Source organism: Equus przewalskii, chromosome 7 (assembly GCF_037783145.1).
Source record: "Equus przewalskii isolate Varuska chromosome 7, EquPr2, whole genome shotgun sequence".
Lineage (NCBI taxonomy): Eukaryota > Metazoa > Chordata > Mammalia > Perissodactyla > Equidae > Equus > Equus przewalskii.
This window is the reverse complement of record NC_091837.1, coordinates 69,263,755-69,324,702: the sequence shown is the minus strand read 5'-3', so window position 1 is coordinate 69,324,702 and position 60,948 is coordinate 69,263,755. Positions and strand designations below refer to the sequence as shown.

Below are 60,948 nucleotides of genomic sequence, written 5' to 3'. Positions count from 1 at the left end.
TAAGTAGCCAGGTCTTTAGCTGACTCCATCCTTGTTTGTCATAACTCTGCTGCAAGTTATTTTGGTCTCTGTGACTTGTGGCTGCACCATGATTAGGGTTTGATTACTATCACCAAAGTGACTAAAAGATGAAAATAGAAGCCACAACAGGAAATAAACAACTGCAAATGAGATATTTTATTCCATATTCCCTGCCAGCAAATGATTAGAATCAAACTCATTCACAATAGTTTGGTGAACTCCTAAACTTTTTTTTTTTTTTTTAAAGGATCAGAATAGTTTGAAACAGGGTGCTTGTCAGTCTCGTGTGCCTGTGGAAAGGAAAAGAACTCCCTTTCTAGGCACACCAGCCAGCTGGGAGTTCCTCTACCGTCCAGCTTCTTTCTTGGAACGGAAAGAAATAAGAACGCGATGGGGTGGGGCTGGCTCTTAGGAAGGCTTGGGGTGGTACCTGATTCAGGGGATGCCAAGGAGCCATCAAGCAGCACCAACCATTGTAGCTACTTGCCCAGCATCTCACCCATCGCCTACCTTGGGTAGTAAAATGGAGGAGGAAAACCACGTATAGAAGGCAAGATACGGGTGACGCCTGAATTAAAACACCCACAATTCACTATATGGGAACATATCTGTGCAAGTATATGCACGTTCTACCCAGACAAGCTGTGACGTCAGATTCAACTCCTGAAACACCCACTAAACCTACCTGCCCTGTGTGTGCTCGGGCCTCTCATCACAGAGCATCAGATCACTGGCCAGATTTCCAAAAGAGTCTTCGGATTCTCCGTTTAGCCAAGAAGCTTAATTAGAATTATGACATTTGCTTTCTCTGTTTATTTAAGTCCTTCCTGTCACTTTGCAGCCTGGCCTAGTCTCTCTTGAAAAATGAGGACCTTCTAGTGAGGCCCAGAGCAGAGAGAGGGAATAGGACCCTGAGAGGGCAGGAAATTCGCCCAGAAAGCTTTTTAAACCCTGCCAAGTGCTCGACTAGCTGTGAGGGTCACCAGTAGCACAGGCTATTTAACCAGTGACTGGCAGAGCCCCAGCCAGGAACCAGGTTTTCTGACTTCTAGTCTGGTATTCTTTCTGAGCCTTTCCAAGGGGAGTATATTATACATTTCTCAGACACTTCAAAAATCCCGTTCTGTCTCTTCCATTTTTCCCTGCCAATGACGATTTGCTCACCTGGATCCAAACCTCCCCCTCTTCCATATTCTCCTGGGCTTTCTCAGCTGTGGTCTTGGCAAGTTGCTTCTTTAGAAAGTTTCATACACACACACACACACACACACACACACACATAAGGTTTCAATGCCCTTCTCAATAAGTAACATTTTCATTTATAACAAAATTATGATCTTATACAATTGCAGCCTTATAAAGTAAATGTTTAGAACGCCAGCTTCTGCCCTGTCCTACACACCTCTGCATGGCTGGGCATCCCAGTATCTTCCAGGCCAGTAAGTTTAGGGCTCCCTTGCCTGAAGATGATCATGTAACCAATGTCTCTTGTTTTTCGCTAACATTATATCTCCAACGGTGCTTTTGGTGGGGTTGGGGGGGGGGGGAGTGGTCCAAACGCCCCTTTAGATCCTATCCAACTCTGTTGATTCCTAAATATTTATTAAGCATCTATTGCATGTCAGACTCTTTTTAAGTTGCTGGAGGGTAGGGGGCTGAGCTACAAAGCTAAGAGTCATCTGTTCCTTTTCCTTTTAAGAACGTTTAATTTAGCTGGGAAAAGGAAAATAGTGCATTTCATCTTTTCTAAAGATTCGTTAAAATCTCCAATGAGTTTCATTGTCCTCATGATCTCACAATTCCAAATGACTTTTAAAAAAATCTGACTTCACTGAATAAGATGTGAGGTTAGATCACCATGCCAACTAGTGGCCTCAAAAACACCGATGCGTATATATGTAAGTCATTAAGTATCACCAGGTTTCACCAAGTAAAAGCGTTCTGGTCCCTTCCCCTACCAACCCTTATGCATTTCCATGCAGCAATCTGCCAGCTCGGTCTATGCTTCTCCCCAGGCTGGGGTTAGGGATAAACTCTCTGACTCTAAGCACCTTGAAAGGTACGAGGCCGAGGAGGGCGCAGAAGCAGCCCCCGCATGTATATGCATGCCCTAGGCAGGTCTGCTCCGAAGGTAACCTTCCCGCGCCGGGAGGCGGGGTGGAGGAGGTCTTCCGGGCTCCGGAGGAAACCTGCCGGCTGCAGGCGGGCGACCCCCCCCCCCAAACTTCTCCCGGCAGGATGCTGCCCCTCGCAGTTCGTCAGTCAGCCAAATGCATTCCAGAGCTGTGCACAAGACACACTTCTCCAGGCAGTCCTAGAAACCCGAGCCCGGAGCGAGAGAGGGCGGGAGGGAGCGCGCGGCCGCCGCTGAGGTCACATTCGCGCCGCCTCCCCGCCCTCGGCGGCCCGGCTGTTCCCTCCAGTGCACACTTCCCGGGGCCTCGGTCCAGTCCGGTGTAAATGTCTTTTAAACCGAGACAGCGGTGTCCTCCCCCTTCCCTCCCGCGCGGCCAGGGGATCCGCCGCCAGGGCCTTTAAAACAGGACGAATGAATGAAGCGCGTAGGGCGAGCGCGCGCGGGACGGCGCGGCGAGGCTCTGTGGGTTGGGTCTAAATTGGGCCACCGACCCGCTCGTTCCGCTCCAAAACTCGCCGGCGAAGCCCGCTCAGTGCTCTCGGGTCTTCCCATTTCTCCTCTGATCCGGCCAGGTCTCAGTCGATTCTGGGAGCTTCTCTGCTCCCCACCTTTATTCCGCCCCCCCATTGGTCTCCCCTCTGCAGACCCAGGAGGGGGTGGCGAGGGCGGGGGGGACGGCAGGGGGAGAAATAGCTTTTAGAAACCCGATCTGTTGTTTGCGAAACACAATCGCTTTTTTTTTTTTTAAAGCGACAGGGTGTCTAGACGGCCACGTGACGAGGCCGGAGCCGGGCGCGCCACTGCGCAGTGGAACCAGCAGAGCAGAGGGCCTGGGGGGGGGGGGGAGGGGGGGAGAGGGGGGCGGGGAAGAGGCGGCGGCGGCTGGGGGCGGGGGAGGGAAGGGGGAGGAAGGGGGCGGGGGCGGGAGGCCTTGCGGGAGGCGGCGAGCCCCGGGCACACTCGCTCGCTCGCTCGGCGCACGGAGGATCCTGTCCCCGAGCCGCGCCAGCCGAGCCAGCCGGGCGCCGTGCTCGGTCCGCTCGCCGCGCCAGAGAGAGCTGCCCGAGACAGAGCCAGCCTGCCGGCGCCGAGCTGCCGAGCTCCCGGCCCCGGAGCCCCTGAGTGCGGCGCGGCGAGACCCCGGCGGCGGCAGAAGGACTCGAGCGCCAGGAGAGGGCGGACGGGGGACAAGGAGGCTCCCGGAGCCCGACGAGGAGACTCTCGGAGGAGGAGGCGGCGTGAGGACACCGGGGCCTCCTGCCGCCGCAGCCGGGTCGGGGCGAGCAGCCCACACGGGGAGCCCCGGCGGCCAGCCGCGGCCAGGGGAGGGGGCGCCGGTGGCCCCCACACTAGCGAGCCGCTTGCTCCTAGGAGGGCGAGAGCGCGCGACCCGCCGGGGGCCCGCCGCCGCCGCCGCGCCGCCCTCCCCCGCGCTGTCAGCCCCGCCGGGCGCAGCCGCCGCCGCCGCCGCAGCATCTTCTGCCCCTGCGCCCCCGCCAGCCCCGAGGAAGTCCCCGCCGAGGACCGGGGCCCCCGGGAGCGCAGGAGGAAAGACCAGAGACTCCCTTAAAACAGCCAGATGCGGAAGATTGAAGCAGCCTAGCCAAAGCGTTCTGTGGATTAAAAAAATATACGATTTTTTTTTTTGGCCGAAGAAAAGGAGAGAAAGACCAGTGGAGCTTTGCAAGGAAAAAAGGGGGATGTAACTCGTGGATACGTTTTTTCCACCCCTCAAACGTCTCGTTCTACTTTGTAAACATTTTATTTTTTTAAACCCCAGCTCCAGCCGGACGCCCCCAGACCTCCGGGGTGCGAGGAGGTGGTGTTTTTCATTGGCTTTGCATATTTGGTACTTAGATTTTGAGAAAGCCTCCTTATTTCGCCAGACATCTCATGCGGGGTGAAGTCCACTCGGCCCCCTCCCCCGAGTCTTCGTGTGCACGGAATTCGAGGAGATCCGGTTACTAAGGATATAGAGGAAAAAAATAAATCGCGTGCCTGCTTTTTTTTTTTTAATTGCCTGCTTTTCCCCACCCCCAAATTAAGTTGCTTAGCAAGGGGGAAAAGAGGCTTTTTCTCCCTCCAGCAACCCAGCCGAACGCCTTTCGTTTGTTGCCCCCGCGGATCTTCCATGTAGGAAGCTGAGGCTGGCGAGCCCGACACTCGGGAGCCGCTGCGGGGGGGCCTCTTTTTGGGGAGGCGCCGACCCGGGCAGGCTTCGTCGCCCCCAGGGAAGCGGCGGCCGCGTTCCTCCGGGGTGCGCCGGGGCCCGAGAGCCGCGCACGGCGCGGGCCGCGCGGGGTGGGGCAGCCGGAGCGCAGGCCCCCGAGCCCCGGCGGGCGCCCCCGGGCTCCCGCGCTCGCCCCGGCCTCCGGGAGACTGGCGCATGCCACGGAGCGCCCCTCGGGCCGCCGCCGCTCTTGCCCGGGCCCCTGCTGCTGCTGCTGTCGCCTGCGCCTGCTGCCCCAACTCGGCGCCCGACTTCTTCATGGTGTGCGGAGGTCATGTTCGCTCCTTAGCCGACAAACGACTTTTCTCCTCGCCTCCTCGCCCCGCATGTTCAGGACCAAACGATCTGCGCTCGTCCGGCGTCTCTGGAGGAGCCGTGCGCCCGGCGGCGAGGACGAGGAGGAGGGTGCGGGGGGAGGCGGCGGAGGAGGCGAGCTGCGGGGAGAAGGGGCGACGGACGGCCGGGCTCATGGGGCCGGTGCCGGCGGCGCAGGCAGGGCTGGCTGCTGCCTGGGCAAGGCGGTCCGAGGTGTCAAAGGTCACCACCATCCCCACCCCTCAGCCGCGGGCGCCGGCGCGGCCGGGGGCGCCGAGGCGGATCTGAAGGCGCTCACGCACTCGGTGCTCAAGAAACTGAAGGAACGGCAGCTGGAGCTGCTGCTCCAGGCCGTGGAGTCCCGCGGCGGTACGCGCACCGCGTGCCTCTTGCTGCCTGGCCGCCTGGATTGCAGGCTGGGCCTGGGGGCGCCCGCCGGCTCGCCGCCCGCGCAGCCTCCCTCGTCCTACTCGCTCCCTCTCCTGCTGTGCAAAGTGTTCAGGTGGCCGGATCTCAGGCATTCCTCGGAAGTCAAGAGGCTGTGTTGCTGTGAATCTTACGGGAAGATCAACCCCGAGCTGGTGTGCTGCAACCCCCATCACCTTAGCCGACTCTGCGAACTAGGTAAGAAGTTGTTCTGTGCCCCCCCGCCTCTCCCCCTGGCGCCCAAGCGGTGGAAGAAAAGCCCCTGCGGGCTGTGTGTTGTGCAGCCACCTCTGGAGGGGAGTGTACATTCCCTCCTGGGAGGAGACTTGGGGGACAAAAGTGGAGAAGGGACCCGGGGAAACTGGAAGGGCATTCCCCGGGGGTTCCCTTCGTTTTTTCTCCTTGGTTGCCCCGAGGGGGGCTTATGGGCACTGGTCGTGCACACACTCTACAGACATGTGGCTAAAAATGAGACGCTCTCATTTCCGGATCAGCTAGGGGGTGCAGGGAGAAGTGGGGGGTCACGCCTCCCCCGCACCCGGAAAGGCGTTGAGGTGTGTGGCCGAGTTGGATTCGGTCCAAGCCCGCGAAGGAAGGCTGGGAGAAGCGAATTGTAAACGCTGGAGAGTCTCTGCTCCTTTAGTAAATACGGAGAGTCACGTCGTGCACAAGTGGCTCGGAGACTGCCCTGGCTGCGCAGCTTTGGGGTTTTTGGGACAGAGAGGGTGAGCATGGGAGGCCGAACTGATATCTGCTCTCATCTCTGCCAGCCCAGGGTGGAAAAGAACAAGCAGTCAGGAGAAGTTGGGAGTCCCCTACTTTTTCCTTTCTTTCAGCACGGGAAGGCGCAGGCTATAGGACTGTAAGACTACAGGTCTGCCCCCAGCGCCTCCGTGACGTTGTTGCCCCTCACTGCGCTGGGGCCTGGGCTGCGCCGCTGAGACCCCCAGCCGCCTCCTCTTTATCCTCCCCGCCGCCTCCATTGCTTTCCTTTTCTCACCGTCTCCGTGCGGGCGGATGGGGGCGCGTCTCCCGGGTGGGCTGGGGAAGGGGAGCCCCGCGTGCCTGGCGCGGGCGCCCAGCGCAGCGGCGGGGGCGGAGGTGACTTGCGCCCCTGGGGGGCGGGCCGGGGCGGGGGACGATGGGAGCGGGGCTGAAGTTCGGGGATGGGGAGGGGGTTTGTAGACCCCCGCCCTGGGAACTGCGAAGTGCGCGGCCGCGGCCGAGCCGGTGGTTTCCAGCCGGGCTGGCGGAGCGCGGCGGCCGCCGCCGCAGACGTGGAGGAGCGCAGCGCCGAGGCTGGCGCCAGGCGGCCTCTTTTGTTTATCTGACAGCTAAATATCAAGGCACTCACCGCCTCGCGGCCCTGCCTCCAACCCCCACAGCTAAGACAAACAGTTGGGCTAAAAGAATGCCTCTGTTATCATAAGTTTCTATCTCTCTTTCTCATGGCCTGGCCTTTATTTTCTCTTACTTTTTAAATTCCAGAGTCTCCCCCTCCTCCTTACTCCAGATACCCGATGGATTTTCTCAAACCAACTGGTGAGTAGATGCTTTTAAAAATACCCTTCCTATCTTAAGTTAGAAATGGAGTCTCTTAAGTCTAGAACACGGATTCTAATGTCTAGGCAGCGGCTTGGGGAGGCGCTGGGTTTTGCCCGGAGATGGTTATAGGTTTCCTCTGTTGAAAGTCTGGTGGATTTTTCCTGTTTTTGTTGTGGTATATATATATATATACATTTAGGGGGGTGGGCAACGACGTTTCCGAGATATGCTGTTTGCATTTTGCTCCTTTTTCGTCTGTTTGCACTCCGTGGCCGAAGTTGGCTCCGCATTAACACGTGGAATTTGGTCCATGCAGAAGTGTCTTGGGAGCCAAATAGGACAGGTTGCTGGGAGAACATGGAGACTTTGGGAATACTGGAAACATCGGAGGGAAGAATGGATAGTCTGATAGAAGGGAAGACAGTTTAAAAAAGTGCAGAGAAGATCGTGGTTTGGAGTAAGAGATTAGAAAATGTGAAAAGTGGAGGCAACAGCATCCTCACCTGCCATTCAGCACTCTCCCGGGTTTTCTCAGAATCCTTGGTAGGGGCTATAAAAGTTTTTAGCATAGCTCTGCCTGCCTGTTGCTTTGTCACCCAATGGCATGGAGCCAGGGCGAAAGCCTGTCTGAGACTGGCACCAGCCCTGTTGCGGTTGTCTGCATTCAGCTCTGGTTGGCAGTACCAGGGCTCACCCTGTGGTGCTAAAAGTGCCAGGGAGAAGAGGGTCAGCAAAACTGGGACGTAGAGGTGACAACAGGGACGAGCCCCTGTGTCTTGGCGCCCCTTCTTACAGTAGGAGATTCATTTGCTCAGAGGATGGATTGGATCTGGTCTTAGGGCCTGGATACCGGTGCCTGAAACATGGAACTCTCGTGAAGTTTTTAGTTTGCTGAGGTTCTGGGAGAAGGAGAAGTGAAGGGTTGGGCCCCACTTGGCTCTTGGAATACTACACGTCCTTCCGCCTCCTGCGTTCTGGCTGTTGGGCCTTTCCCCCCACTAATTAAAAGTTTTGCTGGGGCGTTGTCATAAATTAAATACTTTAATGAACGGTGTAACCGAAGCCCGTGCTATGCAGCCAGCCCTCCCTATGCTATGCAGCCAGCCCTCCCGGGACTCCACCCGCCCTCAGGTCGGGAAGGCGGTGCTGCCTGCCTGGTGCCTGTAATAAGTGGCCTGCGGAGCATGTGTTATTTTGCTTTCGATTTACAAAACACCAGATAAATGGTCATTAATGAGGAGATAACCAGCTCTCTGTATTCCTAACAAACGTTAACTGAAATTACCAAGCTCTGTTTCCTCAAAGAATGTAACTTGACTGGGTTTTTGGTGTGGAGACTCGAGAATTCTTTCATGAGGTTAGTTCTCCAAGGAGCCAACTCTGTCCTGGTTTTGTTTTTCCTGCTGTAGTCTTCAAATTTGGAGGTTTCCCTTAAAAGAGAGAGACCAGTCACCCTGGCCCCAGGGGTAAAGAGGACTAGTGGTAAATGTTCCCAGAAACTTCCTAAAACCCCAGAAAAGAAGGGCCACCTTCTCTTGGGTTTCCTGCAGAGATACTAGGATAAATCTGTTCGCAGGATTTAAGCGGTCACTCTGCCAGGCCAGGACCTCATTTTCAGTGAGTGGAGTGATATATTTATTCATTAGCAAGTGTTGACATTAGGTAGCAAAATGTGTGTAAACAGAGAAGCCACAAAGACAGGAATGTGCCATTTCCAAGGGGGAGAAAAGTTCTCCAGATCAGCCAATAGGAAGTGATTAACCTGCCAATCGGAAACTCAAACAGCTGGTTACTCACCCAAAACGTTTTTGTTTAAAACAAACCAAAAAAAGGAATGAATAAAGGCGCCGTGGTCTAAGGACATGAGGTGGCAACAGCCGAAGCCCCCGTGGAAGGAACTGTCCTGGCCCGTTGGAGGGCAGCCAGGTCTGGGAGTGGAGGGGCCCTGGACAGGTCTGAGGCTGGTTTTGCTGGCTGCTGTGGCCAGGGGTGTTGAGGTCAGACATGCAGATGGGATGCTGCCTCGGGTTTTTATCCTCGCCTTGTACTTGGGAGGAGAGTATCTGGCTGGGGAATTTAGATCAGCCGCTTACATTCTTAAGTTTCTAAGCCCTAGGTTGAATTTGTGGTCTTGGGTTACTAGGTGAGAACCAGGCATAAGGTTTTACAGTGGACAACTGTTAAAATCTGAGCCAGTTACACGACTAAAGGAATCCCGTCTGTGAAGTCTCCAGCTTGGAAAGTGGCGGTGGCAAGGGGCTGGGCTCGGCAGCCTTTGGAGGAACTCAAGGGCTGAAAGCCCAGAGCTTCGTTTTGCTAGGGTTCAAGCCATTCCACTGCAGCGTTTGGGAGGGCCTGACCTTGCAGACTTGGGTGCTAGGTGGGCCCAAGGCAGCATGATCTTCTGCAAAGGAGTGTGTTAGATATGGCTGAACCCTGGGGCAGGGTGGCTGCGACTTGGGGCTATCAGAAGTCAGGAAGGGCCACCCCCCTCCTCCATTGCACAAGGAATAAGAACACGCTGTTTAAAATTAGATCTCAGTTTATGGGGTGTATAATGGGGATGCTGTGGGGGATTTCTCTCTGGGCTCTGCTCCCTGTGTCCACTGTATCTGATGGTCTGAAAGGTTGGAGGGATGTTGCTGGGTGCACTGTACTTGCTTAGGCTGGGGACCCAGGTGACCAGTGCCATAGGCAGATGGAGCCTCCAAAGCCTGGTTGAAAAGTCTGGCACCTAGCCCTGCCTTTACCTCTTAACTCAGGCTGCGCTTAATTTTTCCAGGCCTCTGTTTAAATCCAGATGATCGAAGAGTTAGATTAGATGATTCATTCATTTGCTCATTTATTGGTTCATTCATTCATTCTACAGGCCGAAGGATGTGCCTGCCTAAAAATGGGATGGTTCCAATGCAGAGGATTGTCCTGTAACCAGGTTGTGAATTGGGGCAGAGCTAGGACACTTGGGGTATAGTGATGGGCGGGGGGGGTTGGGGGCGCTCTTCTGTCCTGGACAGTGCTTAGGATGCTCAGAACTAAGTCGACAAGAAGGTGCTGGCTCTCCAGGAACCATTCTCTTGGTGAGAGAAGTGGGATCCCCAGCTCCCTCACCTTGTACCCTTCTCAACAGCTCATTCCTTGGCTGCTCCCCTGGCTTGTGTCTCCAGGGCCTCCCTCTCTGCTGGGAGAGGGGAGTGAGTCTTTCTCCCACAGAACCCAGCGCTTACTGGGTGCTTGGTAATGTTTAGCGGTGGATGAGAGCCAGGAATGGCCTGGAGCTGAGTGTGTGCCAGCCTGGGCTCGGGGGAGCAGGCAACACAGGCAGAAGCTGAGACCCTGACTTGGGAGAGCTGTCTTGGCGGAGCTTTTTTGTGGGTGAGGGATGGAGATGTGGCTTCTTGGACCTTTACGAGCCTGGCAGTTGCTTGAGGCCAGTCTGGATGCTGAAGACTCAGCCTGACTACCTGCAGGAAAGACAGCTGGGACTCCGGCCTGCCTGAGGAGGGAGAGCTGTGGGATAGGCCCTGAACTCTTGGGTATGGCCCAGCTCACTGGGTGGCCCCTTGGGCTAGTCAGTGACGCCTCAGTTTCCCTGGGTGCGTGTCGAACAGGTATTCTTTGCTGCTTCACAGGGGTGGTGGGGAGACCTAATTAATGTTTGTAAGTCCCTCCTGAGATCAAAGGCCCTGCAAGAGGGCAGAGCACCGGTTCATAAAAACACTTGTGGTTGCCAGTGTGGAACTGGCTTACCTTTGATCTGAGATGGGCTGACACCCTCAATGTGGTCCCAGGTCTGCCAGGAGATGCTGGGCTCTTCCTTTGAAACATACCTTGCCTCTGGCATTCAGCCAGCCAGAGCTGGGAGCGGGGAGTGGCAGTGGAGAAGTCCTCGTGTTTAATGTGGGGGTGTCTTCCGTTGGGGGGGGTAGGTAGAAGTCTATCTCTAGAACATGGGGAGACCATCAAAGTAGTTTAGAAAGTTCAGCGTATACATCATTGAACAAGCAGCTCCATTTCCTGCCTTCCCTATTGTTTTCCATTTGATTAAGTGTATCCTGTAAAATTGTATATTCCTGTTAGGAATTATTCTTTACCCTGATAAAATGAGATTACACACACAGTCTTTTCTCTCTCCCCTGCCCGCTGCTGCCACTCCTCTGCTCCCCCTTCCCCTGTTTAGGAGAATTCTTGAAAAGTTGTTCTTCCAGCCTGAGAGAGAATGCTGGAGAGGGATCAGAGAGAGGATCTCAGAGTTGAGGGGGGCAGGCAGCAGAAACCCAGAGGTGGTTTGGGGCTATGTGTAGGCCAGGCTCAGCCCCCCCAGCTCCCTTTTTCAGGGATTGGAGACAGCTACTGGGCTGCTGACAGCTCCCCTGGGCTGACTGTCTCTGGGCTCCTCTCACTTGGCTTCCTATTTGCCAGCGTGGCCAAGTGGTTCCAGTGGGAACCTGGTAATGCACACCCCAGGGGCATCCTGCCAGTGGCCTGGGGTGGGGGGACTGGAATTTGCACCGTCCAGCCTGGTGTGTTTGCTGGGGAGCTGGGAAGCTCGGCTCCTGAACCGGCCTTTCTCTGTGGATTCCAGTAAGTTTGGCATTGGCAGTGGTGCCTGATGAACTTACAGGGTCTTGTGTATTTTTGTTTTGTGGGATTAATTAGTTGTGGTTCATGGTCTTTATTTTTGTCTTATTGCTTAGAGGGAGGTTATCCAGTCTATTTCTCAGCTGGATTTGCCATTATTCTCCTTAACATTTAGGTCACGGTGCTGAGCACCCGAGGGTAACAAAGATGTTGAAGAGAAGCCTATGGTGTAGTTAGGGCAGACAGGATCTGAAGGTAAAAGATGACTAAAGACAGCAGAAGGAAACTCCATGTGCTGGGTGCCAGAAGATTTTATAGGGACTGAGGGCGGGGAGCCTTGCAGGACTGGGGTTCCCGGGAAGGTTTCCAGAGATGGGGAGTTGGGACTAGGCCTGGAAGGAGCTAGAACATTTCCCTTCCGGCTGGCAGCCTTGCTGAGAATGTTCTCTGTCCTGGTCTGGTGGTGACTTCACACGGATGTCTCCATGAGTAAAATTGATGGAGTTGTACTTGAGATGCATATGCTTTGCTGTGCTCGTTACATACTACCTCAGTTAAAAAGGAAAAAGTCCTTTCCATCCAACACAGTCTCGAGAAAGTCCTAAAGAACTGGCAAGTCTGTCTTTAAAAAGATAAGTGCGAGACTCTGGTCTGTGGGAGTGGCAGAGAGGCCACTGGTTCCAAGCAAAAGGGGGCTTTGCCCTTGATTTTTCTCCGGGAAAAATGGCAGAGAGACAGCAGCCGGGGCTGAGAGAGCAGAACCCGAAGCTCCTTTGACCTTGGGAACTACCTGGTTTCCTCAATGGGGGACTTGGCAATAAAAGAGAAATTCCAGCCAGTCTGCGATTGAGCCTGACTTGACTAATGATTAACTGGCCGCCCGGAGCCCAGACGGGTGACAAGGTGCTGTGGTCTGTCTTATGATGGGCAGTGAAGCCTGAGCAGACCATTAATAATCAGCATCGTGGCTGGGAGTCAGCCGTTTGGAATGTGTGGTTTCTCTTTAATGCTGTTTAGAATGTGCTTAAAAATTAATCTTGGTGTTTTCTATTTATTTATTTATTTGTGTATTTACTTATTTCTCTCTCCCATTCAAATCTACAGCAGACTGTCCAGATGCTGTGCCTTCCTCCGCTGAAACAGGGGGAACGAATTATCTGGCCCCTGGGGGGCTTTCAGGTGAGTCTCTTTTTCTTACTTTCCTGGCAATTCCAAGACTTCTTGAAATGACTGGAGGCTGGAGGAATGGGGGTGGCCCTCTGCCACCCCAGCTGGCCTGGAATTAATTCTCAGTTTTCTGTGCGTTAAACTGAGTGCATCCGTGGTGACTCTGGGGTGACTCTGATAACCCTTCAGCTTATCGTTTTGCAGTCCTTTACATATCACGACGCTGGGCCCGCTCCATACCTGGGGACCGGTGTGCTGTGTTTCCTGGTTATTGCTAAGCAGCTCCCTGCTCGAGGGGCTTCCACTTGGTGACTTTGGTGACATTAGTTCATGGGAGTAAGCTCTTTTTTGCTCTTGCCCTTAGTGCATCACGTGCCTTGAAGGGGGTGGATCCACCTTTTGGGAACTTGTTGAAGACAGATCCCAGGTGTAGAGGAGGTGTTCTTGATGCTTCTCTGCCAGTTCTGATTCCCAGTCCAGCTTAGTGCAAGATTCTGTAGTGCATGTCTGGGGATGGGAGTGGCAGGGTGGGGACACTGCAGGCAGTAGGCGCTACGCTAACGCTTCTCCGCAGCAGGGAAAGTTTTCCTCAGGGCCCGAAGGCGAGAGGGAGGGCCTGGAATGCGAGTGCTGGAGGGCTGTGGGATTGGATGAGGCACTCTGGTTAGCTTGAGCATCATTGTCCCCAAGGGACGTGAGAAGAGAGTGCTAGACTTGGAGAAACTCATTAGCCATGTAGGTGGGAGGCATTTCCATCTTTTTTTAAAGACCTCCTGTTTCCACCTGTTTTTCCCACCCCAGTATGCCATCACTGGATTTTCTAGGAACTAGCTAGAGCAAGAGGGAAAGTAACCTGGAAAGAAAAAAAAAAAGGGAAATTCCAGCGGAGTTCCAGGCATTTGTCGTTTCTTGCCTTTGGGACATTGGGTATAGGATCACGGCTGCTCAGATGGAAGCTGTGAAACTGTCTTTGGGGGTACTGTGGTGCGCCCTGTTTAGTGAAATGACTCACTGGTCAGCTGTGGCTCAGGCTCGGTTCGTCCTGGCCAGGTCCCTCCCAGGCTCTCCTCTCCAGGAATTGAGCTTGCTGAAAATGTCTTTAGGGAGACCTTGTTTGTTTTTGTTTCAGTGCAATATATACTCTGACTGTTATCTGAGACAGAGAGTATTGTTTACTCAAAGCTCCTAATGAGAACTGAGCAGGAAAAAGAGGGACGCAGAGAGGGGAGGGGGCTTTCAGCGTGAGGATGGGAGGGGACCGAAGCAGGCAACAGGGAGAACGTGCAGCGACATGTGGACGGTGTGGACTTGCATCCTTTCTGCTTTCTAAGGCTGAGAGAGTTCCTGAAAGAAAGAAGAGCGAGGAGAGGAAAGGGTCTGGGCAAAGTAACACACTCAGGATGTTGTTAGATGGTTTTATTTTTTAAATCCTAAATGTGCAGGGAGGAGCGCCAGCCCCTCTGAACCACATGAAATAAGCAAGGGAAGTGGTAGCTTTTGAAAGGGGGCTTTTCGGAAGGTTTGTCCTATTGATAACATCTTGTCTGTCTCCTCTGCTGGAGGAAATGACGCCACAAGGCTGAGCCACGGGGCTGAGCGTGTCCTTACCCAGCCCTGAGAGCTAAACAGTGTGACCCGCTGAACAGCATGCCCCCCGAAGCCCCTTCTGACATGGGTGGGCTTTAGGTTCCCCAAAGTCTTTCCAGTCCTAGAAGGAAACTGAAGGTGAAACAATTTATTAACGACTCCGTGCCACCCCCAGGGTAATTGCAACCCTTTAGATTAATGAGGAGCTGCGAGGCAGGAGCGATTGTCTCTGAAGGGATCGCCCGGTTTAACAAAACTGCAAAAAGGAAAAGAAAGGGGGGGCCTCCACATGAAAGAGCATTTGTTTTGAATTTTAGCTCTTGATTTACTAATTCCCAAGGCTTCAAAGTTTGAGCTCTTTCTTCTTTCCGTTTGGAGTTGGAGCAGTTTATTAATAATGTGCCGTGGGGGGAAATTGAAGAAACTGGTTTTTGGGTTGGTGCCAGTGGTTTGGGGGTGTCTGGAGGGGAGGCAGTGGGCACAGAGAAAACCCGGGGCTACACTGTTTGTAGTGAGAATGCTCCCCCAAAGCTGATTGTAGTGGCCGGGGGCCAGGGCAGAGGGTTTTGCAGATGGAGGAAGCCCAGACCTCCTCCTTTCTAAGAAGTTGATCTTTCCATGGGGGGGGGGAGGGGGCTGGGTGTGCCCGCCTTGCAGAGGATGAGGCCAGTGGGGGCTGCGGTGGCTGAATGGGGCAGGGCTGGGGAGGAGAAGGGGTTAGCAGAGGCCCGGGGGTGGGAGACTGCTTTGGAGAAACAGGGCCAAGTGGGCATCAAGGTGGGGAGCCAGGAAAGCGCCCACAAGCATCACCCCCTCCTCCCCCTTGAAATATCCTCTCTGAGTGTCTCTTTCACAGGCTCTGTGTGCTGTTTTCCTTCCTGTCCTGCCCTGGCTGAGTGCAGCCTTAATGAATGGGGCTCAGTTTAGGGTGGGAGGAAGGTCGGCAGCGGGAGCCAGGGCTTGATTCTCTTGGCAAGGGAAGAAGGGAAAGAAAAAACAGCCCAATGTGAAAATGTGGTGCCTCAGAGGTGGGGGTGGGGGTGTGCTCAAAGGCATGCCCCCTCCTGAAATGCAGGGGTGACTCCGAGGCTGGCCCTTCCCTTTCCTGCGAGGAAGGGGAGTGGGCGGGTGGGAGCGCTGGGCGCAGGCCCGCTGGCTGCAGGTTGGAATTCCAGCCTTGCAGCTTGGGTCTGGCCGGTGAGACGACAGGCCCGGGCCTTCGGGACTCGCAGTGAAACATACCCCACCCCTGCAAGTTTCCTCAGTCTGGGAAAACGGCACATTTTTAGAAGGCTGTGACTCGGTTCCAGGAGATTGTACTTTCATTTCTGACAGCCGGCTCTCCAAGACAGATGGATTGTTCGGTGCATGGTTTTGTGTGTGTGTGTGTGTGTGCACGCACGTGTGCTGCAGACGTACAGATAGATGATCCCGTGCACAGACACACGAGCAGGCACATGCTACAGGCAGGCTCTGGGATAGGCTGGGGTCCCTCTCTCGTGGGGTCGGTGGACATCAGGGCAGCTTCTCCATTAGGATATGCTCTTTGGGGGCAGGGAGCATTTGTGGATTGTTTCTGAACTGTGATTTGGCAGTCTGAGTTAAGCTCTCTGGGTATGGTGCCTTTAGAAAGGCATGCAACTCCAGAACAGGTCCTTGCTGCTGGCATGCGTCCTGGCCCAGGAAGACCCACCTTGGAGAGGTCTGACGTAGACGGGAAGCTTCTAGCTTCAGCTCGGCGGTGGAAATGGAAAGGATTTGCTCCCAGAACTTTCACTGTATCACTGGTAATTAAAAGCATGTGTGAGGAGCTGTCATCTTTGCAGCGTCCATCTGGAGTTTCTAAGGGGGCTATCGTGTAGCTTGTCTGCTGGCCTGGTTTGGGGAGTTGAAAGGAACACCATCTCACTTGCAAGTTCTAGATTATTCACCCATCCTCCAGCCTCCTCCTTTATATATTAATGTCTGGAGCTGGCTGGGCCTTAGCCCTCCTGACCTCCCCAGTTAGGGCAGAGATTGGAGGCCGGCAACCATTTGTAGTTCTTGAAACTTCAAAAAAGGTGTCACTGTGGATTTCAAGGAGGGAGGTGGGAAGCAATGGAGACATAAGTACTGATGTGTTTTTGGGGGACGTTGAGGGAACCCCATCTCCTGCTTGTGCCAAGTCATGCTTATGGGACAGACACTGTCCCACCAAGGGAGGCCAGCTCCTTTGCTAATCTTAAGATCCATGTATAGCTTCTAGTTCCCAAGTGTGGGTGATGGAAGTGTCCCTAGGTCTGCATCTGCTCCAGGAACGGTTCTCTCTTCCTCTGATCCCTGCTGGCATCTGTGATAGCCTCAGAAGAGAGTCTGTGAAAATTCCTATATGATCTGAAAATGCGGTCCTGGCTCAGTTCACGGTCAACTTGGGCTCAAACCAAGTGGCTTAGGAAAGATCGCTCCACCTTGTTTTTAAGGAAAGTTATTCAGCTGCATGTGAACAATTATTTATTGTCTGGCTTGGAATGGTGATAACAAACTGGGAACCTGGGCCTGCGTGCCTGTTGCTGCGATTTTGATGTCTCCCTCCCTGCCCGGAAACCAGCCGTTTGTGGTTTCATGAGCCTTCTGATGCTGTGGGGCCACAGGGAGTAGATTGAGCTCATTCAAGTGTCCAAGAGCATGGGCGTTGCGGGGGAGTCAGATGGAACAGAACGTGTGGCCATGAGCGAGTCCCCTTACCTACCCACCCCCCGGACCGCTGTGAGAAGTGACAGTTTGGATCTCTAGGGACCCAGTGTACATGCGTAATGACTCGGGCCTAGGGCCAGCTCACCTGGTGCACACCCACTCCCCGGGGAAGACCAGTCATGGACAGCAGCTCAGCCTGTTCGTCATCTCTTCTGCAATGCTTGAGGACATGCACTCATCCCTGGAGAAGGGCTCACTGATAAAACCTCTTTTGTCCTGGAAAGAATGAGGCAGTCAGGCAGGGGTTAAATGCAGGGTGACAGCATTTAAAGTCTCTGGAGCAAATTTGGGCTGCTCTGCCGGCCAGACTAGATGGGCTGTTGCCTCATGCATCCTGTCACTGAAGCACAACAGGGCTGGCCAGCGTAGAGGGAGGGGGGCCAGGTGACAGCCAGGTTCCGGTGTAGCTTTTGGCTACAGTCTAGCACACTAACAGTCTACCCGCCCTCCTTGGGCTTTTTCTTAGCAGAGCCTGGCTGTAGCTGGGTGGACTTCTGGACCTGTGGGACCTCTGTGGCAAGCTCAAGAGCCAGTGGGGCAGTGAGAAGGGAGGAAATGCCAAAGGATTCAGATGAAGTTTGGCTTCCTTTGCGTCTTTATTGTTGCTGTGACCGTAATAGTGCTCCTGCAGTGTTGTGACCACAAGCTGCTGTTTGGTCATTTCTGAAGTCTAGGCCTGGAAGCTGGAGCCGCACCTTCTAAGCAGGTGTCTTAACCTGGTGGGACAAAAAAGGCACAGAGCAGTGGTCCCCAGTCTTGCCTGCACATTAGAACCCCTGGGGTCTTCTGAGTCACGGTCTGTCGGCGTGGTCCCGGCAAGCAGTATTTTTTGAAGCTTTCCAGGGAATTGCAGCGTGCCAGCGAGTTGAGTTCGGAACCCCTGGTGTAGGGGTAAAAGGGGTCCATGTTTCTGTGGGGAGTATCTTTGTTGGCTTCTCTTGGTTGCCGGGCAGGTTTTCTGTGATTCTATATATGCTTCCGTAGTGAAGAATTTGAGTTCTTCTTCTCAAATAAGGTTTTTGCTTGACTGTAGAAACTTGACAGGGTGCCTCAACTCTGCGCCTTCCTCTAGTTGGCTTTGCTGTTGTGAATGACATTGTAAAAGTGACCCCTGAGACAGGATTTCCTTTTGGGGTGATAAAAATATTCTGGAACTAGGTAGTGGTGATGATTGCACAGCTCTGAATACACTCAATGTCACTAATGGTAAATTTTATGTTATGTGTGTTTTACCATGATTTTAAAAAGTGACCTCTCGTCGTTTTTAAATACGTGAAGGTATTTGAGTAATCCATAAAGAACAGTGACTCTAGAGAATTAAAAATGGACAGACTTGCTAGGTGCCTGGGTCCACTGTTGACGGACACTTACTTGTTTTCAAAGCACCTCTGGGGTCTATGGTGGTGGTGGTGATGGTGGGGGTCCCATCGATGGGCCTGTCTCTCTGACTCGCTTTACTTGAGGAAACAGGCGCATCTCAGTGTTGAGCTTTCGACCTTCCCTTTTCCACAAGGGTTGCACAAACGAGAGGCAGGAAAGTTCCCTGTGGTTGGTTTTCCGAGCCTGACCTTTCTGCAGGGGAAGTGAGTGCGCTTGCTCCCTCTCTGCCCCAAATGCTGTTTCCCCCTGGCCTGCCCAGCCTGCTTCTCTGGCCAGCCCAGGGACCCGTGAGCAGCCCGATGCAGGGGCTGCCTTCCAAAGTGTGGGGTCCTCCTGACCCCTCACTGGGTGATCCCGACCCCTCCTCCCGCCCTGCTGCCAGAACCCCTGGTCTGTGTGACATCCTCGCTGGGGTTATAGGGCTGCAGAGGAGGCAGGTGACTTGCCCGGGAGCCCTCCCTTTGCGGGAGCCTTGTGAAAGGATACTGTACAGCGCGGCCACTGGGAGGTCACCACTGGCCCTACCATCTTTCTCTCTCAGTATTGAATGGCTAGCCCGGAGTCTGGCTGTGTGCCTACTGTCACAGAGGCTTCCTCTGCGGGCTATTTTCAGCGGGAAGATATTATTAACTGCTGAGGCACAGTTCTCAATTTAGTGGCTAACACACCAAGAAAGCAACATTCCCTTGGTCACAGCCACTCCACCTAAACCCATTGGCTCCTTTGGGGGGCTTGGCCGGCCCCAGCCCCCTCCGCTTCTCCCTATGAGGTCTCCTTGGGGATGTGGGCCCCTAGCCCAGTTCCTGGAGAAGCTGCGGTCGTAGATTCAGTGTCTGCCCTAGAGAGAACCAGGCTTTTTATTAAGCCAACTTTTTAAAGGTATAGAAAATGATAGCATTTATATTCTAAGATGGGGAGATTTTGTGATAGGGATGGGGTACTGGTTGGAAAAAGGAACTTTCTATGGAATTTAGGATAGTTGTTTAAAACGGGGTGATAACTTTCACCTTGTAAGTGAACAGGAAATATTGGGACAAGACAGGAAATTGCGTCATTCCTTTTATGAGAAGAACTCCAGAAAAAAGTTGTTCGTGAAAGGTAGTGACTGAGAGAGGAGGCCAGGCCTGTTTTTTTCCCCCCCTTCTTCCCTTCCACTCCCACGAGAACTTTTAGACCATTTTCTTTAAGAAAGAGGCTGTTTGAGAACTTTATGTTATTTTTATTATTAAAAAAAATATTTTACCAGAAGGGTCACCTTCAGTTGAAATGTTAACTGCAGCCTTATTTCCCGGTTTACTGAAGAATCTTTCATGACTTTTTAGCTTCCTTCCCCAAATGGTGAGGCCAGGCAGCTCTTGGCTGCAAGTGAATTTTGGTTTGGCTGCTCAGTCCTCAACACTGAGCCCCACCCAGTGTCATTAGCTCGGTTTTAACTTGCAAAATAAAAAAAATTGTTATATTTTTTTGGTGGGGAGTGGGTAGGAATTTACTTCTGCCCTTAGCCTTTTAGCAGAGGTGTCTGGCACTTGGCAGTCGGAACTCAGGGCTGCCTTTATTTTCAAGCCACCAGCCCCCATTTGGCCAGAAGACTGCCCTTAACTCCAGAGATTATTTCTTGGTGCTGGTAAGGAGTGCACAGGAGACAAGCATGAGACACCACCCCGGTATAGCTGTGCCTGGTGCCTGTACTGTGTCCTGGGGGAGCGAGTAATGTGGCCCACCAGTTGCCTAGAAGCTTCCCCCCAAAAGAGGGCTTACCACGACCCCACAGTGATGTGGAAAAGAAGGTGGTATTGTCCTGGATATGAAAACACTGTTTCCATTTACTCATCTCTGGGTTTCTGAGTCCCCTCTTTTGACAATGTCTTTGTTCTAATGACATGGGACAGTGTCCCAATTCGGGCTGCCCAGGAGCCATCTGTAGGATGGAGACCAGAAAGAAAGACTCGTGTGTGGCTTGCTTACTCCCCACTTACCGCCCCCTCCCCCCTAGCTTTTCTCCTTAGCGTGCTTTGTTATGTTTTCATAACACAACAAGGGCCCTGGGGTGTGTAAAAGCATCGTTGAACACTTGGTGAGGGTAACTTGTCCAAACAGAGCGGGACGCCAGGGCACAACACCGTGGGCAGGTGGCGTGCCCGCAGAGGTTGCCGGCCCAGCGCCTGGCTCGCAAGCTCTTCCCGGGCTCTGCTTCAGCCAGCTGGGAAGTAGCTGAGGACAGGGGCCGCTCTTTGCCCGCCTCCATGGGGGGCCCAGGACAGGCCTGGGCCCTTTTGGCTGACCCCTGCCTGGAAGGCCTGGGTCCCTCCCAGGTGGAGTCACACCGGCCTCCCTGTCTCTGCTGGGTGTAAAGCTGGGCAGCCTCGGGAGAAGCAGCATGTCCCTGGGCTTCATTCATTGAGGGGTGGTTTCCCGAGCCGGCGAGGCGTGGAGGATGCAGTTCTCGCACCCTGATGGGATGAAGAGCAGCCGATGTCGGGCTTGTCTGAAGGTGCCCTTGGGTCAATGAGGTGGATGGCTTTTGAATAGGAGTTGGCTCCATCAGGAGTCAGGCAGGGGGCAGCATCTCAGGACAGAAGGAGCCAGGGCCGGGGGCTCAGAGCCAGGCCGTAGGGTGAGCTGTTGTAAGACGGGGTAGAGGTGCAGGGGAGGGCCCCGGGTGATTACCTGAGCCCGCAGGGTAGGCAGAGGGCTCTTCTGTCATCGGCTTGAGCCTCTGCTTTGGTTGTGTAGTCCGCTGAGAATTGAGATAGAGCAAAGCTTGTGGATAAACAGAGGTGGTCTCCCCTGGTTCTGGTTGGAGGCCCCCCCCCAACCTGTTGATTGTGAGATAACAGCAGTAACATGAGGAGGTATGATTATAACCCAGACCCTGGTGGTACCTGGGAGCGTAGCGCCAAGTAGAGGTGACTAGCCAAGCTCTGGCTCTTCCGTGGGACTGGAGCCGGGTCTGAGGGGACATCCAAAAGGATGGTATTTAATGTCTTGACAGCCACAGGAGAGGTGGGACATCTTCAAAGCCCGGGAGTTTGACTTTCCTTTGGTGACTTCTGTGGGTTTGAGCTCATGAAGACCATCTAGAGATGTGCCTTGCTATTTCATTTTAAATCTGTTGGTCAAGCCCGTTTCTGAGGTCCCAGCCCCGTGGGTGAGGCCCGGCCCACCTGTGGTTGGCTTTGCACGAAGTAATCTAATACACCGTTCCCAAGGTGTTTCATTTTCGCGCTCATCCTGCCCCTGTCCATTCCCCCACACCGACTGATGGCTCCATTGGCAGAGTTCACTAATTTAATGAATCTCCTTCCTCCTCTGTGGAGCCCCACTGGTCAGAAAAGTCCAGAATGCTGGTTTGGCCTGAGGTTTGATCCAGGGCAGAAAGAGAAGTAGTGATCTCAACTCCAATTTCATCTTGTACAGTTGAGGGTTTCTGTCTTTCAGACAGAAGACCACTCAGATAACAGGCCCCCCTGACTGTTGGCAGCCCTCGTGCTTGTTCGTTTCTGTGTTGCCTTTTTTTACTTTTTAACTTGGGATGGTCGCTCAGCAGGAACAAAAACATGACGCCAAGATATGACTGTGCTGCCAGTGGTCTCAACCTTTCTGCATTTGCCACTCCAGAGGTGAAATTATTGTCCCCATAACCTTTCCCACCTTCCACTACTTCCAGTTGCCTAAGGAAGTTTGGGAGTATCTCCTTCCCCAGTAAGTGAACTTCTGAAGCAGGGAAGTGTCGTGAAGAGCGCTTGGGGACCTTGCCAGCCCCAGGGCAGCTTCTTAGCCAGCCTGGCCCCTCCCCCTCATTAATCAGTAACCAAGAGGGAAAAGCAAAAGTTGAGTTCTTCCCTGTGACCTGGGTGCACAGTACAGTTCTTAAAAATAGATGGGCCCCATCTCCAGCTCAGTGGGGTCACAATTAAAACCCCACTGGGGGTATTTCCTGGGGAAGAGGCCCAGAGTGGGGGCCCTGCAAAGATTCAAAACCTCACCCCCACCCCAGTGTTTGCCGGATCCGAGTTCCAGGAGGGGGCTTGGAGAGAATTACAATGGGAAGGAAAGTGCCCTCCAGGTTTCTGTCCCCAGAGGCTGACCTGCTTTCCTGGGCTGGGGGAGGGGACCCTGAGCCACCGACAGGCCAACAGGCCTTGGGTGAGCCATTTTTGTGTCCTGGGCCTCTCAATTTTCTCATCTGCAAAATAAGTGGTTGGACCTGGTCTTCAGGTCCCTTGCAATCCTGGCATCCTGGGATCTGTGATCTTTGGTTCTTGGATTTGAGTGTGTGGGAATGAGACCTCTGTTGCTGAGGTGGTGGGTAGCTAATGACTTCTTCCTATTTGCAAATAAAAAGATGGTAGTTCTTCACGTTTCTTGGTTTGCACTCTTCCAAGAATGAGTGAAGACTGAGGAGTCTTTCCCCAGAAAAATGCATATGCATACCAATATTTGCATACATTTCCAGGGGGCCTTTGGCCTTGCGGTGGGTGGCTCACTAATGGAACCCCTTGTACTCCGGAAGGCAGGTTTATAAGGGGGGGATGCAGAGCATTAGGAGAGGCGGGGCCTTTTGCTTTCTCTTTTCTTTTGGTGGTAAAATAATACATAACATTTACCAACACTTAACCATTTTTAAGTGTAGGGTTCAGCGGCATTAAGTATATTGTGGTGTTCTGCACCCGTCACCACCATCTACCCCAGAACCTTTTCACCTTCCCAGACTGAAACTCTCTACCCACTAAACACTAACTCGCTGGTCCCCGTTCCCTTCCCACCCCTGGCAACCACCATGCTACTTTCTGTCTCTATGAATTTGTCTATTCCAGGTACCTCATATGAGTGGAATCGTACAATATTTGACCTTTCATGACTGGCTTATTTCACTTAGCATAACGTCCTACAGGTTCACCGTGTTGTATAGTAGTTTGTGTCAGAATTGCCTTTCTTTTTAGATGTGTGTGTATATATGTTTTGTTGATCCATTCATCTTTCAGTGAACACTTGGGTTGCTTCCACCATTTGGCTATTGGGAATAATGCTGCTGTGAACATGGGTGTACAAGTATCTCTTCCACATCCTGCTTTCGATTCTTCTGTGTATATACCCAGAAGTGGGATTTCTGGGTCATGTGGTAATTAGCTAGTTTTTTGAGGCACCGCCATACGGCAGGGCCATCTTGACTTGTGCTTGGACGGATCAGATGGGGCCGGCAAGGAAGCCCGACTCCCCATCATACTCTTGGATGCAACTGGGTGTGCTTGGGGGTGAGCCTTGGGGGGGTGGAGTGAGGGAAGAGCAGGGGTGGGGGTAGAGTGGGGGGACTGAGTCTGTCCATGTGCGTTGGAGGAGGGGCAGCCTGGCCCTCTGCAGTAATACAAGCCAGATTGGAGCCCATACTGATGTGAGGCCCAGAGTCCTCTGAAATGGGGGGGCACACAGCACAGAGCAGCCGGCGATTTGTGTTGGACTCCAGCAGCCTTATGATGGCAGTCCAGGCTGGGGGAAACTTTCGTCTGTCTTTCTTCCCCCTGGCCACCTCCCTGGAGGCCAGGAGTGGAAGGACCTGGGAGAGGGGCCCCTCAGGCCTAGGAGGTTCTGGGTGCTCTAGGGGTGAAAGCACTGGGATGGCTGAACAGTGAGTGTGTCAAAGCCGGAGAGATTAGATTACGGAGGCAGACAGAAGTAATGATTAACTTTTCCAGTCTGCACACTGTCTCCAGTCTGTCGTACTGTTGTTTTTCCCCATAAGTACAGTGCGGCCCGGCCCGGCCAGGCCAGGCCCTGGTGTTGGGTTGTAAAGAGAGAAGGAATGAGGACTGGGAGTGACAGGGGGCGGGGAGCCAGTGAGCTGGCTGGAGAAGGGAGCCTTTTCCATCAGATCCTGCGTTGGAATTTATTGGCCGGAATGCAGTAAATGTTCAAAATGCCACCCCATCCAACAGTTTTCATAATTGTTATGGAAGAAGGGGGGCTGGGGGAGGGGAGGGATGAAAAGGACTTTTGTTTCTCACGGTATTTTTCCACGTCTTGGGAAGGGTTTCCCTACCCTCTAGAAAAACGAGAGTTGAGTTGGAGCTGTGGAGGGGGGGCGGGGCGGGCAGGGCAAGCCTGGGTCTGGGTCCTGAAATGCCTACCTTTTGGGGAGCTGGGAGGTCAGTGTGCACCAGGTTTTCTTCAAGGAGGCCCACAGCAAAAGCAACTCCTGCAGCCCCCAGACCTGCAGAACTAGGCGAAGACTCCCCTATACTTCTGGGGTTTGCGTCCTTTGGGAAAATTGGCTTTGTAGGCATCCCTTTTTATTAAGATTCTTACCAAGTTTTAACATGTAGCCCACATACTTACAAGTGGTCAATAAAAAGAAGAAAGCAAGGGACTTTTTGGTGATTTAAGTAAAGGTTCTTTTGTTGGGTTCGTGTGTGCAAGTGTGTGTGCATAATGCACGTGTGAAATTTGGGGGGAATCTCTGGACTGTCTCCAGGTGGGAGGTGGGTGGGTGGGGTTTTAAACATCGGACTTTCTGTTGTGTGATGGTCCCACCTCTTGTTGTGTCTTCCTGGGAGTGATCAAGGTTGTACCCAGGGAACCCGCAGGTGAGCAAATCAGACCCTGCAGGTCTTATCTGAAGAATCAGAAGAAGAGAGCGGCTGAGTTATTTGGGGGCGATGGTGGGAATTTTGTGGTGCACTGTGGAGCGGAAGAGTCTTGAAATTCAAACTTGAGAAATGGTGAGGCTGGATGCAAGTGAACAACAGCCAGAGAGGCCCATTTACTGTAAATATTATGAATGGAGTTGGCTGGCCCGGAGTCCCCACCCTTCCTCTGAGGCCTCTCGGAGCCGGGCAGAGCTGGCCTCCTCAGAAGGCAGGCAGCCGGGTACACGCTATAATTTGCATGGCTGAAGGCTGGGGCACAGGAAGCCGCGTCAGCCCGGCTGGCGAGACAGACAGGAGCTTTTGATTTGTGTGGCTTCCCTCCCCTGCCCGGCACTACCCTCAATTATATTCTCTGATAGCAAAATACTGCCCTTAGGAGGGACCCCCGGCCTGGGGGCCTCAGACTTGGACGTTGGTGGGGCTTTGGGAGGTGGGGGTGGGGCCGCTTTGGGGAGCAGGGAAGTAAATTTTAGCTCTAGTAACTGATTACTCATCGTAATTTGTAAGGCACGGTCACGAATCAGTCTTCTAGACCAGCAGGATCTGCCAAATATGTGAGCTCGGGAGGGGGTTTGCAGGAGGAGGGTGGCGATGGGTGAGGAAGTTTGTTCGGGGCACCAAGCCTGGGCAGACAGTGGAAGTTTGGCAATAAGGAGACCTCCCACGGGACTCCCCTTTTCCTGAGGGCCATGAATGACAAGACAGAAAGAACGCGAGTTTGTAAACTCTGAAATGTGAAATAGAAAGTTGGTTGAGAGATGGACCCGGCAAAATCTGACTCAAATCTCCTTGCCCTTTGATTTTGTTTTGTTCTGTTTTATTGTTGCAAATTAAATGCAAAAATGTGCCCTCCTCCCCAAAGTGATTTTCTTACTCTCCGGAAGGTAGTAAAAATAAATGGAACCAGCGGTGGGGAACGCAGATTGGGTGCGTTTGTGAATCACAGAATGTAGCCAGAGACCATCAGAGTCAGAAGGGCGCCCGTGGGGCTGTTTTGCCCCGGCCCCCTTCAGATGAGTTACGGACAGGTCAAACTGAGACTGAGCGGGCAAACCACTTGGCCTAGGTTGCAGAGCAGCTTGCTGGCAAAGAAGCCAGTTCACTCCCTGCTTCATAATGCGAGGGAGCTGGACCCCTCTCTCTAAAGCCCTAAAGTAGGCGTAGTGTTTTCAAACTGTGTTCTGAAGGACACTAGTATTTTTTGCCTCCAGCATTTGAAGAGGAACCCTTGGGGACTGGGGGCGTTAGAGGCCTGAGGTGGCTGCCCATTCACAGCTCTTACTGGGCAGTATTCTGGCCTCAAATCCCAACTCTGCTCTTTGGCAAGTGACATGTGCCTCAGTTTCCCCTTCTTTAACATAAGGGTGGTAATCGTATGCAGCTTCACAGGGCTGTTATGAGCCCCTTGAAACAGGGCCTGTACGTGGTAAATGCTTATTAGGTGTAGGCATCGGCCCAGAACTGTTCTCTCCCACCTTGAGGGGGCGGTGGGGAGGAAGGGGGCAAAGGGGAACAGTGGTCAGCGTTTTCTGCGTGTTTGGAGAACCCAAGAGAAGACAGGCTCCTATGAGATGAGACCCCTGAGTGTATCCGCATGCTGAGTGCTGGCCGTTTCTGTAATCGTTTTAACAACCCTGTGAGGCTGGCACTGGGAGCTTAGGGATCAGCTTAGGTCACCACTGAGGTTCCATGGGAGGCAGATTTGAACTGGGGTAGGGGGCACAGGGTGTGTGACTCCATAGCTGGTCAGCCCAAAGGGTGGGATTTGGGGGAACTCAGTTGGGCCTGGGGACCTGAGGAAGCACCCTGGCCTTTGAAGGAGACCCTGCTCCCCGCCCCTCATCCAGCCAGCTCAGTGGAGATACCTCATTGCAGAGCCCTGAAAAAAAAAATCCAGCTTTCTTCTTCTTCATTTCTACCAACCAGAATTCAGTCTCTGTTCCATTTGGTGAAGGAGCTTGGGCTAGTTGCGATGGGTTGGGTCTGAGCGTTTTCTGGATAACTGAGAGTTAACCTGAGACGTTTTGAGTTTATTTCAACCCCTATGGGTAATGTGCTCCAAACCCCAGAGCTGCCTGGGCAGGTGTTCTTTGGTGTTCTGAATAAGGTTGTCATAAACATGGCAGATCAGAGCTGACCCAGAACCCATATTGAACCCAGACATCTCAGCAAGTTTTTATGTGTTTGCTTTAAGTTTTTGGTCATTTGCCTCTTAAAAAGAAGAGACCAACAAGGGTCCTTGTTAACTGTGGGTTCATTGGGATGAGACTATATTGGATGGATTGGCACTGGGTCCCCTTGTGTCTCTTTCCTTGTCCCTGAAGTGGGCTGGCTGCTTTCAGAACAGCCAGTTTCCTGACCAGGGTGGGGAGCAGGGCTGACAGGTGCTGTTAACCTTTGAGACGTCTGATGCAGGGAAGGACAGGATGAGGCAACCGTTGGTGGCGCCAGAGTCGAGAGGAGGGAGGACCCTGGACCTGAGGAGGGCGAGGCGGGGTGATGTTACCGTTCCAGACTTTCCAGGTTTAACTTATGGGTGTCCATTTGTGCCCTCTGTTTGTCCTCATCACCCTGCATGAGGCAGTCTTTTCTGCCCAGGCTCCTGTCTCCCTGGCTTCTCCATCCTCAGCCTTCTGCTCTGCTGGACCACTGGGCAGGGACTCACAAGTCTGTCTCACTGTGGGATTTTGGCAGAGAAATATCCTTTTATAATCCCGGTGCCTCAAGGAGATGAGAGTGGGTGGAGACCCCTCCTTGCGCACCTTCTACTCCAGCCCCCTTGTGCCTGGGCAAGAGGCACATTTAATGCACTGAGTGCCAGCAGCTGTGGTGTTGTCTGTACTGGCTTGGTTTCCCAAGTGTGTCCCTGTCCTGAAAGGTTAGAATCTCTGGGACAGGCTCCCCCCCAACCCCCATCAACACCACCCCTGTGTGGGTACCACTAGGCTCGGATGGCCTCACTCTGGGGCACACCTGAGTTCTCCAAATTCCACCGGGTATTTTCGGAACAGCCCTGCCTCTCTGGCCTCATGGTTGACTTCATAAGCTGGAGACCAGAAGTGGTACCATTGAGGCACCGAAGTTGGCCTTTCCTCCCTCCCTTCATTTTTCTTCTTCTTCATTTCCTCACATCTTCAAATAAAAAATTTAAAAAGGGAAATTCCTCTCTTACCTAAAATGTGGCCTTGAGGTCTGGTCACCCCATGCCGTTGAGATCCCAGGCACGAGGTTCATTCACCAGCCTCTGGTCTTCTAGAAGGGTCTGGTCTGTTCATTCATGGCCAAGGTAATTAAATCGCTCTTTGTAGGAGGCAGGGACCTCCTTGTTGAGCAGTCTTCCCGAATGCACGTGCCAACGTAGGGCGACATCCTTCCCCTTCTCGACACCCACCTCCCCTTTCCTTTTAAAGCATAGATTTTATGCTCTAAGGGAAATGGGGAAGGGGAGGGGGGAAAACAACCTTAAAGGAATTTTAGGCCGATTCAGCATTTTTCTGGGATTGCTCCAAAAAAATCCCTAAACTGTAATAAAAAGAAAAAATTGTGAGCAGGCATCTGATTAGTTAGCTTTTTACAACGCAGCTTTTCTCTTGAATACTTTAAAATGCGCAAATACACTTTTAAAACAAGCCCCTGTTCGGTTCTCTGAGGGGGAGAGAAGTTGTTGAAAATACTGGAAAAGGTTGTAAAGCTCGGGGAAATTAATGAGGGACCGCGAGTTTGGCCTTTGGAGGTTAAGTGTCAGCAGCCAGGATAAGAAGCCCCAGCTGGGCTTCGAGACTCTTCCTTAGTCCTCTTGAGGAGGGAGACTCTTCTGTGTGAGGTCCTCCCAGCTCCTCGCCATGAGGCCTGGGAAGCCCCCAGGACTAAGCGTCTTCACAGACGTTTGTGGGGAGATACTTGTGGGCTGAGGGCCCAGTTCAGGGAACTGTGTTTCTGTGAAGATGATGCTGAGCGCTTCCCAGAAATGAGCCCAAGTAGCGGGGAATTCGGGGCACATCTCTGAATTGGCAATGTGGGATGTTGTCCCTGCCACCCAGAAGTGTGATTCTTGCAAGGGGCCTTCGCCGTCGCAATGGGTTCGCTGGAGAGCGTGTTTGTGTGCTCAGAGATAGTCCCAGGAGCAGGGAGAATAGAGGGTGTCGGGGTGCCCGGAGGCTGCAGAGTGACACAGGGGCGGCCTGGAGGACCCGGGAGGGGGAGGAGCAGGCAGGGGTCCTTGCTGCTCCAGATGAGGGCACCTAGCAGGCTTTCAGGGGCCTTGTTCACACACAGGGACACCCACACGCTGCCATTTATCTGGGCCGGGCCATTAACCTCAACAGAAAAAGGCTTTTTCCAGGGGATGTCTGGCAGCAAATTGCTGGGTGGACTGGCGGGCTGCACAGATGAAAGAGAAACCCGCCAGAACGCCTCCCCCCGCCCCCCCCACTCCCCCCACGGCGCTGGGCTGAGGCCAGTCAACCTCAGGCCCCAGCCCCTGCCCAGCTTCCTTTGCCCCCAGAGGCCCACTGGGCAGACGAGGCCCTCTCCCCTTGTCGGTTGGCCTGGCACGGGACAACTGGATCCCAGGCCCCCACCCCACCCCGCCTCGCACCTCCTCCCCCTGCCCCCCCCCCCCCACTCTCCCCCTCTGCTGGTGGTGCCAGGTTTCAGGGGTCTGGGCTGCATGAAACAAAGTATTGTGAGGCTCCGCCGAGGGTCTCCTGAACCCCCCCCCCCCCGGTGACTCGCTCAGTCTTCCTCTCCAGGTCAGGTTCACTGGCCTGAGTTCGGATCATAAGCCAGAGCTTCTTACATTTCAAAATACTCTCCTCCCCAAAACGGGTGGGCCGATGCCCCGTGCCTCCCAGAAGAGGGTTTTCTCCTTCCCAGCAGACTTGCGTGCCTGAGTCTCCTTATTTCCGTGGATGTTGTGGGTCCTCGGTGCAGCCTTCCGAGCTGCACTCCCTCAGCAGGAAGGTTCAAAGACTGCCAGCACTCACGAGTTTATTAGCAGTTGATGGATACTCTGCAGAAACAAGTTAATGCCCGATGAGTCACCTTCTGCTCGCAGCCCTTGTCCCTCTCTTGTTTTTCCATATGTTCCAGTATGCGCGCGTGCAAACATACTCTACACGCTCGTATGTGTGCTCGCACTCACGGACACGCACGGTCTCTCTCACACTTGGACTTCATAGCTGCATGTGTTGGGGGTGACAGGCCAGTTTTCCAGGGTCTGTTTTCAGTGGGGTGGGGATGGAGGAAGGGGAAGGAGCCCTTGGCTACCCCGTTTTGTGTAGCTGTCTGGATAGGCGTTTGAGAAGGCTACTTGGGGTGTCTGTAGGAGACAGCTGCTCAGGGGGTGTGTGCGTGGCTGCCTCAGTGGGTCTCAGTGCACATCTGCGGACTTATTCATGGGGCACCTCCTTGAAAAGACTGGCTGCTGCTTTAAAAAAAAAAAAGTTAATGGAACTGACTGGTTCCCAGGTCCTAACATGCCTGGAGATGTTGGACGGAGTCGGTGTGCTCAGCCACCCTGGGTTACCCGGCCTGTCTGCCAGGGCAGCAGGACAGGGGGCCCCGAGCTCCCCTCCACCCCCAGCACACCATCATCGACCCTCCATCGTTCCAAAATCAGAGAGGCCGAAGAAACCGAAAGCCAGCTCACGGCTGACCCCCCCCTTCATGCCCCAGCCCCCTGAGAGTGAGCAGCAGGGCTGAGAGGGAGGGCTGCAGAGGGGGCCGGAGGAGGCCTCCGCCGCCGGGCTTTTCCCCATTTTTGTTAACAAATACAAGACTTCCGGTCTCCGCCCTGCCACCACAAACCACAGAGTTCCTGCAGCCCGACCGAGCTGGGGAGATTTATGGTTCCCAGTCTGAGGCCTGCCCCTCCGGCTCCGGCTTAAGGAGGAGTTGGAATGCCAGCCGCCGGGGCTCCCTCTCCCTCCATGTGATCCCCGTTTTAGACCTCCGAGTGCCTGTTTAGGAAAATCACCTTACCAGAGTTACCCCAGTCTCCCCGGCTGCCTGTGGGAAAAACCACGTCTAGGGAAGCCGGGGTGGGGCCTCTAGGGGAGGAAGGGAGGAAGGAGGGGGCAGGGTACTGAGTCTAGATGCTTCTGGGGAGGGAGGGGAGAGAGGGGTGTGGGCAGAGAAGGGCCCTTCAAGCATGGTTGCACCCATTTTAGACACATAATCTTCTGTCTGGGTAGGAGGAAGCTTCGTGAAGGTAGTCTGGGTTAACACTGATCTTCGCGTTGTGATTTGGCATTTTGACATGAACTCACCCTTTGTGTACAGAGCTGCCACTGGCAGACACACTGAGAGTTGTTTCTCTATTAGGAAGATAGATGTTTTTGCCCCAAACCACCTCCATTTTAATTTTTACCAGATGGCGCTCCCTTATGACCAAGGCACTAATCTGAGAACTAGGTGACAAGCACAGAGACCATATAGCAGGCAGTCCCAGAGTCTGGAGAACTTGTTCCAAGTCTAGCTGTGTCATCCCCAGGGCCTGAGCAACAGGCTTTCTGGGTCCTGGTTTTCTCATGAGGATGACAAGGGGCTGGAGCAGCTGACCCTCAAGGTTCCATTCAGTTTAAAGAACTGTAATTCTAGACCATTTCTCTATGAGGCCTTTTCTAGCCCTAAAGCCAGGACCAGCCAAGTTACTAAAGGTCCCCTGGCTTCTGACTCTGCAGGGGTGGGGCTTCCTTTGGCCAGGTGGGCATATGTGTTGGTGTCCTGGGTCCCTGACAGGATGAGGGGAGTGGAGGGAAGAAGCACCCCAACCCCATGCTTAAAGGCAGGGCTCTTCCATCAGTGGGTCAAGATTTCCAGGCCTCACTAGGAGGAGGACTGGAGCCTGCAGCAAACCCAGTACCATCGCCTCCTCCTTCCATCTTGTACTGAGAGATCAGCTGGTTATGGGGGTACGTGTGTGTACGCATATCTTGATTCCAGGAGGAAGAGGAAAAGTGTCAACCCCCATCACTTCCAACCTTGTCCGCCATTTTGTTTTATAGATTCCCAACTTCTTCTGGAGCCTGGGGATCGGTCACACTGGTGCGTGGTGGCATACTGGGAGGAGAAGACCAGAGTGGGGAGGCTCTACTGTGTCCAGGAGCCCTCCCTGGACATCTTCTATGATCTACCTCAGGGGAATGGCTTTTGCCTCGGACAGCTCAATTCGGACAACAAGAGTCAGCTGGTGCAGAAAGTGCGGAGCAAAATCGGCTGTGGCATCCAGCTAACGCGGGAAGTGGATGGCGTGTGGGTGTACAACCGCAGCAGTTACCCCATCTTCATCAAGTCAGCCACACTGGACAACCCGGACTCCAGGACGCTGTTGGTACACAAGGTGTTCCCCGGTTTCTCCATCAAGGCTTTTGACTATGAGAAAGCGTACAGCCTGCAGCGGCCCAACGACCACGAGTTCATGCAGCAGCCGTGGACTGGCTTCACTGTGCAGATCAGCTTCGTGAAGGGCTGGGGCCAGTGCTACACCCGCCAGTTCATCAGCAGCTGCCCATGCTGGCTGGAGGTCATCTTCAACAGCCGGTAGCCACGTGGGGAGAGGACAGAGTGTGAGCCGAGCGGGCCCAGTCCAAACTACTTTGCTGCTAATATTTTCCTCCTGAGTGCTTGCTTTTCATGCAAACTCTTTGGTCGTTGTTTTTTTTCTTCTTCTTCTTCTCGTCGTTCTTGTTTATGTTCTGTTTTGTTTTGTTCTTTGAGAAATAGCTTATGAAAAGAATTGTTGGTTTTTTTTGGGGGGGGTGGTATGGTTGGCAGGATGCCGCAACATGAAGAGGGGAAGCAGAAATCAGAGTCCCACCAAACACAGTGTACGCATGGGGAGCAGGCCCTAACTTGGGGGTCGTTTCCCTTGTCACAGTGTGTGTGTGTGTCTGAGTGAGTGAGTGTGTGTGTGTGTGTGTGTACGACAGATGGGGAAATGGCATGCTGTGTGTGTTTCTTATGGGTGTCCCTGGCTGAGAGGTTTGTGCTCCCAAGCTGTGTCTCTCTTGCCCTTTGGACGTGCTCAAGGGGCACAGGCAGTACCTGGGCAAGCCACACGAGTGTCCCAGCAGCCTGGGGAAGCCCCCGCCCCGCCTCTCCCCTTCTAGGACACAGCCTGTCTGCAGGCTTCTTAGAAGGAGCCCTGCCCGAGGCTGAACCAGAACCCATTGCCTCCATGCTTGTCTTATTCTCCTCCAGCCACCCCGCTGCCGTTGTCGTGTCTTTCTTTTTTGGCCATCTGCTCCTGGAAATCTCTGAGATGGGCTTCCCAAGGGCTGCCGGGGCAGCCCCGTCACAGTATTGCTCACCCAGTGCCCTCTCAGGCCCCTCAGCCTCTCCCCTGCCCTAGTTACATCAGGTTTTTCCCGGACTCAGAAAACCAGCTCAGCACTTTCCTCCCCTCCACAGCCTGTGTGTTGAGCTCTGCTGTCAGACCAGCGAGGGGAGCAGCCCTGGGAGGGATACTTCTCAGCAGCCTCCCTTCCCACCAAGAAGGATTCGGTCCATCGTCACCCACGGTACCATCCTGGGCTGACACCTAACTCTTCTTTCATTTCTCCTACAACTCATACACTCGTATGATACGTTGACACTGCTCTTAGCTCAATGAGCATGTTTAGACTTTAACATAAGCTATTTTTCTAACTACAAAGGTTTAAATGAACAAGAGAAGCATTCTCATTGGAAATTTAGCATTGTAGTGCTTTGAGAGAGAAAGGACTCCTGAAAAAAAAAAACCCTGAGATTTATTAAAGAAAAAAATGTATTTTATGTTATATATAAATATATTATTACTTGTAAATATAAAGACGTTTTATAAGCATCATTATTTATGTATTGTGCAATGTGTATAAACAAGAAAAATAAAGAAAAGATGCACTTTGCTTTAATATAAATGCAAATAACAAATGCCAAATTAAAAAAGATAAACACAAGATTGGTGTTTTTTTCTATGGGTGTTATCACCTGGCTGAATGTTTTTCTAAAGGAGTTTATGTTCCATTAAACAATTTTTAAAATGTATACTTGATTCCATGTTGTCCTCCAGCTCCTTTTTCTTCTGGTCGGAGGGGTGTGGGGAGGGACCTGCATCCCAATCCAGGACAGTTGGGGTCTCCCCAGCCCAGTGCTTGACTGGGGAAGAGGGGAACGTGGGCCACAAAAGGGGGCCACCAAAAACAGCCTGATCTTCCCTGTATGCCACCAAGACCCCTACCTGCACAGACACCCCATTTCTTGTTAGGCAGTAACCCTAGGGTGTAGCTGGCTGGGTGTCCTGAATTTGCAGTGGGGTCAACCTCGGAGCCCTGGGTTACAAAGGCAGGTGATTTTTTTCAAAGCTTGAACAGTCGAGAAAAGGGAATTTTATTTGGGTGATTGGGAAGGAGGTTGTCTTGGGAGACAAAATGGGGAGGTATAGTCCCAAGAACTTAGGTCCATGCAGGTCCTGCTTGCTAACTCCTCACTTGACATTAAACCCTGAGCCTGGCGCTCCTTTCCCGGAGGAGGGTCACTGCCACGCTGGATTCCAGGACAGGTTCCCTGAGCGCCTAAGCCCTGGAGTAGAGAGGGGGCGGGGGTTGAGTGTTGGCAGTGGATGGAGGGGTCAGGCCACCTCCCTGGGTCCCTCTGAAGTTCTGTACCAGGTGCTCCAGGATGTGGAACAGATCAAAGAGGTCACTGAGTCCAGGTCCTGCTCGCATCCGCTTGAACGCGTCAGTGGCAGTCTATTCCCTGGTCCAGCCCAGCACTGATGGCACTTGCTGCGAAAGTTCCTCTCTAGCGCTGTCCCTGGGATTCCTGCTGTGTGATCTGGGCCAAGTTTTGGAGTCAAGACCTCATGGAAGAGAGATGGATCCAAACTGGACACTAAATAGAGGGCTGTGCAGGTGTCTGTGTGTGTGTGGGGGGGGGGTCTGGTTCTTGAACCTTAGACCCAGGAAAGGAGTTTTTCTGAAGTGAGGATTAAGGTTTTGGATATCACGAATGGGTACAATTTCAAAAAAACACTTTTGGAGGGCCAAATTAGGGTTGCCAATTTTTTATTTTGCCAAATAATGATACAAAGCACTACAGCTCACTGGCACCACCATTTCATTCGAGGGAATGAGATAATAAAATGGTGTTGCGAGAAATATTAATACCTGTTGATTTATGCTCCAGAGCATTAGTGCCAAATGGTCATCTGGGCCAGCTTGTTCACATGAGGTGATGGAGAGCTCACTACCTCTGGAAGCAGCTTTTTGCTTTTCAGCGGTTAAACCGAAACCTGCCTCCATTTATTCTAGTTCTGCAACACAGAATAGGTGTAAAAATCCCATCTCTGGAAAACACCCAAAGAGGGTTCCAATTAACTCCAGGGTGGTAGTGGTGGAGGAGGAGTGGGGTGGAAGGTGTTGCAGTAGGGAGCTGTCAAAGTCATTTTAGTTTGCTCTAACTTGCATCAGCACGCCAGGAAGCTCTTTAATAATAATAGCTACCGTTTATTGAATGCTTAACTAGGTGCCAGGTGCGATGATAAGTGTTTAAGGGAATTATTTAATCCTCACTAGGGCCCTCTGCAAACATGAACCTTTGAGGGGTTAAAGACTTGCCCAAGGTCACTTAGCGAGGAAGTGCTTAGGAAGATCAAGGTCTGATTCCAGTCTTACTCCTTGGTCCATACCCTGGAGAGATGCTATTTGATGGAATCTGGTGTGGCATCAGTCCCACAACTTCTCGAAATCATTAGAATTCGATGCCCCATGCTGCCCCTCTGGATTCAGGAGGCAGGAGCTGTGGCAGCAGCACCTCTATGCCCCGCCCTGTTTGTTATCTGGACTTGACTTTCAGCCTCAGGAGGTTGGAACTGGAGTGAGGGCGTGTGGATCCTGGCAGGGTGGCTGACTCGAGGTCAGGGGAAACCTGGTGTTTGTGGTAACCCCGCTTTCCTCACCTGGCCAGAGCGGCCGTCACCCACAGGCATCCCCTGAGCCAGGACTGCTGTGTGGCCATCCTGCCTCGGTGATGCTAGAGGACAAGACACCCACACCTGAGATGGTTGCCAGCAGCACAGGCGAAATGTAGACCACCTGGGACTCACAGAAGAGGCGGGTTCCAGCCCAGGTGGAGTCTGGATTAGTGGCGGGGAGGAGAAGGTGCCCTATTAGAGGGAAGTTTTCCTGCCGCTTGGTCCTCTTCCTTCCTCTCTCAGTTCATCCCTCCAATTTCGGGGCGTCTCCCAGGGTTCTGTCTTTGGCTCTCTGCTCAGGCCACACCCTCTCCCCAGGCAGCAACATCACTCTGGGGCTTCATCTCCCTTCACCGATGGATGCCTCAGCTGCCCCAAACGGAAACCTGGATTCTCCCATCTCCCTCACCCCTGTCGTCCATTATAAAATACAAAACCAGACCCTGTCCTCCCAGCCTCCTTCAACCCGTAATTATAAAATGCAGACATCTCTCACATATGTTCCCTTTCTCTATCCCCACAAGTATGATTTAGCTACGGGTCTTCTGGAGTCTCCTCGGCCTGCCTTCCTCTACTCCAAGTGGACTTTCAGCATCTGCCTCTGCCAACCTCACCTTTTATCCGCTCCCCCGATCCCTCAATGCTCCCTCCGCAACCCCTGACCCTTGGTCCCAGGCATGCAGGGCCACTTGTGACTCTTCAAGCCCGCCTTGCTAATGTACTTCCAACCAAGTGCTTTCCAGCTTCTTCAGCTGGCCATCTCCTCCTTATCCTTCAGATGCAACTCAGGCCACATCTCCTCCAGGAAGCCTCCCCACTTTTAAAAATTTCTGCCCCAAAGAGACACCAGTGGTGTAGGATTCTGTCTCCCCTACTGAACCGGAAATTCTTTGTGCTCTGGGGTCTCGGCTGGGGCCCCGGTTAGGATCCACTGCCCTATTCCTGGCACAGTGCTTAGACAGGACTTGTCCCATTAGTGAGGGAGGGAGAGGCAGAATTGTGGGCTTCACTTGGTCTGGGAATAAGAAAAATAATAATAGCCAGCGCTGATTGTGTTCTGACTGTGCTAGGCTGTGTTCCGAGCCCCTTGCATTGGATTGTCCCATATAATCCTTACAACCACCCTAAAATAGATACCACTATCATCAGCCCCATTCTACAGATGAAGAAACTGAGGTTGAAAGAGTTGCCGAAGGTCCCCCAGCTGGTGAGTGGTAGCATCAGATTTCATCATCTCTGTGCTATCTCATCTCTCCGGGCAGGCCTGGGTCAAAGGGTGACTCTGTAGAGCATATGTTATTTCTAAAACAAGTTCTGGTTTGAAAGGACCAAGCTGATCTGATTGCCACACAATAGGAACAACATCCCACATTTTATGCGCCAAAGGTCTTCCCTGGGTTATGCCAGCCGTGGCCCCACGCTACAGCACTATGCAGGTGGGCCTCAGCTGACCCTCCAAAAGGTGAGTGATTTGCCCAGGACACCCGCGCACAGCCTGTGGGGGCGGCTGGAATTGCACCCAGGCCCACAGCAAATGCAGGCTTCCCGAGGGGTCAGGTGAGCCTCCGCACTCAGCCTACAGGGGCGTTTGGTCGGTCTGCGTGTTGTCAGTGCCACAGTGCTAGAAGCACAGCTCTCGAATGTGACCGCATGGCTGTGGGGGCAGGTGGGGGAGGAGGTCTGACATGAAATAGGATGTGACTCAGGGTCTTGGGTCTTGGAGTCAGACTGAGGTTTGAGTACTCACTTGGGCAAGTCACTTAACCTCTCTGAACCTCAATTTCTGAAGCGTAAAATGGGCCTTATACCTGCCTCATGGGGCCAAGTCTGTGGTAAGTGAGAAAATACATCTGGAGAGCTGGCCATATGATAATTAGGTCGAACCACGTGGGATTGCTAATGTCTGACCGTTTCGACCTACAAAAATGGCAATTTCTTATTGCTTAATCTACTAGATGCAATTCAAGGCAGTGGTGATTAGGGGTCCCCAAGCTTCCTTTTCCCCAGAAGAGCCGCAGGCAGGGGCTGGCAGTGCCCTCAGTGTGTTGGCAGCAAGTAGGCTACGAGAAGACAGGCAACTAAGCCAACTGGCAGTGGGAGGTGGTCAATGTGGGGGTGACCCCTTGCTGCTCAGGACACCAGAAAACTGCTAAGCCCAGGCAAGAGCAGGAAGCAAAGGCCAGCGGGACCCAGGGCAGGAGGGCTGGGGTGCCCTGGCCTTGGAAGGAGGGGGTGTGGACCCCCTGGCGGTACCCACTGAGCTGGGAGCAGCCTGCACAATCCCGGGTTTCCTGGCGGCTCCAGCAGCAGGCCCAAGCTGCCAGCTCAGCAGTTTTTCCAACCAGAAGGCCCCCATCTCTTTCTGAAAGTAATGATTTTCTAAAAATGGATTCCTTCCCCTCCCCCAGCTGCAATTAATCTACAGAATACAAAGTGGCCGCTGGAGGAGGACCCTGGTGAGTTCGGACCAGTGCACATGCTTTGATTAATTCAGGGATGATTTACTGGCTGGGGGGTGGGGGTGAGGGGTCTGGCTCACTGTGGGGTCTGTGTGGTGCCCATCGGAGCCACAGAGACAAGGAGAACCGGGAGCCTCTTTCTAGGGTGACGGTATGATGAGGCTTCCTCTGGATTTGAGAGCCTTAGGATCTTAGACCCCAGCTCCAAGGTTGTCCCATGGACATGCGTGCCCCAGGCCAGGTGAAGTTGATAAATAAACCTGGGGCAGCTTCCCGGAGCTGCCATTTCAGTAGGAGCTTTGGTAGAGAAAGAATATGACTGTTTTATCCTAAGACAAGCCCATGTATATTATGTAGTAGAATGCAAACTTAAATGAATTTTTGAGAAAAACAAGACACTTGAAGGATGTGTCCTTGCTCCTGGTGTTGCTTTCAGTGTGGTCCCAGGCACTGTGGCCACCATAGTGGAAAAGTACAAGATGGAATCTATGCCTTGGATTTACAGGCAGGGCACAGAGGCCTTGGAGGTAGAAACAGAATGTGTCTCTTAGGGCTGCATTGAACCCCAAAGAAAATATGGCTAATCCGTAGATAACAATATTATGTTAGTTCTCAACCATGCAGAGAATCCTTTCACACACGTTCTCTTAGTGATTCTGGGTGGGAGCTCTGATTATCCCCATTTTAGAAGAAGGGACTGAGGTTGGAGAAGCTCAGTGACTGAGTCATGTCACCCAGCCTAGAGGTGGCGAAGGCACGCCTGGCAGTTCTCCTTAAGTCTACCCCTGGGGTCTTTTCTTCAAGCATGGCACTCATCTGCTCTGTCCAATGCCTCTTTCAAACTCCTCTTCCTCCACTCAGCCTGCCCAGATCCCAGCAGTAATGAATGGCGTCCTCAGGGAGTAGCCATGTGCTCCCTGAATTTCCCAGCCTCCCTTGCAGTTTCTTTGGGGCCATGTGACCAGTCCTGGCCAATGGGCTGTGAGGAGAAGAGTCATGTGCCCCTTCTGGGCTAAAGCATCAAAGAACTGGTGACTCTGGTCCAGCTTGCTCTCTCCTTCTGCCACAGGGACTGGAACACATGTTTGGAGATGATGGAGGCATCAGATGAAAACTTCCTGGATCCCTGAATCACTGCCCCAGAAAGCTGCCCGACCCAGGGCGGACTTTGTGTGAATGTGCAACTTTTATGTGTGACCAGACCGAGATTGGGCAGTTTGCCTGTGCAGATGAATCCATGGCCTGTCCCGCACACTCAGGTCTGTCTTGCTTTCTCCTTTTGTGGAAATTGGTCTTGAATCTCCAGCGTGACTGGCGCTCCTTCAGGTCAGGCACCAGCTCTCATCCTTACTTGACTCTTTCATAGCAGACAAGCCCAGCTCTGGGGTCATAGTAGGCGCCGAGTAAATACCCACTATGACTGACATGAACTGAAGTGCTCCCTCCACTGGGGTCCCTCGAGGGAGTGCTGGAGTGCCCTCCAAGGGCACAGTCTACCCGCACTTTCGTGAAAATCCCCCTAGCCCACTGTTCACCCCCTGGAGCCACTCGCAGCACCTCTCCCTCCAACCACCCATTTCCACGGGGCAAGCTTCAGTTCCAGCCCAGGCCAGCGTCAGCGTAGACCAGCCAAGACCGGTGGCCTCCAGGGCCTCCTCACTCCACCGAGGAGAGGGAAAGTTCCAGAGCAGAGCTCTGGCTCCACAGAACGCGTCAATAGGAATCCTCAAATCTCCTTCCCAGTACGTCACTCCTCTTTGCTGCTTTATTTTCTTTACGGCACTGTTGGGCAGTATATGTATTGTATTATATACTTGTTTAACAGTTTATTCTATATCTGTCTGTTGTTCTGCTCTTGTCTGACTCCCCAGCAGAGGGTGGGCTCTGTGAGAGGTGCAAGGACCTTGCTCTGGTCCCTGCCGTACCCCCAGGATCTAGAACGGTACCTAACACTTAGTAGGCACTCGACAAACATTCCTTGGATGAATTAGTGTTGAGTGACAACTTAACTTTCCAACTGAAATACATGCATTCAAGTTCCAGGCGAATTCAGTTTTCCCCCAAGAAAAGCAGGTTTGTATTTGCTTTATAATATTTGTGAACAGAAAAGAGTGCGTTCTTGTATTTTTCCCCCAAAAGATGAATGTAAAACTATGCCTCTTGGGATGATGGCAGTGCAACAGCCACCTCCACAGTCATGATAGTAACAACTGAAGGCCGAGTACGTGCCAGGCACTCTCCACAAGGCACTTGATGTTGCCTCTAAGGTGGGTTGTCATCCCATTTTGTAGAGGAGGAAGTGGAGGCCCAGGGAGGGCCTCACAGCTAGGGAGTGGTAGAGCAGGAGCCAGGTCTGCCTGACCCCACAGTCCTTGCTCCGAGCCCTGAGCCCCCTGGGAGGCTGCAGCTGCCTGGTTTCTTTCCTCAAGATTAACATACATCCTCAGGCCCAGTTCACACTGAGGCAACTCGAGACTCCAGGGGTATCTCTCCTGAGAAGTTTGCTCTGTGGCTAGGCTGTCCTGCCCCAACAGGGTCTAGAATCTTTGCCGTGCCTGAGCCTCGTGTCATCAGTATCAGATCTCCTAATGACACACTGTAGCCAGGGAAATTACAGTGCCCAGGAGACTTGCCCCAGAGGCCCTGCCCAGGGTAATTCCAGAGCAGGAGAGAATGCTGGGAATAACAAGAAAGACAGGGTCAGGCTGCCAGCCTTAGGTAATGGAATGGTGTGTGGTGGTAACGAGGCGTCGGGGATGGAGAATTTTATTTTATTTATACTTTTTTTCCCCCCAATTTAAAAAATACTGAAAAACACAAGTAAAAATATCTTCAATCTCATCATTTAAAATTATACCTTCCAACGCCAGGCCCCAGAGGTGACCACTCTCAAAGGAGGCTTTGATACATTCCCTTTCTGAACTCGGCCTCTGCTTCCATGTATGCACATACACAATTTTCATGAATGGAGTCATGTTATACATGTTGGCTTGAACCTGCTTAGGTCACTTAATGACACATCACAGACGTTTCTGTAGATCATTCGTTTTCATGGTCGTCTAGCATTGGAACTGAATTTAAAAGATGCTGGTATTCATTTAAAAGATACACCACTTGATACTGAAGGAGAGTGATGGTATGGAGCAACTGGAACTCTCTTGGGAGGAAGGGTCGGGGTATAAATTGATTTAACTATTTTTGGAAAACTGTTTGGCTGCATCTACGAAGCTAAAGAGAATCGTACCTGCCTCAGAAGTGCAGACATACATTCACCAAAAGACATGTCCAAGAGCATTCACAGCAGTAATATTCAAATAGCTCAAAACTGGCAACAAGTCAAATGTCCGTCAAAAGTAGAATGAGTTTTTTTTTTTCTTTGAGGAAAGTCAGCCCTGAGCTAACATCTGCCACCAATCCTCCTCTTTTTGCCGAGGATGACTGGCCCTGAGCTAACATCCACGCCCATCTTCCTCTACTTTATCTGTGGGATGCCTACCACAGCATGGCTTGCCAAGCAGTGCCATGTCCACTCCCGGGATCTGAACCGGCGAACCCCGGGAAGCAGAATGTGCACACTTAACTGCTGCGCCACCGGCCCGGCCCCCTAGAATGGGTTTTTTAAAAATGCAGTTTATTTATACAGTGGATGTCATGCAACAATAGAAATGAAAGGACCGCAAACATACACAACAGAGTGACTCTCACAGACATAATGCTGAGCTGAAGAAGCCCGACACAAAAACACACACTGAGTGATTCCATTTGTGTAATGTTCCATTCGTATAAGGCTCAGTGTCAGGCAAAATGAATCTGTGGTGTCAGATGTCAGGAAGGGGGCCTGAGAGGAACTTCTGGGGCTGATGAGGTTCTGTTTCTTAATATACCTGGGATGTTCAGCTTGTGAACTTTATTGAGCTGTACACTTACAGTTTGTGCTCTGTATGTGTGTTATACTTCAGTTAGAGTCTTTTCTAAAGAGGAGATGAATGGCATGCGATCCCTTCCCAAAAAACCAGTCTTGTTTCCCCTGGGTTTGCCCCTTTCTCTCTCTTCCAGGACGTAATAAGCACACACAGCAGGTGCACCGTGCCTTCATTCATATGTGGGGCGGGAGGCAGTGAGAGTTGGATGTTCTGGTTTTGGAATCCTGGGACCTGGTGGTGTGCCTGGGTGAGGACTCAGGCTGCACTGTCCCCCAGGCTTGCTCGGGTGGTCAGTGGGCAGCAGGGGGAGAAGAAAGAGCAGGAAGAGAAGGAGGAGAAGGACATCCCTTTTGCGGGTCTCATGACTGTTGAGGGGATAGACAAAGAGCCTGTGGACGGGCAACTGCACGAGTGGTGGTGTTTCTCAGGTCCTAGGTATATGACAACAGCAATAATGTCTACTGCTATTATTATTACTCACAGTACTGAATATTTCCTGAGCACTTAGCAAGTGCCAGTGCCCATGCTAAGAGCTTTGTATGCCTCACCCCTTCTCATCCTGTCAGCGCCTCTGCGTGTAGATGTTCCTGTCCCAGGTACTTCCTGGAGGTTCACATACATGCTCACATACATGTAGCCCCCTACCTACGATATCCCACAAGCTCCTGCTTAATTTTGATTGTCCAGTTGTTCATTTGAGGACCTAGTATGTGTCAGACACTGCGGTAGAAAACTCGGCATGACACAGCCTCTGCGGTGTCTGAGCAGGCTGGTAATTGGGTGCTTCTCCACACCCATATTCTTTGTTTCATTTCTTATTTTGGGGGTGCCCAAAATAGGTAATGCATTTGTTTTGCTGTTTATTTTTATCTCTTTAACAAGCTATGTTCACTATTTAAAAATTAGAGACTAAATTAACCAAGAAGGAGGAAAAAGAAATTTAGAAAAATTACCTCTAGTTCCACCAATTACAGAGAACCTGTTAATATCTGAGTACTGCCTTTTTAGACTTTTTAAAAATGCATTCTTTGGGGCTGGCCCGGTGGCACGGCGGTTAAGTTCGCACGATATGCTTTGGTGGCCCGGGGTTCGCCGGGTCAGATCCCGGGTTCGGATCCTGAGTACAGACAAGGCACCGCTTGGCAAGCCATGCTGTGGTAGGTGTCCCATATATAAAGTAGAGGAAGATGGACATGGATGTTAGCTCAGGGCCAGTCTTTCTCGGCAAAAAGAGGAGGATTGGCAGTAGTTAGTTCAGGGCTAATCTTCCTCAAAAAAAAAAAAAAAGCATTCTTATGTGCCTACCATATGCCTACCAGGTGCTAGAAGAAAATTCATTAAATTGTCATAAAATGACACTATTATCTTGTTTTGTAAACTGCACCTCCCTCCCCACCACCCCGCAATGATACAATGAGAACATGTTCCAGATCCATGAATGCACAGCTACTCCTGATGTGTTCTTTCATTATTGCAGGGGGGCATGAATTTTTTTCCAAGGCTTTGAGGGACATTTGTATTTCTTTTGTCAATTTTTTGTTTATATCTTTTGCTTATATTTTCTCTCAGTTTGTTAGTTTTTGTGGCCAGTTATTTTTTAATTAACTTTTTTCAAAGTAATTCATACACAAAATTTAAAAAGTCAAAGACCATTGAAAGCTATAAGAGGCTCACAGGCCTTTTTGCCCTCCCCTGAGTTTTCCAGAAATAACCATTTCAACTCTTCCAGCTGTTTCTTTAGGTATTTATCACCATATTTCTTTTGTTTTTCAGTGTTTTAAAATATTTTATGTTTTTAAATGTTGTGGAAATAATATATCCATCCCCAAATATTCAAAAGGTACAGAAGTGTGTTGAAAAAAGTATTGAAGCCCTGGTCAATGTCTTCACTGCTACTTTTCAGGGATAATTTACATTAGAAACGTGATTATGTCACCATATTTCTAAGAAATATTCTTATTCTGATGTTTCTTGATACATCAATTTCAGATGTTATCTATTAATTTTCTAGTAACTTTCTAGCTGGGGATGAGCTGTCTTGAATCTTCACACTACTTCCCTTCCCGTCAATCGTTAACACTTACACTGTTAGGACTACACCAATATTGTTCACTGGTGAGCCAGTCTAGATGCATCTTCTCACACAACTCTTTGATACTCCTGGAGTTAAGACTTGCCTAGGTTCTTTTCATTTGCTTAGAGTTCATTGTATCTTTTGCCATCGCTTTCCACACTCTTCAAGCACTTCTCAAGAATTTTCCTCAAGGTCAAACCTATCAGACAATTTGTCAGTTCAATGTTTTTCTGTCCTGAAGTCTCTGCTCTGCTCTAGTCTGGACGGGTTGCCTCGTGGACCTGATGCCCAGGAGTCACCCCAAAGCATCCTTTTACTTCTCTGTTGGCTTGGGTCTTTCGTTCCCTGGGTCCCATGAGTTTACCTTCCTTGGTTTCGTTCCTCATTTTGGCGCCAATCATGTTTAAATACACTTTGTACAATGTCTTCCTTCTTTCCTTCCCTCCTTCCTCCCCCCGCCCCCATCCCTTCCCCTCCTCCGTCTCTTTCCCCTCCTCCTCCTTCCAGGCATGCCTGACGACTGTGTGGCAGAGGAAAGGGAAGGGCCCACTGGCAGCCTCAGCCTCTGCTCTGTCATCTTGAACAATTCCACTCTGGCCTCAACTTGCAGAATACACTTAGCACAACTGAAGCCCTGCGGGTAACCAGACGCCCCCTGATCAGAAGGTTGTTAGGGGCTGTCTCTTGTTCCCAGAGCTTGCCCCTCAGGGACTCACTCCCTGCCCCACACAGCTTACCCTTCATGCTTCAAACCACACAGAGACCCCTCTGCAGAGGCATGCTCCCTCCTGTTGCTTTCTCAGTGGCTTTTGGTGCCCATCGTGTAAAGGGGCCCTGAACACAGAATCCAGCACCTCACATCCACCTGCCTGAAAGCCCAGGCACCTTCTTCCCTTTCCCTCTGCTCTTCCCCATGGGGCTTCTCTCGCCCTGGACCGGAGGTTTCTGGGTGTCCAGTCATTATAGTTCCCCTGCCACTGCCTCAGGGTAGGCTTTCCTGGCCTCTGGCCTGAGCAACTCAGAGGCCTCCTGGCCATTCTCTCTGCACCATGCTTGTCCCCTGCTGATCCATGCTCCTGGTTATGGCAAAGGCTTTTTGTAAAACCCAGCTCTGAGTTGTTTTGTTTGTAAAAGCCACGCACGTTCACATCTCCACCCCTTAGCATAGGCCCTTTGGCCTGGAATGCATCCCCCCCGCCAACTCCAGCTGACTAAAGCCACCTCTTCTTTCGAGGTCCGGCTCAAATATCTCCTCCTCCAAGAAGCCTTCCAGTCTCTCCAGCTGGCATGAATCATATTCTGCAGTTCTTTAAATGACACTTTCTTATAACCCCCATCCTTGTCTGCCATGGGAAAGCAGAAAAAGGAGTCACAGAACCCAGGCCAGATCCTGTCACCAACTAGCTGAGCCACAGGTCACTTTCCCTCAGCTCATGCATCTACACACTCCCCATGGAGAAGAACCTGACTTTGCTCTCTTGTGCCCCATGCTGAGAATTTTACTTACGTAATACAGTTACATGCTGAACCTCAAACCCTTCAGCAACATCCTCCTGTACGCATGTTCCGTTCTGATAGTCTGGGTGGGGAATGGGACAAACCAGGACTTGGAGGTGGGGGAATGCCATCAAGAGGACGTTTCTTATTGTTCATCTGCCTCTGTGTCGTCTGGGCTCTCTATCTGGCTTGGGGAATTCTCTTCATTTGAGTCAGTTAAGAGGCTACAGAGCAAGATGCCTGCTTTCCCAGCTTCCCTAGCAGCCAGGTGTGGGCATGTAACCTGGGATTGGCCAATCGGATGCCTCTGCTCTGGTCTGGGAGTCAGGATCTGGGAACAGAGAAGCAGGGATGCAGGAGAATCATTCCAGATGTGGGCAGTGGCCACATCCTATTTCTGGGGAACAGCAGGGTCCTTGGGGCCAATAGCGTGGTGCAGCGTTGTCCAATGCTGAGGTCAGTAGAGAGAGAAGAGTCATCTAGTTCTCTGGTGAGGCCGGTGGATTCTCAAGGGGCCAGCTCTGTGGTGTGGTTTTAGCGGGCACCCCCGCTCCGGAGAAGTTCTCGGGCCCGCCGTTGACCCTGCGCCTCCCCAGGATCCTGTCAGGACTTTTCTTTTGTGCTCAGCCAGGAATCATTTTCTGTAGTTTGCAGCTACAAAGACTGACCATGGATAGAGGCCAGGAGGGGCCTAGGGCATGTTGGCTGCAGAACCATCCCACAGGGATGGGAGGGCTGGGAACTCTGCCCCTCCTGATGGAGAGGATGGCCACAGTATCCTTCCCACCCGGATGGTCACTCGGGTCCTAGGCAGGCAGAGGCCGCTCAGCAGGGGCAGAGTTGCAAAGTTACAGAAGGCCTGGCAAGTGCTCCAGGAGGACCCAGCCTCAAAATGGGAGTGTCCCAGGCAGTTTCCCTCCATCATGAGAGCCATGTAGCTTGAAAGCCAGGGCCACCATTTGGAGCAGCAGGGGCTAGGGCCCCACGGTCGGGAGGATGGGTTCTTACCTTGCTGCAGTTCACTCGCTGTGCAGCTTGAGCAAGTCACTCCCTTTTCTGGGCCTCAGTGTCCCCCCGGAGCCCTGGGGTGTGGGCAGATAAACTAGGGAGCTGAGCGCCCAGAGCCTCTGGGGTCTCCTCTCCCCACCTGCCCCTGCCCCATCCCCTGAACTCCCTGACGGCAGGTCCTTGCTCTGCACACAGTAGGTGCTTAGAATACGTGGGTTTACAGCACCAAGGAATGCCTGGCTCTGTTAGGGGATATGGCCGAGTGGCTGAGGTCGTGGGCCACGCTTGTGGATCGTTTCCTGGGAACTCAAGATCTATCTCTCCTTGGTCTCTACGGGAGAGGAGGGGAGACGAGAGGGAGAAAGAGGGGACGGCAGGCCCAGCAGTGGCCCCGAGGCAGCCACAGCAGGCACTTTCTGGGAAGCCGCCCCCAGAACCCAGCCCCTCGCAGGCCGAGGAGGCCCCGTCTCCAGCCCGTTTCCCTTGAACTGGAGCCAGGCAGTCCTCACGCATTACTCACTGGCGGGGCGGCCCTGGCCCAGGGCCAAGGCAAACAGGCCTCCAGCCTGCCTGGGGGCTGGTCTGCCCCGGCTTGGGAGGGAGGAGGCGCCCACGCCTGGCCCCTGCTGTGGCCAGCCTGACTGCGTCCCCCTGCCAGCCCAGCCCCGGCCTGGCTGAGGGGTCAGGCTTTGGCCCAGCCTCCAGCAGGGTCAGGCCTGGCAGTCTCTGTGGAGCTGGTGCTGCTGGAGGCCTTCCTCCTACCAGTGCTGGGTCCTCCCTCTCCACCCAGGGGGAAGCCATGACGCCTACCCATATGGTCAATGCAGTGGCTTCACCTAGCGCCTGCCACTGACCAGCCCCTGGCACAGCAGAGGAGGAGGGAGCCAATGCCCCTGCCCCCCCATCACCCACCCTGAGCTCCAGGTCTGCATCTCAGGACAGGAACATCTACAGGGAACGACTAGTGATGATATGGATGTCCATCAAATCTTGTGCATTAGAAGGTGTGCAGGAAAGGGGCAGATCACATGGGCTTGGAGGACTTCCTGGAGGAAGTAGGGCCTGGCAAGGCCTTGAAGGATGGAATAAGTTTGGATAGCCTTGATGGAGAAAGAAAGAAGGGGCTGTGCAGTGGCTGTGGATCTCAGGATGTGATGGAGCTCCAGATTGGGGCAGGAGTAGAGGGTGGGGATAGGAGGGGAAGGTGACTAGGTGAGGAGGATGAGGCCAGGTACTGTTGGTCTTGAGAGGGCCCAGTCGGTCTTTGTCCAGAACCCACCTCTTTACCCATCCATCCATCCATCCATCTACCCATCCACACATTCATCCATCTATCCCTCTATCCCTGCAAACTACAAATATCTACTGAGCACCCATTATGAGCCAAGACCTGTACTAGATATTTTCACTGACTCTTATACATACAGGCCTGGCTTATAGTAAGTAGGCTCAATAAATATTTGTTTAAATAAATGGGAGAAGTGGGGGATCAGAAGAGACCTATCTCTGCCCCCAAGGAGCTTATCATCTTATGGAAAAAAAGGTATAAAATTACAAATTGTGACAAATGCTATAAAGGAAAAAAACAGAGTGCCAGAAGAAACAAGGTGGGGGTAAAGAGTAAGGGCTCTTAGACTCCTGGGCAAGTAAATTAACGTCTCCAAGCCTCAGTTTCTGCATATATAAAATGGGAATAATGATAGTGCCTACATTATAGAGTTGCCCATTAATTTTTTTTTCAGTTATCAAAATCAGAAAGTTTTAATATTGGCACAATTTTCTAATCCATGGTCTATAATTAGTTTCAATTCTCTCAATAGTGTCTTTTTCTTAATTGAGATATAGTTCATATACCATATAATTCATCCATTTAAAGAGCACAATTTGATGGTTCTTAGTGTCTTCACAGAATTGTGTAACCATCGCCAGTGTTAATTTTAGAACATTTTCATCACCCCGTGCGCTTTAGCTATCACCCACTTACTTCCCCCAACTCCCGCCCCCCACCAGCCCTGAGGAACCATTAATCTGCTTTCTGTCTCTATACACTTCCTTGTTCTAGATAGTTCATATAAATGGAATCATAGAATACCATCTTTTGTGACTGGCTTCTTTCACTTAGCATAACGTGTTCAGGACTCATCCATGTTGTAGGATGTGTCAACCTTTCATTTTTTTTACTTTTAAAAATGTTAATAGACTGTTTTTTTAGAGCAGTTTTAGGTTTACAGAAAAATTGAATGGAAAGTACAGAGTTCCCACATACCCCTTCCCCTCAACCACAGCCTCCCCTGCCATCCCACACATCTCATGCCCGAGTGGTACAGGACGCCTCCAAGAGTGTTACAATCAATGAACCAACATTGACACGTAATCGACCAAAGTCCATAGATTACATTAAGGTTCACTAATTTTGGCTGAAAACTATTCCACTGTGTGAATATACCACATTTTGTTTATTCATTCGCCCACTGGTGGGTATTTGGGTCGTTTCCACCTTTTTTGCCTATTATGAATAATGCTGCTATGAACATTCATGTACAAGTTTCTCTATGACCATATGTTTTCATTTCTCTTGGATATATACCTAGGAGTGGAATTGTTGGGTCATATGGTAACTCTATGTTTAATATTTTGAAGAGTTGCCAGACTATTTTCCAAAGGGACAGCACCATTTTACATTTCTACCAGCAATGTATGAGGGGTCTAATTTCTCTACGTTCTCACCAACAATTGCTATTATCTAATTTTTTGAGTCTGGACATCCCAGTGGGTATGAAGTGGTATCTCATTGTAGTTTTCATCTGAATTTCTCTGATGACTAATGATGTTGAGCAACTTTTCATGTGCTTATTGACCATTCACATATCTTCCTTGGAGAAATGTCTATTTCATCTCCTTTGCCAATTTTTAAATTGGGTTATATTTATCTTTTTTCTTTCTTTTTTTTTGCTGAGGAAGATTAGCCCTGAGCTAACTGCTGCCAATCTTCCTCTTTTTGCTGAGGAAGACTGGCCCTGAGCTAATATCCATGCCCATCTTCCTCCACTTTATATGTGGGACGCCTACCACAGCATGGCTTGCCAAGAGGTGCCACGTCCGCACCCAGGATCTGAACCGGCAAACCCCAGGCTGCCAAAGCGGAACGTGTGAACTTAACCGCTGCGCCACCAGGCTGGCCCCTGTTTTTTCTTTTGTTGCTCATGCTTTTGGTGTCATATCTAAGAATCCTTTGCCTAATCCAAGGTCATGAATGTTTACCTCGTTGTTTCTTCTAAGAGTTTTATAGTTTTAACTCTTACATTTAGGTCTTTGATCCATTTTGAGTTAATTTTTATGTATAGTGTGAGGTCAGGGTCCAACTTCATTCTTTTGTGTGTGGAAATCCAGTTGTTTCTTCTGTTGAAAAAACTATTCTTTCCTCATTACTTGGTCTTGGCACCCTTGCTGAAAATCAGTTGACTATAGATGTATGAGTTTATTTCTGGACTCTTAGTTCTGTTGCATTGATCTATATGTTTCTCCTTGTGCCAGTACCACACTGTCTTAATAACAGTTGTTTTGTAGTAAGGTTTGAAGTTGAGAAGTCTGCATCCTCCTACTTTGTTCTTTTTCAAGGTTATTTTAGCTATTCTGAGTCCCTTGCAATTCCATCTGAATTTTAGAATCAGCTTGCCAATTCCTACAAAGAAGTCAGCTGGGAGTCTGACAGGGACTGCACTGAATCTGTAGACCAGCTTGCAGAGTATTTCCATCTCAACCTTGTTAAGTTTCCTGATCCATGAACATGGGATGTTTTCACTGCTCTGGACCTTTAATTTCTTTCAAGGTGTTGTAGTTTTCAGAGTATAAGTGTTTCACTTCTTCGGTGGAATTTATTTCTAAGTATTTCACTGTTTTTGATGCTATGGCAAATGGAATTGTTTTCTTAATTTCATTTTTGGATTGCCCACTGATCTTCAAACAAACGCTTATTGTGTTCAGCACCATGAGAGGTGCTGGGGATACAGCAATGAGCATGTTATGAGGATGAATGAGATCATATATTAAAGTACAATAATGTATTTTTTATTTTTGCTTTTCCTGGCTCTCCTCTTTTCTTTAAATATGTCCTAAGAGGGCCTCCTGCAGAGGCGAGAGGGAGCTATTTAACCTTAGGAAGAGAAGATTTGCGAGTCGGTGGTGTATCTCAAAGCAGCTGGAGGACATGACTGTTTACAAAGGAAGCAGACCTACCTGCTCTGGGTGGCTGTGAGGCCAGAGCAAGACTCCAGGGAGGCTGAGGGAGCTGCCCTTGGGACATGGGCATCCTTGGGAGGTCTGGGAGAGGCCAGGCTGAGCGGCCCAGGGGAGGCCTGAGCTCCTATCAGGGATTTCTGCAGGGAGCAGCCTAGCTCCCAGCCCTGCGCTGGGCTTCCTCCTCCCTGAGTTTTCACCTTTCGTCTTGTGGCTTCCCCTCATTTTCACATCCCCTTGAGGATCTCTTTGTTTTTGGCCCCTGTCTCTTCTTACCATCTTTCTCTCCCTCCTTGACCATGGCTCTCTAGCAGGCACGGGATGGGCAGAGGGGACCTCTTGGGGACCCTTGGATTGTGCAAGGGCCTGCCCATCAATTTGGGTGGGGAGCAGGAGGGGTGCCTCCCTTCTTACTACCTCCTTCCAAAAGCAATGGGCCAACAAGTGGGGAGATTTCTCACTGCCCCAGCTGTTTTTTCCTGTGTCTGATTCCAGCCTGGGCCCCTCACCCTGGCCAACTGCCTCACAAGTGGGAGAGCAGCTGGAGGCCTGGCCAGGCAGGAACCTGTGTCCTGAGACAGCCAGTGCCAGTCCTGGCATCTTCTTCCCTCTGCACAGGGCCTCTTCCTCCTGTCTGGAAGGCCCCAGCAGCTTCCTCATTTCAACAGCCGCTTCCCCTTCGGTCCAGGCCCCGCGGCGCCTGACGGCAGCCTGACAGCCCCCAGCCTCACATCTGTCCACCAGTCATCCCCGTCTTCGTCTGTACCAGAACCTCCATACCCACTCCCTCACGTCATGGGCCAAACCACAGAGGGCTGAGTAAGGCCCAGCTGTGGCTTCAAGCCCTGGGCCTGGTGGGGTGGGGATGCCGGAGGAGGTGTGGCCCTGCCCCTGGTACCTTTCTGCCCTCCGTACACGTCCCTGCACATAAGATGGCCAGGTGTCATGCCTGGGGCTGTGACCCAGTGCAGAGAAGGGAGGTCAGTGAGAAGGCAGGGCTGGGGCAGACTTGGTGCGGGACACCCCAGGTTCTCGGGGTGGTGGAATGTGGCAAAGCACTCTGGGACCCTCAGCTGGGTCCTGATGGGACCATTCCTCCTTCTGACTGAGAGGTGACTTCAGTACTGTGGGAAGGCAGGGGAATCCCCCCCACAGGGCTACAGTGAGATGCCACAAGGTGAGGCCAAAAACGTGGACTGTGGCCCCGGACTGTTTGGGTTAAAACCACCTCCTGACTAGCTGTTGACCTTGGGAAAGTTGCTTAACTTCTCTGGGCTGCAGTTTTCCCAGTGGCGAAATAAGATGATGATCATAGACAATATCTTAGATTCTAAGGCTTACAGCAAGGTTTCTCAGCCTTGTCACTATGATATTGGGGACCAGATGATTCTTTGTTGTGAGAGGCTGTCCTGTGTGCACTGTAATCCTTCTACTCATGAGATCCCAGTAGCATCCCCTGCCCCTAGTTGTGACAAGAAAAAATGACTCCAGACATTGCCAAATGTCTCCTGCGGGCAAAATCGACCCCAATTGAGAACTCCTGCCTTAGAGGCTTATATAGGACTTAAATGAGTTAACGTATGCAATGTGCTTAGAACAGTGCCTGGCCCAGAGGAAGCACTCAATAATTCTTATCCATTGTTATTATTACAAGCAGGCGACAGAGTCAAAAACAAAATACAAAACAAAAAACCGAAGTCAAAGACAGAGATCATGCCGAATACTCTTAGGGACTGGACAATAGGGTCTGGGATGAAGAAGGGAAGAGATTGTGTATTTAAAAAAACTCCATCCTTGGAGTGACCAACTCTTGCATTATTGGGTCTGTTAACCAGAATGTGGACCTGGGGGCCCCCCATAGGTGTGCTGGGGCCCCGATGACACAGGGAGAGGGAGACTCAGCCCCATCTGGTTTCTGGGGCCTAACTTCACTCCGAGAAAAGCTCATCCAGTTTAAATTTATCCTCAAGGGTTCAGACAATAGAGTGATCAGCTGAGGCCAGGGCCCACTGGCCAGGCATTTCTTCACTCAGCCACTCATTCATTTGTTCATTTGGGAAATGCTCACCAAGTGCCCCTACATGCCGGACACTGTGCTGAGTACATCAGAAGGAGGTAGGAGTTTGAGCAGTGGTTTGAAAGTTGGCCAAGCTTCAGACAGGAGAGGAGGAGGAAGAATGGCACTGACCATGGACGGGATGGGGCAGAGTCGGGGGGCATAGCTGATTAGGCAGAGGCCCTAAGAAGATAAATTCCTGGAAAGTGTGGTGTGGCTAGAGGGGTGGATTGGGATCAGTTTGTGAGGGGCCTTGGGTACCAGGTTAGAGACACAGTACCTCTTTATTCTGGAGTCCTCGAGGAGTTTTGAGCAGAGGTCTGGGGAATCCCAGGTCTGCTCCTGGGAGAGGTCCTTCAGCCAGGGCTGGTGTTCCTGTTCCTGCCCCTGGTCTCAGGGTAGGGCCTAGAACAGAGGCTCCGCGGGGCTGCCCAGGCTGGGCCCTGGCCTGACTCGTGCCTTGCCTCTGAGTGATGCTCCACCTCAGTCTCTCCAGTTGAGAAACAGGACTGTCCACCTGCCTCCTAGGGCCTTCTCTCCGCTTGGGCATAATTGAATGCTGCCTCCAATTGCTTTGAACTCTGTGGCAGTTGGACAGCTCGGCAGGAGGGACAGCATGGAGGCCTCTGTGCTAGTGGAGCACCAGTCTACCTTCAGGTGCGCACAGTAACTAGGAGCCCCAAAGAAGAGCCAGGGGCCCCATGGGGACAGGGCAGGGCAGGGCAGCAAGAAGCTGAGCCTGTGTAAGCACTTCCTCCTCGCCTCCATCTTGGCCCCTCACCTCCACTGGGGCTCTGCTCTTGCCTAGGGCACCAGGCCACAGCCGCCTGGGCGGGGCCACACCCACAGGGCTGTTAAAACCACCTGGGCGGGCTTGGCCATGGGGAAGGAGCTCACCAAGTCACTGTCCTATGAGTGGCCAGGTTCAGGCAGCACAAACATGGCCGGTCTGTAATGAAGCACGAGTGCAGAGCCAGGCACAGAGAGGTTGGCCCACCCACCCGAGGTTGTCCAGGTCTCAGGCCCCCGGTCTACAGAGTAACACTGTTGTCCCCACGGGCACAGCATCCCTTTGGCTCCAAAGAGAATTTGGAAAATTTGACTCCGGCTTCTGAATCCTGCCTGCCCCTTGGCCGGGGGCCCAAGCTGCCATGGAGAGGGCAGAGGCTCCGGTGGAGGCCTGTCCGAGGCCCACACAGGGGGCCAGGACTCCAGTCCAGCCCAAAGGAATGTCGGAGGCTCTATCACCCATCGCTGTGTCACCCGAGCAGGTCCCTTTCCTTTTTGAGCCCCTGTTTCCACTGGGGCCAGTGGGAGTCATGAGGCTTGCCCTCCCTCCCTTCAGGGTGGTTGTGAGGATCAAATGAGATCACGAAGATAAAAGAGAATAGAAAAGAAGAAAGCTTGGAACACACGTAAGTGGTTGTTATTGTCACTGTTGTTATTATTAGCTTCTCGCCAACCCCACTCGGAACAGAGCCATCTGGGCAGGTTCTCAGCCTTACCTGGGAGCCCCAGGGGATGCCGGGTAGGCCTGGGCCCTTCCAGGGCCCCTGCCGCACCCCAAAGCTCTCTTCAGGGGGAACTTGGGGGTCCAGAGCCTCCTGTGTCCCTCCCAGTCTTCTAGCAAAGACACCCTGGGAGTGGAGTGGGGAGGGGAGAGGGGCCTCGGCCTCTCTGTGGGAGGTGGGTCCCTCTGGGCACTGCTAATGTCACCTGGGAACACCCACACTCCCAAATATACACTCATGCTCACACGCAGACACATCAAACACACACAAAGCAGCACCTGTGAGCATCACTCAGCTCTTGATTGACACAACTATCTCCTACACACACACACACACACTCACACAGAGGCAGATACCTTCTCCAAAGCAAATTCCATCATCATCTCCTTCCATCCGGAGGCCAGCGGGGCAGGCAGGGATATTATTACCTGGGTGGTTGTTGTTGTTATGATCGTCCTTAGAAAAGTCTCAACTCGGCAGAAAACATCAAACAGCGGCCAGCAGCCTCAGATAGCAGAGGCGACAGGCCCTTTGGGGCCCTTTCCAGTGCAGACCTGCCTCCTCGTTTGCAAAAATGACTTATTATTAATCTGCGATTGAAACTGTAATTATGCCATCACCGTGTCAACAAGCTGGAACATGGTGAGGACTGGCAGAGCCATCTGGAAATGTGTTCCTACCCTTCACCGTGACCATGCTGGCATTTTCCCCATCCCATGGAGGGGGCTGTGCACACACCTGCCAGACTCAGGGCCCACCTCCTCACAGGCGTCCCGGCACTGTGTGTGTGTGTGTGTGGGGGGGTGGGTCTGTGCCTCTCACTCGGAAGAGTCTGGCGAGGTGAGGTGTGGTCCAGGTGTGCTCCTGAGGTGAGAGCAGCCCTGAGGGAGCACCGGGCAGCTCCAGGGCCTCAGCCCGCAGGTCCAGCAGAGGGATTCGGACATCAGCGCGTGCTTCACGAGTCCTAACTGATGGGCTGGGTCCCCAGGCTGGGCCAGTCCTCCGTGCACTTCACAGACACAGCGCTGGGGTCCTGCCAGTCCTGTCCCGGCCTCTGCTGGGCCCTGGGGCGTGGCTGGGCAAAGGTCCGCTCACAAGCTGTGTTCACCTCCTAATGACCAACTTTTATTGACCACTTTCTATGCACGGAGTCTGGTGCAAAATACTTTCTGTTCATTGTCTCATTTACTCTTTTGAAACCATTTAAATCCAGAAGGAAGTAAATATTAGTATTAGCTTCACAGACGAGGCAACTGTAGCCCAGTGGAGTTAGGCGGTCTGCCTAGGTCCTGCAGAACTGGAGTTTAAAGCCAGGTGGCCTGCCTGCCAGCCCCCTGCTCCCCGCAGCGCCCTGCCCCTCTGACGCAGCTCACACCCTCCCCTCTGAGCCTGGGGAGGCAGAGCCCTGGCTTGTGCTCCTCTGCCTGCCTGCCCGAAGCCCTGGGTGTAGCAGGTGCTCAGGAAACCGGCCACCAGCGAGGGTCAAAAGTTCTGGATTGGTTGTTCGGGACTGGCAGGAGAGACGTGAGCTCTCCAGAACCCATGGGGACCTACGGGCTCAGGCCTGGGACCTCCCTGGGGGGCTCCACCTGTAGGCACACTGGGCTGAGACTTCTGGGTCTGGGAGGGGTCCTTTGGTGCCAAACACCACATAGTGGGCCCCAGTGTGGGCAACTAAAGAAACGACAACCCCAATTGGCTCAGAGTGCAAGGCCTTTGTGTGTCTGTGTTGTATGCATGTGTGTGTTTGCATGTGTGTGTGTGTGACTGCACCTGCAAACCTGTGGGCATGATTTCACGAGACAGCAGAGATGGGGGGTCATGGAGTGAGCTGTCAGCCACGCTGAGACAAGAACCCAGGGCTGTGAACTTCTCCCCGGGTCTTCTGTGCATCAGACAGGTAGGATTCCAGGCCCTGTGGCCGGCATGGGTGGACACAGCTTTGATGGGCTGGTCAGAGAACATGGCCCTTCCGGTCTCATCTGGAGGGTGATCACAGACCCTATGGCCACATCCAGCCACCTCTCACTGCCTTCCAGGGTCATAGGGAGGAACCATGGGTAGAAGGACTATATTTGAGGCAAAGGGAGGGGAGGTACGGAGGAAAGACGAAGGGCTTTGGAGTAAGGTGGGACCTGGGTTCAAATCCCGACTCAACCACATTGTAACTGACTCCTCTCGGTAAAGTTTCTGAGCCTCAGTTTCTTCATCTGTAAAATGGGTATAGGAAGGCCTGCCCCACAGGGTTCTGATGGGATAAAATGAGATAACATAATAGGAAATGCTAAAATGGATGCTACGTCCCCTGCAGTGATACGTGCACTGCCCTGGATTGTTCCATAGGCTCATTCTGCGCAGACTCAGAATTTCTGCAGCACAGGCCAGATGCTCAACTGCAAACTGGTTTTAGGTCTGGAAACCGAGCCTTCGACACCCTCTCTCCCCAAACACCACTGTTCCCCACTTCATGCACCACAAATATCTCAGTCACCTGCAGGTCCTGGCCCGCTGGCTCCCGGGTGTTCCATTACTCTGATTTAAGGCTTCATGCAGTCCATTTCCATCAGGGCCCAGGCAGTGTGCCCAAACTACTTAGATGGAAATGTCCCGGTTCATTCATTTACTCATTCATTCATTCAACAGGCAGCAACTGCGCTGACAGTGGGGAAACTGAGGTAAGCTGGGGTAACTGGGAGCAGGAGCTGATAGCAGGAGGGAGGGGGGAGCCCTGGCAGCTGAGGGTACCTGGGATCCTGCAGGGATAAGCGGCTGGGCAAGAGGGACAAGAGGAAGGGAGGGGCTGTGCTGAAACCAGCCTTAATTGGGCTTAATTGATCCTCCGTGAAGGCTGCTGAGGCAGTTCAGAGACAGGCAGGAGGAACCAGCCGCGCTGGGGAGATGATTTGCAGCGGACAAAGCTTTTCAGCATTTTTTACAACAGGCAGAGCCAAGTGGGGTCCAGGAGGGGAACCCCGCCAGCATGTGGCTATGGGAAGCTCACATTTACCGGGGTGGGCTGCGCATGGCCCTGGGGGTCTGGGAAAGAGGTAGCAGGACTCTGCAGCCCGTGGGCGTCGCCGGCAGGACATTGGTGGGCAGGCCGGGCGAGCAGAGCCGGGACCCGGGGCAGGAGGAAGGGCGCCCAGCCGGGTGGGTGCCCGGGCGGGTGCGCGACGGGCAGGTGGGTGGGGGTGCGCCCGCCGCGCCGACTGGTACACGGAGAGGGAGTGGGGAGGGCGCGCTGATGCACGGCCGGCCCGGCTCGCCTGGGAACCGACGCGGCGACGCGCCCGCGCCAGCCCGAGGGAGCCAGGGGGTCAGATGGCGGGCCCCTCCCTCGGGAGGCCCAGCCCCGGTGCAGGGGGAGCAAGCGGGCGGGCCAGGCGGTTCTCAGGCCGGGCCGGCTGCGGGGAGGGCCCGCAAGCAGCCTGCCGCCGCCAAGCCTGGCTTTTCTCCCACTCCCCGTCGGTCCGCGTCCCCCCCAGCGGCCCCGACTCCGCCTCCGGTGCACGCGGGACCTCAGGGTTGGCTGGGGGCTTGGAATGCTGGCATCCCCGGGGTCTGGGAGGGCGGCTCACAGCCCGCTTCAAAGTGGGAGGGAATTCTTCCCACCCCCGCCAGGCCTCCCCAACCAAGCCTCCAGGTTCTGTTTACAGGGCCTTATGGACATGATCCCAGTGCCCAGAGAGGGGAAGTGACTTGCCCAAGGTCACGCAGCCAGGGAGAGGCAGAGGAGAGACTCTTAACTTTTCCCCAGGTCCACACCACCCTCAGAAACAGAGGTCTGTTTCCATAGAGGTGAACGCACTGCCGGCAGAGCCCTGGGGGCAGGCGATTCCTCCATTCATAGCCTCTCTGGTTAGGGCGCCCAGGTTGGGGGAAGAGGGTGGGAGTACACAGGATCAGGGACTCCAGTGTCCTTGGGAGTGGAGCAGAGGCCTTCCTTGAGGGACCAGCAGGCCAAGGATTTGTGTGTGTGAACCTGATTCTCCTCAGAACATGGCAAACTCAGCAGCACGTCTCAGCGTCCTGAACGCAGCTCCCTGTGCTGACACCAGTGGGTGCACAGCCGGCTTCCTACCTGGGTTTGGTGCCCCCATTGCAGGAAGGGCAGCCAACCCTCCCGCCCTGCATCCCTGGGCCTAGCTCAGAGCCAGGCACCCAGCGGGGGCTGGACAGGCTGCGGCGAGAACACAGCACCTCTGACTGCGAGGCTCAGATGCTGGTCTCTGCCGGCCCCGCCACACTCCTGCCAGCCGGATGCCGCCGGCAGCGCTCTGTGCTTTAAGGCAAGGAAGCCTGGCCGGAGAGGACAAGTCCCAGGTGTAAGATCGCAGGGGTGCAAGAGGGATCCTCTCTCTCCGAGGGGCCCCTCCCAGCTGGCAGTGGGGTGGCAGAAGGATGCTTGGATTCAGAGTCCTTGATGTAGATCGGCTTGTGACTTTGTGACTCTGGGCAAAACATTTCCCTTCTCTGGGCCTCAGTTTCCTCCTCTGTACTACGGGAACAACTATATTGTCCCTGTCTTCCTCCCAGAGGGTTGCAGGGCCTACTTGGTGAGTGCCATCTCTGCATCCCAGACCAGCTGCTCCTCAGGAGGGGAGGGGGCCCTCCTCGGGCCCCTCTGCTCCAGGAGCACCATGCGTGCGTGGCCCTGGGCCTGTTCCCGTGGAGCTGAGCGGGGAGGGCAGGGGGTTCTCGGGGGCTCTTGTCCCAGCCCCTCCCTCCCATTCAGCCAGGGGTGGAGAGGTGGGGCCCAGCTCCCCCAGACTCCATGCCCTTGGGGTGGGCAGGCCGAGTCCTGAGGCCGAGGCCCCCTTGCCTGGTGATGCTGCTTGCTGGCTGAGGTGCCCCGGCCTCAGGAGCCCTTCCAGTCCTGCTCACCTGCTCTGCATTAATGTGGTACAAAGAGCAGCCTGGGACACTGACGCAGGCTCAGGAGGCAGAGCAGACAGGCGATAAGCTTAATTAATAGAATCAGGACACGTCAATAGTCTCTCCCTGCCCCCGCCACAGCAGGCTGGCTTGGCATTCTGGGGAATTGTGCATCATCCAGGGACTTCTGCGTGCTGGGCCTGTGCTGAGAGAGGCAGAAGGCAAGACAGGTCTCTCGGGGGCTCAATGCTGAGCAGAGATGAGATGTTGAAACCATTTAGGTATCTTCCTGGGTGGTAGGATTCTGAGAGGCAATGAGATTCCAAGGAGGAGGGAGAGGGCTGTGTGACTGAAAGCCAGGAAGGCTTCCCAGAGGAGGTGGCTGCCAGTCTAAAGGATGACGCTCTGGTAGGAAATTGCAAGGAAGAGTAGAATGGAAGAAGGAGAAGAAATGGGAGAGAATGAGAGTGAAGTCTGTGTCCCCTGCCAGCAAGGGTAGACCCCGGGTCACTGGTTTCTTTACCAAGTTGAGAACTCCTTTGTCAGCCTCAGCGGGGCCGGGGGTATCCAAGTGCTAACATACTAGGCCCTGGCTAGTTGCTCCCCCAGTAGTAACCGACCCCTCACTACTTCCCCCTGAGAGGGCTGTTTTATTGCCAAGGAAATGGAGGCACAGAGAGGCTGATCGTGTGCCTGTGGTCCCGCAGGAGTGAGGAGGGAGATCCTTGGATTCGGGCCTCTGACTCTAGTCCTCCAACTACAGGAGCAGGACGGGCCAAGGGCCCTAGGGGCTGTGGACTGAAATCGTGGTTGCGTGGCCCACAGGCTGCTCCCAGCCCACAGGCTGCTGTCCAGTCTGGCAGGGATACTGAGGGAGGCCCATTGCTGGGAGACTCGTACCTCCAGTGGCTGACTTTGCCTCTAGGATGCCCGGTGGCCTTGCTGAGCCTCCCGAGACCCCATAGTGGTCTAGACGCTTCCACCCGTACTTTCCTCCTCGTCTCTCACTCAGGGTTCCGTTTCCACCCCGATCTAAGGGCTCTCCCAGACTTTCCCATCTCCTTCCTCATTTCCTCTCGTGCAGAATCTCATCTTAGGAGGGGACCTCTGAAGACCCTCGTCTCACAGCTAGGAAGACAGGGGGCCTGACCCTTTGGGTTTCCCTCCAATCACTTTGAGACACCCCTGGCCGTCCCATTAGGCAGCAGTAGTTTCTACCCAGTTTAAGATGAGGCCCAGAGAGGGGCAGTGGGTTGCCCTCACGCAGTTGCACAGCTAGTGGGACCTTGTGGGAGTGCCCCCTCTGTCTATCTCCTCTCCCTGGCAGCTTTCACTGGGAGAATGAGGAGTGGCAAGGGAACACGGTGGCAGGTGAGGAAGGGGCGGAGGTTGCCTGGGACCACAAGGTATCTTTCCAGGCTCATCCTAAGAGGGGTTGTCTTAGAAACCCTGGCCCCGCCTCAGTCTCTCTGACCAAGCCTGGCTGCCTCTCCTCATAAAACCTAAATTTACTCATTTAACAAGTCCAGCACTGCATTAAAATGCGGTGGAATGCTTGGGAAGGGGGGACGTCATCTAGGGTCAGTGAGTCG

The 60,948-nt window shown here is 52.8% G+C and overlaps 1 protein-coding gene across 3 annotated transcripts; it reads left to right on the top strand.

Moving 5' to 3' along the window:
• Nucleotides 1-4,309: 4,309 nt before the first annotated feature.
• On the top strand, nucleotides 4,310-33,790 carry SMAD7 (SMAD family member 7). 3 transcript variants are annotated; one of them, XM_070630188.1, is made up of 4 exons: nucleotides 4,310-5,327; nucleotides 6,618-6,671; nucleotides 12,357-12,431; nucleotides 31,771-33,790. In XM_070630188.1, the coding sequence occupies exons 1-4, from the start codon at nucleotides 4,715-4,717 to the stop codon at nucleotides 32,307-32,309; spliced, it is 1,281 nt and encodes a 426-aa protein (XP_070486289.1). In that variant the 5' UTR covers nucleotides 4,310-4,714; the 3' UTR covers nucleotides 32,310-33,790. The 3 variants fall into 3 exon arrangements, with proteins under 3 accessions (XP_070486289.1, XP_070486288.1, XP_070486290.1); XM_070630187.1 differs by having other exon boundaries at nucleotides 4,577-5,327; nucleotides 12,360-12,431; XM_070630189.1 differs by lacking the exon at nucleotides 4,310-5,327 and adding an exon at nucleotides 5,660-5,854.
• Nucleotides 33,791-60,948: the final 27,158 nt, after the last annotated feature.

Excerpts from the sequence above, each read along its gene's own strand:
- SMAD7 (XM_070630188.1), top strand. The coding sequence starts at position 4,715 with ATGTTCAGGACCAAACGATCTGCGCTCGTCCGGCGTCTCTGGAGGAGC. Across the intron at positions 5,328-6,617 it reads TAGCCGACTCTGCGAACTAG|AGTCTCCCCCTCCTCCTTAC; the intron begins GTAAGAAGTTGT and ends TTTAAATTCCAG. Across the intron at positions 12,432-31,770 it reads GGCCCCTGGGGGGCTTTCAG|ATTCCCAACTTCTTCTGGAG; the intron begins GTGAGTCTCTTT and ends TTTGTTTTATAG.